The sequence below is a fragment of the Ursus americanus genome, chromosome 10, assembly GCF_024610735.1.
Source record: "Ursus americanus isolate L20-20 chromosome 10, mUrsAme1.1.p, whole genome shotgun sequence".
Classification (NCBI taxonomy): domain Eukaryota; kingdom Metazoa; phylum Chordata; class Mammalia; order Carnivora; family Ursidae; genus Ursus; species Ursus americanus.
In genome coordinates, this window is record NC_142136.1 from 31597543 (window position 1) to 31669631 (window position 72089).

Consider the following 72089-nt stretch of genomic DNA (forward strand, 5'->3'; position numbering starts at 1 on the left):
TTGTTCATGTTCTTTTGTGCCCCTATGGAGGAATCTACTCGAAAATCAGCTTCCGACAACCAAAAATACCGGAGGAACATCAACTTAAGAGCTGAGGATAAACATTAAAAACATGTTTACCTTATGCTTAGATTAATTATAATATATAACGGCTGTATACTCTGACAATGTGTATATAGGACAATTATCAAAATGAGGCAGAAGGCAAATAAAAGTGTAAAAAAAAGATTACTACACATAAAGGGATTTTACTTCAAATTACATACTGGAAGACAGGTAGCAGAGGGAAAAGATAAAATTAATAGGTATAAAAACACAGTCCTGTGTTAGTGAAGAAATCCAAGGAAATAGAAAACTTTAGAAATAAACCCAATTATATATGTAAACTTTGCGTACAATAAAGGCAGCATTTTTGGAAAATATATAATTTTTTTTAAGTGATGGAAAAAAGTACCTGGATAAACTTCAAATGAATTAGAGATTTCAGTGTAGAAATGAGGTCATGCAAGTAATAGAAAGAAACCTAGGTGAATTTCTCTGTATACCTGTTATGGAAGTGTTTTATAGTTTGGCACAAAATCCAAATATAAGGAAAAATACATGTTATTCATAAAATTTTAAAAATACATGAAAAGGGAAAATAAGCAAAATAAAAAGCAATGATATTCTTGGGAAGGTATTTGCAACTTATATCATATATAAAGGGTTAATATTGCTAGTACATAAAGAACTTCTTAAAATATACAAGAAAATCACCAACAACTATTAGAAAACTAAGCTAGAGAAATAGTTTACAGTGAAAGAAATGCAACTGGCCTTTAACCATGTAAAATTATCATCGATGTTGCTCTTAAAAAGAAAAATGCATATTGAAACTACACTAAGTTATGGTTTTTCACATATTTTATTGACAAATATACAAAACTTGAACAACGTATTTTCTTTTAAGGCTGTAAGAAAATAACACTCTCATATATTGCTAATGCAATGAAGAAAGATACGTGGAGGAAAATTTGGCAATATCCAAAATTGCATATGCATTTATCCTTTGTCCCAGAATTTTACTTCTACCTGAAAAATACACTGGAAATTTTAACAAAGAGATATACAGAAGGCACATATGCACCATATACATAATATAGTAATTGCCAGATTATTTGTAAAAGCAAAAGAATGAAAAAGAATGTGGAGGGGCGCCTGGGTAGCGCAGTCGTTAAGCGTCTGCCTTCGGCTCAGGGCATGATCCCGGCATTTCGGGATCGAGTCCCGCATTGGGCTCCTCCTCTGGGAGCCTGCTTCTTCCTCTCCCACTCCCCTGCTGTGTTCCGTCTTTCACTGGCTGTCTCTCTGTCACATAAATAAATAAAATCTTTAAAAAAAAGAATGTGTAATATATATACTTCTATGAAGTAATCACCAGGATATATTGTTTGGTGAAAAAAAAAGAAAAATATCTGAAGTATACCAACTCATAAGCCCTTATCTAACAAAGGAAGTTGTGCGCGCACACACACACACATACATATGTTTGTGTGCATGCTTATATTTTAATAAAAGCAAAGAATGAAAGGATAAACTTTAAAATTAGGAAAAAGGTTGATATCTACAGGGTGGAGTGTTGGAATAAGGTGAAGAAGATAGAAATAAAATCTAGATTTCTGGGTAGATGCTTTGTTGATAATCTCTCCTGAAATACCGATATCTAGGCTCAATAGGTAAAAATCTATCTATAGCTGTTATTTTAATGCCTTGACAGCAGAGACTTTACATCCATTTAAACTACAACATTCAGGTCGATCAGTTCTCTTTGTGTGGAACGTGAACAGTATGGCCTTTTAAGGGTATAATTGTATAAGGATCATCTGTAATGATTTCAAGATGAACGCTATAAGTTCATTCATAGAGTTTGATTATAGTCTAATATCTTTGGAAAATGGTACATTAGTGCTAAGGAAGGATTTTTCAAAATTTCCAGAAGGACTGAGAAAGTTATGTGTGAGTAGGGAGGTGTGGGGGGCTAATTGGGTGAGACTCCTGGCCTGTTGCCTAAGCTTTGACCAGAATAATTCCACTTCATTGTAGATATTGGCGTTCAGTGAAAGATTTTCTTTAAAGAACAATATCGGCAGCCCATAAAACAGTTTAAAAACTATTGACTTAGAGAAGAAATAAAGTGTTTTAATTAGAATTCTCTCTCATATATTAAATCTATATAAAATTATACATTTTTATTATTCCACAAATATGGATTACAGAAGCACAAAATATGATCATTTAAATAGAAAAGAGAAAATAGAAGAATTCCAAGATCAAGAATAAAAGAATATATGCTTGTACCAAATGTCAACATAGTTGTTGTCACTGCACATAAACTTGGCTCTAGTCTTCCTGGAGGTCAGAAAAAAACTAGATAAGCTACATAGCTCTAATACAAAGTGTTTCCTGCTACTATATTTAGAAAGAAATTTGTAGAAAATAAAAAGTGACTTTATCAGTTAGAATCCCTTCAGTTACAAGTGCTAAAAAACCCCAACTTGAATTAATGTCAACAGTAAGACCATTTCCAGAATCCTCTAGGAAACCTCTCTTCATGTCTTATTGGCCCAAATAGAGGTGTTTTCCTTATATCATTGAGTCCCTGGAAATTGAGGAGGAATCCTACCCTAATATTTTGTACTCCACGGAGTATAACTGACTTCTGTTAAAAAAAAAAAAAAAAAAAGAAGGAAGGAAGATGGATTCTCTTATAAGCAGCCCACAATGACTATTTCAAAGAGTTAATGGAAAATGTCCTTGTCATCAGCTTTACCACAGTCACCAAGATGGATTTTATGTGACCATTTCTCGTTCATCTTTGTTAGAAGTCAGGGACTCATATGAAAGGACATCTCAGCCAAGGCTAATGAGATTCAAATATGCAGCTGGTTATTCAGCTTTATCCAAGTGAGATTGAACTGGAATTCCTGAATGAATATGTTGGAAGCACTTCCCTTTGACTGGAGTTTTCTAACCCAAATTAAACTTTGCACCAGTCAACTATTGGCATTCTATAATGTAGATTCAGGAAGTTAGGAAGCAAAAATGAGAGCAGCAGAAGGAATCACTATTCTGCAAGATCCATCAATACAAGAAACAGGAAAGAGGACAAACTTCCAGGCAATGCTGTAAACAAGCCTGCCTAAATAGCACTTTTTAATTATATTACTAAACACTTACTGTAAACTCTGGGTCATTTTACTGCAGCAAACTATTTTAAGTTGCTTCGTTGACAAGGAACTGATCCTTGTAGTATTCTGAATCAGTAGATCCATAAGCATAAGTATGAAAACCAGTAAAAAGGAAGGGAGAGTGGTTCCATTGATTCTGAAGCCATCTCACCAGGGGAAAGACCACGTCACTTCTTCACAGAAACAGGCTGTAGGAGTTCCTTCAGGGATAACCAGTTTTTACCTAAGAAGGCTTCTGTGAATAAGCTCCAGGCAGATTGCTTGATGGAGTCCATAAACTTCCACACTGGGGGACAGGACAGTGTGTGTTTTCCTGAATCGTTTTCAGAGGATGAGTTACTGTAATAGTGCCATAGCTGTAGGGTAGTCTTGGTAACATCCTTGTGAGGAATTGAAGCTAAGCATCAGAACCACCAACGTGAAGGCCAGATGGCTTACTGACCCATGATATCTACCATCTAGGTTAACCAACTGTATTTTCTATATATGTAGAGTTATTTAAAAGTGATCTATTCAATGTTAGGGAATGTCTGTTACAGAATATGCTTTTAGTTTTCTTATAGTTACACTGAGCACCTCTTCCCAACAGCCCTTAGATAATAGAATCATTTGTCTCTCAGGCCATTCTTGGTTCACACTGTTAAAGGTGTCATCACTAGAGGTGCTCATATATAAAGCTTATCTAAAAAAGCAATCAGATCATTAAGGTATAATTTTAAAAAGAAGGGGGAGCAACTGACTCAACATTTGAAATTGTTTTAGAGTAACTGGGAATCTGTGTTAACCTCCTGCATCTTGGCCCATAGCCATGTTCCTGTCCACAGAATCAATGACAAGTGAAAAGTTAATAAAAGCTACCAAGAGACTTACATTGCTGAATTGTTCAGGGTTGTATTCAGCTGCATATTACAGAAATCTGACAAACAATGGCTCAGACAAGAAAGGATGTTTTTTTAATCTCATATAACATGGAATAAAGTTGAAAGCTGTATAGGACTGATGTACAAAGAACAAGTCTACTTCTATCTCTGGACACAGAAGATAGAAAGGCTATTAGACTTCTAGGCATCACATCTATGTTTAAAGAAGGAAGAAGGATCAAGATGGAGTGGCAGAAATTTACAGCAATATAGTGTGTGTGTGTGTGTGTGTGTGTGTGTGTGAGAGAGAGAGAGAGAGAGAGAGATACACGCTCATACTTAACTACCTAAGTTACCAGAAATTTTTCCATTAGTACCTCCTTATCTATCACATTAGCTAGATCTGGAAATCATGAATACAGAAAGACGTATTTGAAGCATAATATATTGCTTCCCTTCAAAATTTAGGATTCTGTTTATAAATAAAGGAAAAATGGATAATGGATAGGCAATTAAGAGAATCTGCCTCAATTATTCTTAGATTTTTCCTATAATGTTAAAAGGGGGAGAAACTGTGTAAATCCTAGAAAAGTTGGACCAAAAGCTTACTTGCTCTTCACATCATATATTGGACTAAAAGGGTGTTTATTTATTCACTCAAAGATCATTATTATATGCAAATTATGACTAGGCACTGTGTTAAATGTTAAGCAGACAAATGAGAAACAAATCTGCCCTCAAGGAGCTTACAATCTGGTAGATGAGAGAGACTGTTTTTAAAACAAAACAAAACAAACAAACAAACAAAAAAAAAAACGGTATAAAGTGTCAAGGGACATGGAATACATCATCCCAAAATATGCTTTGACACAATTATTTTGAGCTCAAGGCAATTAAACAGCAAAGACAGAAAAATCTCCCTCCTTTGTGCCTAAGGGCAGTATACAAATTCTTTTACTGGACTCTTATCAGCCTAGAGACAGCACCAGAGGATCCACAAACCTCACTCTGTTCGTTTCCTTCCCACAGTTTGCTGCCCTTGGAAGCCTAAAACTGCTTTTCTTTGTCCTGCGATTTCTCTATAAATTTATTGTTCTTTGTGAAGGCTCTACATGAGCTGGAATTCTAGCCACCAGTTTGAGTTACTTTTGGTTTAGATTTCTCCCACCTGACATGAACTACCCACTCTAATAAACTATTTGTTTTTTCTTTTAATCTGTCTTTTTGTTAAAGAGTCCTTGCCACAAACCTAAGATGGCTAAAAGTAGTTATGTCTGTACTACAGAGACTTTGTACAGTGGCCAGTAGTGACAACAGAAAAAGTGGTGAATTTACCTGGGGAGATTGGGAAGGGGAGCTTCGGGAACGACTTCATGCGGGAGTTAGTCATTGAGCAATATCTTGAAAGGAAGTATGCATCTGCTAGATAGGTTGCCTGGGGTGATATGAAGAAAATAGGACATTTCCATAAATTTAAGCAAAATCACATAGCGTCAAAGAGCCGCCTACTCATACTACAGTACTCAACCAAATAATTTTCTTTTGTTGCACAAGGCTATGAGGAAATATAAAAATTAAACTCAAGTGGAAAGGAAAACACTTTCTGTGATACAGTCAATTATCAAAGAAACCTTTTTCAAAACAAAATGATATGAATTCCCAAACTTGTTGCTTAGAAAGGAAGCCCCAATAAATCTTAGACTGAGTTCCCCTGAGAGTTTAAATTTAAAAAAAAAGTTTTGTTTTTTTCTTATCACAGCAACACAATAGTACTGTATTACTATGTGATAGGGGATTTCCACCGACCCTGCAAGCCTGAGGGGGAAAGGAGGATTTGTAATTCCATAGTTCATCTCTCCCAGCTATATTGCCAAATCCATCACTTCCTCTGGCTCAAAGGGTAGGAATGTCTCTGTGGAGTATCTCACAGCATCTTTATTAATCAACAGTTCCATTTTCTTGGGTCCATATTTTTATAGTGGCTAGACACTGCATGACAGTTCCTAGTGAAAGCGAAAGTTCCATGCCTTATGGATGCCACTGCTGATAAGTGAATCCTTGGAATATCTGGCTAAATGTTTTTCTTTTGTTCTTTCTGCACAGACACTTCTCATTTTGGCCGCTGGAATAACTTCCAAGCACCGTTGTCAAAATATTCTGCACTCATTATCTCTGTTACTAGAAAAAGTAATCTATATATCAACCTATTTTCCTTTTTTTTTTCCCCTTTTAATCAGTTAGGGCCCAGTTAGGAAATAGAACTCATCCTTGAAATTTTCTATAAAAAGACCCTAATGAAGGGACTACTTACAAAAAGGGGTGAGTAGAGTTAAAAAGAACATTAAGGTTGACAAGGCTTCAGGAGACTAGCAAGACTGGGATGCAAATGCACCAGCTAGGGTTGAAAGGACAGAGAAAGAAAAGGCATTTCCTGAAATCAGTGAGAAAGGCAACTTGGAGGAGCTGCCAGGTCAGAAGCCGTAAGTGCAGGAGGGCATAACCATTGTCTGGGACTTGTCATCAAGGAAGGGAAAGGAAGAAATGCTTTGATTTTCTTCTCTCCCTTCCTCCATCTTCTTTTCGCTTCTTCCATTGACCAACCCCAAGGAAAGACCAGGTGGGCAATCTTTAGGCTCAGGACAGGGAAGGGAAGGGAACAGATCTGTGAAAGGTAGGAAAAGGCACAATAACCAAGAAATGACTCTGCTATTTCTGGGTTTTGACAACACTGATTTTTCACATTCCAGAAAATTCCCAAGTACCAGATAGCAAATTACACCTTGGGTTCTGGTTGGGATCAGATTTCCTGGCACTTGGGCACTGAGATGATTTACTATAATGTTTTGTAAAGACTCAACTTTTTTTTTTTTTTTTTTTTTAACCTGGCTTTAATTTATGGGTCTGCTAAATGGCGTGGTCAAGTTACTTTGTCCCTATGAATAGTTTTCACATTTAACACGAGACGAATTCATAAACTTATCAGGAAAAAGATAAAATAATTTATATTAAGCAATCATTATCCTGACCAGCACAGTGTAAGCATTTTGTAAATGTTAGCTATTATTACTAGAAATTATAAATGTGGGTATTTTAGTCATGTAGCTTTGGATATAGCAAGAGTGCCTACATCATAAAATTATGAGAATTAAATAAATGATGTAAAGCACTTAGGAAAAAGGGCCAAAAACTATTATTATTAACATTATCATCATTATTATTATTTTAAATAATAGTTTAAGAATATATTCATTGGGATTTTTAAAAGATTCATAATACATTCTCATGTTTTAAAAAGTAAGAGAGAAAAGAGCATGTATAGTTTAGTCCCATTTTTATAAAAACTCAGTGTACCATGCTGCCCAGGGAAGAATTTTAAACTATTTTGGCAAAATGACTGCATTTAAAAGTTGCTAACTATTAATAGTAGTAATAGCAGAACACTGCTATAGAACAGGACTCTGTTTTGGAAGGGACACCAGAATGACCATTTAATATTACTCATTATGGAAAATGACCCTCATCATCAGCTAGCCCACAGATCTTGAGAAACTACCCTTTGGGGATTTTCTGTGATAGAGTATGGTTGCTTACTTTAGGAGAACTGATGTCTGATACAAAGGTAACTCTCCGCTTTGGCATCATAATTCTCTTAGGATAAAAAGTCTTTTTATGCTATGGGCTGCAAAAGGAGGCATTATGTCCATTTTGGAGGTGATGTAGAGTCAAGAGAGCTGGTGTAGGATTGAGAGCAATGATGAGAACCATTTGACTATCTGAACTATAAGAAGGTCTACAATGAATAAACGGAGAGCATCCTGAACATGAAGAAATTCAGTCCTTTACCTGCTTAAAATATTTATGTTCCATGCCCGAATGCATACATTAAGTTGAGAAAAATTGAGAATTCAGTGTATATCATTTACCATCAAGGTGATGTGAGAGATAAAGGTTTTAGAAAAGATAGACAGGCAGACAATAATGAAAGAACATCTAGATTAAACATCAGCATTCTGAAATGCTGAAGACATTGATTTAATTTTTCAGGACAAAATGAAGCTGAAAAAAAAGAAATCGTGAAAGATGATGCATATGAATGTTTTATGCTAGAAACTATATTCATCAATTATATTTTAAACTGCTGCCCTCTCTTTTCATCTTCATTGTAACCACCCTACTTCAGACACCATCATGGTTTGCCAAGACCGCCTAAAGCCCTTCAATGGCTTCCATTTGCACTTTGAATAAAAGTAAAACTTTATGCCCTGACACTTAAAACCCTACCCCTGTCTTGTTCCTGAATGGCTTGAAAACTCTTCTACAAATCTCCTGCTTACTAATTGTGCTCCAACATCCCTTGAATATGAAAAGTTTCTTCTCATCACAGGGACTTGGCACTTCTTCTTTCTTCAGCCCAGACCCTGTTCCTTCAAAAGATTCACATTGTTGGCTTTTTCTTTTTACTGTGGCTTCATTTCAAATGCTACCTTCTCAGAGAAGCTTTCCATGACCATCATTCCTAAAGTCCTTTCATAGTTTACTTTCTCTGAGGTTTATTTCATTACATGAAATCACATCTTTTATTTATTGTTCTGCTCTTGCATCTGTCTTGCTGGCCTAGAAGAATCACTAGAGGTGTAACATTTGGGCGGCTCAGAAGCCCCACCGGGATATAGAGTTGATTCATACTGGGACAGCCTGACCAGCTGCGTTCATACATTCAGTACCAGCTCCATATGAACCCTTCACCCAGCCATCCCTAGCACCTACAACCCAGGTTTGGTAGAACACAATCTCAGGGCACCTCTATATTGCTAGTCATTTTCAAGAGGTATTACCTGACCAAAAATTAACAAACTAGACTCAACAGTGATTCTGTGGCATTTGGATTCTGTATGCTAGAGCTCATCCCTTGCGCCCCCTCAAACATACAAGGTACAATACATTGAAGTGTGGTAAATATACTTAAAAGATAAGGGAAGGTATTAAACTGATATAGAATATATATTATAACAATGTTATAGCATGTATAGTATTTATAATATATAAAACAGAAAAGTTATTTTTAAAGGAAAACCATGTATAGTATTAAGGATAAAAAATAAAATAGGGAACTTACAAAACATTTTGGGTGGGAAAACAGTAGGATGAGCTCACAGGTAGAACAATTAGCAAGTTGGAATATATCAAAATGGGAAACTCTCCCTGATGGCAGGAGCAAAGAAAAAAGAGAAAAAAATTAAGAGAATCATGGAAGATATCATGAAATTGCCAAATCTAGAAATTAGATACCCCCTAGGAGAATAAAAGAATGGATAGAATGAAACATTTTCAGAAACTCCTGGATTAAAGAATGAAAGTCCTGAGTTTGGAAGTGCTCATAAAGTGCCCAAAAGAGAGCCTCATGCTTAGATCCAAGACAGTGATGATAAAAAAACCAAAGTGAAAATTTTTTAAGTTCCAAAAAGAATAGATTCTCAAAAAAGAATAAGAACCATACTGATATCATGCATTTAAATAAGAACTATAGATTGAAAAGGCAATGTAGTAATATTTTAGAGTAAAATAATTTTGAAACTAGAACTCAACATGCAGCCAAATTATCATTTAAATGGAAGGGTATGATAAACTCTATTCTGGCAAATTAGTCTTCGAAAGATTTGCCACAAAACAGCCGCTTTAAAAATGCCCTTGCATCGAATAATGAAATAAGAAGGGAAATAAAGTTGGAGGTTGTTGTAAGAGATACAGGAAATACAGGTGGTAAAATATCATCAAATTCCAATGCAAACATTGTTGTCAAAGAAAGCAGGGCTAAAAAAAAAAAAAAAAAGATAATAAAGATTCTGAAAAACTCAGAATCAAAATTCTAGAAAACAGCAACATGGGCAGACCAAAAACAGAGATTATGCCGAAATGTATATTTTATAAAGGGAGATATGTAAACGTATGTTTACAACATTAACATATGTGAATAAACATGAATGTGGGACTTAAATTAAGGGCAACTACAGTAAAACCAAAGTTTAATGTATAATTCTTTAACTAAAAAGAAAACTTCATTGACCCAATGAAAAGGAAGAAAGAAGAAAAAATGTGCAATAGGAAATAGAAAAAAAATGACAAAAATGAGTCTTAAGATAAGTTTTTTGATATAAATGGTTTATGATCATTAGTTAAAAGACTACAAGGTTGTTGGGTTTTTTTTTTCTTTAAGATTCTATAGTATGTTTTCTGTAATCAACACACTGAAAATGAAAAGGAAAAAAAAAGGTTGAGAAAATGAAACTTTGGAAGCAAATATATCAGGTAAATAGGAACCAAAGAGGTCTTTTGTGGCAAACTTAAGAGTTAAAAGGAAAATTATTTTAAGAGTCAGAAAGGGAAGTTATAAACTGGTAAAGGGAAAGACAGAGCAGGCAGATATAGCCCCTATAAGAATACATGTACATAATATAAATTAATTTTAAACTGTAAAGAAATGAAATTTCAGGGGGAAATTGATTAATCTCATTAATTATAAATTTAGATTTTAATATAGAGTTTGAAATCTATAGATCAAGGAGACAAAAAAGAGCAATATCAAAGATCTGAGCAAATCAATTAATACACCAGGCTATTGGATAATATAAAACTGTTCAATCAAAAGAAAAACAAAAACAAAAACAAAACAAACAAACAAAAAGAAAATATACTTAATTTATGCACACATAGAATATAAAGTAAAAAGTCCAGGGGCGCCTAGGTGGCTCAATAGGTTAAGCATCAGCCTTCAGTTCAGGTCATGATCTCAGGGTCCTGGGATCCAGCTGTGTCTGGCTCCCTGCTCACCAGGGAGTCTGCTTCTCCCTCTCCCTCTGCCCCTCCCCTTCCTTCTGCCTCTTCTCCTCCCCCTGCTCCCTGGTCATACATACTCTCTCTCACTCTCTTTCTCTCAAATAAATAAATAAAATCTTAAAAAAAAAAATAAAAGTAAAAAGTCCATGTGCTAAGCTATAGAGAAAGCTTCCATTTATTCTAAGGGATCAGTGTCATGCAAACTATGTTCTCTGATTATAATTTAATAATATTGAATATTAACAACAAAACTGTATAATTGAAAACTAAATAACATTTCATTTAATTGCCACTGGATTAAAAAGGAAATTATAAAGGAAGCTAAAAAATGCTTAGAACTGAATATCAATGAAAATGCCAACGGACACAAATTATGACACAAAAATTATGTTAGAGCTTTCATTAAAACAAAGTTTAATTCCGAATAAATTTATCAGTAAATAAGAAAAAAAAAAGGATAGAAATTGAGCAAGAGAGTAAACTCAGAGAGCCAAGGAAAAAGATAATAATAAACATGACAGATTAATAGAATATAAAACAAACAAAATGAAATAGCATATTTCAGAAATACAGAAATATATAGAAATAGCAAAATCAGTGACTGGTTCTTAAAAAGTTTAATTACATAAAGTTCTTGAAAAAGTGATATAAAAAATGAAAGAATTTACAAATAAAAGTATAGAGTAATAATAATGAAATAACTATTAACTAACAGGTAGAAAAATTAGTGAGAGAATAATGTAAACAATTATATTTTAAAAAGCAGGTCAAGTGGATTAAAAAAAGACTAAAGCAAGGAAAAAAAATAGCAAAACTGAATAAGCCAACAAGCATTAAATAAATCAAGTGATTGGCAAAGATATGCTCTCCACCAAAAACCTCAAACCCTTATTGTTTTGTAGATAATTCTGCCAACATCTTAAGGTATATTTAACTCTTATCATAAACGAGTTACTCCAGAAATTAGGGGAAAAAAAGAATTAAAAAGAATTAGAGTTGCCTCACTAATTGTGTAACTCTGCTGAAATCTTGATTCTAAAAAGAGATAAGGGAAATCAAAGAAAATAAAATTATAGCCCCATTTTACTTACAAATGCAAATGCAAAATGTTAATAAAACACTGATTTTATAAGGCAAATTTGAAATGCACATGATCAGGATTAATTAGTCCCAAGATGCAGGGATAGTTCAAGAGCAGAAATTTTATTAATTTGCCATCATAATAACTAGAGAAGAAAAATACATATTTATCACAATGAATGCAGAAAATACATATAGTAAAATTCAACACTAATTCATAATTACTAAAAAAACACAAACCCATGGAAATTATGAAATAAAGTAGAATTTCCCGAAGTTCACAAAGATTATATAACAAAAACCTATTACAAATATTTTTAATGCAGAAACATTAGACTGGGGAAAGATAAGATATCTCTTTCAGTACTACTGTTTGACATAGTATTGAAGATTCTAGCCAGCAAGAACAGAAAAAGAAAATAAATGAGCTGTAAGGAACGACATAAACTGGTGAAACTGTCATTATTTTTTAAATGAAAAAAAGCCCATAATGAACAAAGTTTTTGAAATAATAAGGGCTCAGCAAAGTAACTAAAGATAAAGTAACGAAAACCAATTACATTTCTTCATACCAGAAATAATCTAGAAAATAGATTTAAAAAGTACATTATCCACTATAGCAACAAAACTATAAAACATCAAATAATTAACTCAATAAAAATACACAGAACCTTTGATAAATTACTGATGAATTACGTGTATGCATACCTCATGATCCGGTGATCTCAGGACTAAGGAATTTCTCTTATATATCCTCATGCACAACAAGCTCTTGTAGTAATTGTATTGCAGCATATCTTTTGTTGACAGGGAATTGGAGTCAATTAAAGTATCGTTCAGTGGGGATTAGTTGGCACCAGTAGAATACAAAGCAATTTTAGAAGTAGTGGGTGAATATATACACAACATGGAAAGATCTTAAAAGCATAATTCTAAGTAAAAAACTAACAGAAGATCTTTACTGCAGTGTCATCTATGTGCACCCAAAATAATACATGTTTTACAAGAACATATAAAACAGAAAACTATGTGACCAACATGTTAGAATGGTGTCTGATGTGCCTAGAGGAAGGGAAGGAGTGAGTATGAGAAATGGGGCCAAAAGGAAGTCCATAAATTAAAATGTAACTAGATAATAACAAGGAAGGAGATTGGCATGGACAAATAAAAGCAGAGTGCCATAAACTGAGAACTAGAACTAATCCAGTCTTTTGCACTTGACACCCCGAAGAATAAGAAAAATAAGATAACCTCATTCTAAACTTTTACGTCTCTGTATTCAGAGTCCCTGTAACAAGGGCAGTCAAGGGGAGGTGACATGGTTAAGACTGGGCTGCTCTGGTTACAGAGCCATGAGATAAATGAGGGGAGGAAGCAGCACCATTGGTCCTGATCTGTGCCCATCTTTCTTGCAGCAAAGCAAACAAGACAGCAACACATTGATTTACAGTAAAAGGGCCTATCTTTGCAACCAGAAGGCTTGGAAACTTTTTTTTCCCCATGAGGGCAATTCATTCTTTTAAGAAAGTCACTGAACATCTAAAGAGAGGCTTTGAAAAATAAGTTGATAAAATAGGTGGGTGCTTTATGTGTCTCCTCAAAGAGCATCATAATTTTCAGCTTTATAGTAGCCATTTTTCCTACCTTACCTGGTTCAGCTGCATCCCAGGTAATTATAGACTTTATTGGGGACAATCCTGAAGTGGTGAGAGCTAATGACAGCCTATGTTACTAGTCTGACTTTCCTTAAGGCATAATGCATAATACATAGCATCATTATTATGCCCTAGAAAAAGAAAGGGGGTGGGGCCTGCTCATGGAGAGATAAAAGTAGTGACTTAGACTGAATCCCAGAGGTGACTGGCATTTAGGAAAATGAAGGATATTATTTCCTGCAAGCGATTCTTGTTTGTTGCCAAATGCCAATTTAGGATTCACATAATACAGTAACTGCTCTGCCACTTGAACTCTAAAATGAAATAACCTCTCTGTCTGGGACGTCTTCAGTGTTTTCAGCTAGTTTGTTTTGGCTGGCTAACTGAATTTTGTTTTATTCCTAAAATCTAGCTGAAGGGGGAAATTATTTGCTTTTAGCTTTTTTAGCAAGGGACCAATTTTTAAACTCAATGAGAAAAAAGAAATCATGATAGATTTTGGCAAGGTTTTCAAAGTTCCTTCTTTGGAATCTGAAAAGACATTATTAATCTCACTGATAGAGGCATTATATTTATTCCATTAAGGGAAAAAATAAATATTTTTCTATTTATCTAAGAAACTCCTAGGAATGGAAAGCATTAATTTTAAGGAACACAAAATGTGCCAGCAATGTGGTCTCCAGGGTATAGATTCAATGTAATAGGGATAATAAAATGCAACTATTTGACTTTTATTATCTCCAACATTTTTATTGTTCAATTCAGCTTACAGTCATTGAGGACCTGATATTTCTAGGTATTCTATGTGATACAAAATATAAATACGCCCTGACTTCTACTTTGAAAGAAGTTAAATATCAAAACTTAAAGACGAAGATACAAATACTACTAATTGCAATGCAGTGTAGAATGTGAAAAATAACACAAAAGAAGTCTACAGAAAGTAACACGGGCAGGGTAGAAGAGGGAGGAATTAGTTTCTGAATGGGAATCTGGAAATAATGCAGAAAGTGACATTTGAGCAGAGCATTTAAGGATGATGGAATTTCATGGGGCGATATGGGATTGCAGACTCGTTCCGGGCAGCAGTATCACTATGCACAGGGTAAGGAGTACAGATCGCACATTTGTGAAGTGGTGAACATTCTCCATTATTGAAAGTCTGGGACAAGTGCGTTCCTCAGGCTTGAGAGTGGAAGGTATGGTTGTGGAAGGCATGGCTTCAATGCACGGGAGCCTGGGTTTACTGTGTGGAAAACACTCAGGCTCTGGAACCTACTTGGGTAGTGACAGAATGTGGCTATTAGCTGTGTAAGAGTGTGAAGGCTGATGAATTTTGAGGGGAGAGAATGGAGCCACAGCAGAGAATTTGAGGAATTTCACTGAAGTCCAAGAGAAGAGGAGCAGGAATGGAAAAGGGGATCGCCTTCCAGAGGCTTCATAGGCACACCATCCCAAGAGGGTCATGTTATGAGATGTGTTAACATGCTTTCTTCTCTTAAACTTCCTTTTGCATGACTTCCCCCTTATTCAGCTAGAGACAGACATTTGACTTAGGAATTATTAGAATTAATAGTAGGAATAGAAGAGAAATAAAAAGGCAATATTGAGCCCTTAACCATTAAAAGAAAACTTTAGACGGTATTCTTAGAGACTAGCTCCATCACATCAAGACTACTTCTTACACAAGAGAAGGAATGAAACTTGGAAAGGCTGCTCGCTTTTGCAAAAGAGACTGTTATGAACTTTGAAGGACCTGCTTTAAACAAGAAATGATTGTATACCTTAAATTCACAATTTTAAGTATTCTCTGTACCTCCCTCTCACCTACTACCAACACCAGAATAAGTTAAGTTGTAAGCTCAAAAGTGATATTACAAGGATATAGAATGCAAAGTTGCACATTCATGGCACATTATCAGTCCTCTACATAATCAGTAATATTTGCTAACTTATTAGATGGGGTAATAAGAATAGAGGATAATGAGTCAGAAGAGTAAAATTTGCAGCAGCATCCAGACTTTTGAACCTGGGTGAGAGGAAGCCCAGGAATCAAGTTAGGGGACCCAGGTAAAGAAGTGGGATTAATAGGACCTGCTTAGGGCTATTGACTCTAAAGTACCAGTGTGGCCCAGCAGGCAGCTGGAACTAGGATTTTGGGTGGTGTTCTCTATTGGGGAGTCATCGCATCACATTAACTACTGAAGCTGGAAATCAATGCTATTTACTTACTGTCTTGGTCAGCTCACACTGCTATAACAAAATGCCACATACCAGGTGGCTTAAACAACATATTTCTCAGTTTTAGAGTGTGGAAATTCAGGGTGATCAAGGTGGCTACAAATTCTCTTCCTGCGGATGGACTGTGTTTCAGTTTACAGATGGCTACCATCTTGCTATATGCTTACTTGACCTCTTCTTCTTGCATGCATGAAGAGAAATCTCTATGTCTTTCTTTTCTTAGAAGAAATCCCTTGATAAGGGGGCCCCACCAACCTCATGATCTCATCTAAACCTAATTACCTAGGTGTCCCACCTCCAAAACCATCACAGTGGGGGTTATGAATTTGGGGGGGGGGATGCACAAACATTCAGCCCATGACACTTCCCCTAGAATGAAATATAGGGAATAAGAAAATACCCACAAAAACAAATCTTTAGGATGTGTATGGGATGGGGCTGGGGGTGGCAGAGACGAGAAGCTGAGGACTAAGGAGAATTAAACAGAGAAGAAGAAACTGAACCAGAGAAACAAGTGCAAGAGTGAGGTGTGAAAAGAATCTTAGGAAAAGGAGCACTGGGACAGAAGAGGCAGTCAGCTGGGCCTAATGCTTCAGAAAAGGTGAATGTGAAAAGGACAGAAAAGACCTCAGGGTGTGGCTGCTACCAGGCCAGGGGTGATATTATTTGGCATTCTTTAAAACTCAACACTGCTAGATGCTTTTTCCATTGTTCTTCTTTTAATTATAATATTACACGGGTACCTAAAAACACTTTACCTGAATCAGCTTCTCCTTCTGGTTCTCTATCTGAGGGATGAAATATAATGCAGGTCTAACCATTCAGCTTCATTCTGAACATGTTAGGAAATTAGATTAACGCTTTCAAGTCAGTGCTGCCCAGTGACCAAAAATGATGGTCTTGAGTCCCGTCCAAGTTAACAAAGCTTTTCAGGCACTTAATTAATAGACACTCTGAATAGTGCTTGCAATAGGGACATTTCCTTGTGCTCTAAGTTCCTCCCTGGCAATAAGTTTTCTACAAAGGTATCAATTAGTGACCTGCAACCACTAAATGGATTTCTCATTCCAGCTTCCACCAAATGACCCCTAAATTTACAATCGCCATAATCAGTCACTATGTTGTGTACATAATACTTAGAACTGTCTCCATATAATATTGAGAAATTACTTGCTTGCTATCATTATGAATTTAAATTCAGAACCTCCAATTAAAATTTCAAAAAGCACTCCTTTACCCTTTTTAAAAAGCAAAACAGGTCAATGGTGGAAGATAACCCAACAAAAGATAGTGAGTGCAAAATAACGCTGTGCTGAAAGCATCAAATAAAAAAGGATTCATTTTTGTGTTCTTAATGTGAACATAAAAAAAATTAAACATAAACATGATTATGATATCAGTTAAAGTAACAAGGAGGCTATATAGTTGATTAGTATCTTGTCTTCAATTATCATTGGATTATAATGACTATACACATGTTAATTTATGAGAGATTTAAAACGAGATTCCTAAAAATTTTGCAGGATGTCTATCTAAACAACTGATGGAAGTCTTGGTTTCTTTTGACCAAAAAAAAAAAAAAGCTTAAGAAATGGCTACTGAATGTATGTAATTGTTTCATTCTTTGACAAGAAGATAATTCTGAGGGAGAGGAAGGCTGACAATGATAAATCCAGCAGAGCATCCAGTACTTGGATTATTAGGCAGCAAATGATCAAGCTTATCATGTGCCTAATTGTAGCTTTTATTAGGGAATAATGAAAAATAATAGTAATAGTAAAAAAAAGAAGAAGAGGCAAGATTTATTTAACTCTTACTTTGTGCTAGTATCCAAATGTTGATCACGTAATGTTTATTGAATCGTTACCATAACCCTCTGCAGTAGACACTATAATTATCTGTTCTAATAGATACGATAATTATCACTATTTTACAAGTTTGGAAAATGAAGCCCAAGAGGTTAAACGAGTTTCCAAAAGTTGTAACACTTTGTTTGGGTATTTTAATTATAGTGCCTACATTTCTCATCTCTTTGATGTAGCCTATCTCTTAATATTTTGAAAAATATCTCTGCATCCCAAATGCATATGAAACCATGGAGGGTGGGGAGCACATTCCTCCTTCCTCTTCTACCCCAAGCAGCAGCCATACCTTCATTATTTTTCACTTATTTTGCATTTTTCTACACTTCACTTGTAGATCTCAGTTAGGTCCCAGACCAAAGCATGTTGAGTATCATATTTAAAACAAACATAAGGAAAAGGCTTGCTGTTATGAATATAAGATGGCAGGCAAGAATTTGGGGTGAATTCTAGCTCAGCTGTCTAGTGGCTTCAGGTAATTGTGCTTAGCTCTTGATTTTTCTTATAACTAAATGAAGTGAAGGCAAAGGAGAAATATGCTCTGAAATATTTTTAAAAATAGAAAACATCAGTACTATTTCTTTCAAGAATTGTAAATCGGATTTGATAGTTCTTACATACAATGCAAATAAGCCAAGATATGGTAAATATTCAGGATACTGCATTACTGTTTTTATTGTTTTTATTTTTTATTTTTTTAAAGATTTTATTTATTTAGTTGACAGAGATAGAGACAGCCAGCGAGAGAGGGAACACAAGCAGGGGGAGTGGGAGAGGAAGAAGCAGGCTCATAGCAGAGGAGCCTGATGTGGGGCTCGATCCCATAACACCGGGATCACGCCCTGAGCCGAAGGCAGACGCTTAACCGCTGTGCCACCCAGGCGCCCCTGCATTACTGTTTTTAAACATTCTCCTTTGCCTTTTCCTCCATACATGATAATTTTTATAATTATGAGGGATACCAGTTCTACATATTATCTAGTTGCCGTGAGATAGTAGTTCAGAAGGCATTTTGTAAACCATAGCACATCATAAAAGCTAAGTTGTTTTTATTATTAGAACTTGATTGAAACAATCAATTATGGCATTAATTCCCAGTTACAGGGATAGAGGTGAGGTGCTGTGAAACTATTGCTCTTGGGAGAAATAGAGGTAGAAATTACAAGCTGCTCCACAGCCCACTGAACCATGATCTTGGAGTTCACGCATCACTCTTAGAAGCTGATTCTCCCCCTCCTTTCTCTCCCACGCCTCTTTTTCTTCCTCTGCTTCCTTCTCTGTCTATAACTGATTGATTGTTAAGGCTCCAGTGGCTTTAATTAGGCTCTCCCTCTGGCATATTCTCCAGCTCTAAAAACCAAAAGAGTAGTTAAGCTATTTATTTATTTATACTCAGATTTTTTTTTTTTTTACCATAAAGTGTTAGGAGCCCTAAGAGGTTAAATTATTTGTAAGGGTATATTTCATTATTCAAATTATATGCATGATACAAAGCTCAGAAAGGCACCACTGCACAGAGACTAACTCCCACCAGTTCAGTTACTCTACCCCTGGGCATACGGTCCCTACCATTTTAATAAAAGAATGTGCTACCACTTCCTGAGGCTTTGTTACATGTCAAACGCATACTAAGTTCTTTACTTAATCGTCTCAGTTGCAGCTCGCAACAACTAACACCACAAAGGAGATTTTATTCTCCCCATTTTGGAGGTGAGGAACCCAGGCTAAGTAAAACTAAAGTGATTCATCCCAAATCAGGCGCCAGGTAATGAACAGGAGGTAGGTTCAAACTTAATTCTGACTGACACCAAAACTATTACATCACATTAGGGGAGATTGTTTACTTGTTTATTTGTTTGTTATGAACTCATTCACTAAATTTAAACCCCAATGTGCTTATGAGCTTAAAGCAACATAATAATCTTCTTAATGCTATACAGAGGATCATTTGGTCTAATTCTCCATATAATCTAATGTGTATAATAATTTCCAATTTTCTCTTCTTCCCTTCCTCAGGCTTCATTTTAGTTACATCGCTCCCCCTAACACAACCTCCTGATTTCCTCACAGTTCATCTTGTGCATTCCACCGCCATTGCTCCTGGCCCTCTCTCGAACTGTCCCAAAGGTACCAAGGAGCCTCTACAAAGCTTTTGTTCAAGGCACTATGGCCCTAAAGGACTCTTCCTACTAAGAATAATGCTCTCTCCATTTCTCTCCAGAATATATATATATATTTTTTCCTGTTAATTAGGCTCACCCTGGTATATACAGACTTTGAAAATTCTCCTTCCTTGTTAACTCTTCTCTATTTCTTGAGTTTTTTCTCTCCTTCTTTGCACTCAGTGACACAATCTCTTCAGCATTTTCTCTGACTCTATTCTAGGACAATCATTAGTCGATAGTTCAACAATTTATGTTAATATTTTTATATTCTTTTACCTCTCTCAAGTCTCCTTTTAACTGTGAACTTTTCAAATAGCAGAAGCTACCATTTCTCCAACTTCCCACAAGTGCCAACACATTTATTTGCCCTAAGCAAGTACCTCAGTATTGATGACACTAAAGCAACTCACAGCATAAAATCCCAAGTTTCCTTTCTAATCCAAGTAACACGGAAATTAATAGACTTACAGGTACGTCAGGATTTTTCCAAGTCTCATAAAAACAGTGGGAAAACTAGATGCAGTCATGGGGTCTATTTCTCTTTATCAATTTAACATGTGTTCTATTTGATTACAACATCTGACTTGAATACCTGAGGAACATAAGGGTATTTATCATTTTACAAATTACAAAAGAAGATAAACTTTTCAATGTCTCCAATCTCCATTTTATTGTCACCATTTTGATGTCATAAAAGATACTCAGTAAAATTTGACATGATTTTCCAGATGTTATAATAAAAACTATGGGGTTAGGGTTTTTTTTTTTTTTTCTTTTTCTCCTTTGCCTAGTTAAAGTGAACTGAGTCTATTTTTCCATTTTGTAATTTTGTTACTTAGTGGCAAGGTGGGGCAAATTGTAGAAAGTCTGAGACATAATCAGACACTCGTAAAAGCAACCCTTGTGAAAATATGAGTATATAAACTGCTAACAGTGTGAAATACTTCCTCTATGCTTAAACTGGTGATTTGGTCATTTACCAAGAATAATACTGGCTACCAGAAAGGCACTTCTAACCCTGGGCTTTGAAGTAGAGTATGTTGAGTCATGTTTACAGCCTGGACATACCTTTCCAGGATGCTCATTCTTTCCCTTCAGGTCAGTTTTTTATAAGTAACTGATTCATCCACTGAACATTAACCAAACATTGAATATTTAACCAAAATTACATATTTGGGGTTTCTTACGTACTTTCCACCCCCTCTCCACTTCTTCCTCAGGCAGTGTAATTCACAGCTGTTAGTCCTGGCTTTACAATGTCTATATACGTTCACACAACGCAGAAGTGAGCTCAGGTACAGACCCTTCCAGTCCAGGCTTTTCTTCACTGATGATTCTCCCGAGACACACATTGTGCCTCCCTGGGCACAATGACCTCTGCTGGTGAGAGGTAGTTGGAATGGACAATAGTTGAAGAAACCCCACTGAAAAGCTAAGCACACAAACTAGGATAGAGTAAACAATAAAAAAGTATCCATTTTATAAAAGACTGTCTATCTTTTCACCAAATCCATTCCTCTTTTCTCCTGGTAACACATATAGACTACATCTCCCATCTTTCCTTACAGTTAAATTTTACCATGAGACTGAGTCTTAAGCACTGGAATGTGATCAGAAATAGTATACACCCCTTCCAGGTGTCTCCCATGCAATTCTCCATGGCTTTGCCTCACCAGCTGGCTAGAATGGAGATGACCTTCTAGAGCACATGTTCAATATGATAGATCTACATGAAAGCACCAGCCTGGGTCCATGATTTATCACTTCAAGGGAAGCTACCCAACAGGATGACCCACACTGTACTGTTACATGAGAAAAAAATAAAAATTTAAAATTGTATTAAGCTACCAAATTGACAGAGCTTATCTAACAGCCTGGTATTATCTTAATTAAAACATAAATTTATATGGGGCACCTGGGTGGCTCAGTCGTTAAGCGTCTGTCTTCGGCTCAGGGCATGATCCTGGCATTCTGGGATCGAGCCCCACATCAGGCTCCTCCACTATGAGCCTGCTTCTTCCTCTCCCGCTCCCCCTGCTTGTGTTCCCTCTCTTGCTGGCTACCTCTCTCTGTGTCAAATAAATAAATAAAATCTTAAAAAATACCCTATAACTTTATGCCCTAAAGTGAGATGCTTCTGTGGGAAAAATCTAAAGTATGGAGCCTTAGCTTAGTGCTCTGATGTTGTCAGGAAACTGATATCAGAGGTTTGGAAAAGAGAGATTTGCCTTATGAAGGGGCAGGGCATTTGGTAAAGATGCTTGTGCCTTCAGAATGGCTAAACCACATTGACTCTTTCCTCAGATAACAATGAAAAGCTGAAACACAATTACCTGAATGCACTAGAGAGTGAACAAAAGCAAGCAGATTCTGAAAAGGAGGCAAGACTTGAAAGAAGATAATGGTCTCAAGAAGAATTTCCCATTTTAATGGCTCTTAGCTAAAAAGTGTTTCCAATGGGTGATGGGGTGAGTGACTGCAGCTTTGATAGGAAATCCACAGACTCTCCAGGATAAAGAACCTGTGGATAGATTTCGGGCACCCACAACCACTGCAAGGTAAGGAGGAGTCCTGTAAAGAAAAGATCCTGAGAGGTGGAACTTCAAATTCTGTATATAACCTCCGCCCAAATCTCTGGCTGACCTCTGAACCATACATACGGGGATGACATCAAGCAGCATAACTAATGATTAAGAACTGAAATGTTATTTTTACTCCTACCCAAGAAATGGAGTTTTCAGTTTGAGTCCAACCAAACTATTACTACAAAAAACAAACAAAAAATCAAGATTTGTCAAAGCAATATGATAGCATCCAGAGTCTCTACTTTATTTTTTTTAAGATTTTATTTATTTATTTGACAGAGAGAGAGAGAGCACAGGGGGAGTGGGAGAAGGAGAAGCAGACTCCCTACTGAGCAAGGAGCCCCGATGCGGGACTCAATCCCAGGACCCTGGGATCATGACCTGAGCTGAAGGCAGATGCTTAGCCGACTGAGCCTACCCAGGTGCCCCCACAGTCTCCACTTTAACCACTCAAAATATCTCGGATACAACCTGAAAACACTAAAAATTCAAAGAAAGAAGGAAATATAATTTATTGTTAAGAGGAAAGACAATAGGGACTGACTCTGTGATGATCCACATGTTGGATTCAGCAAACAAGAATTTCAAAACAACTATTATCGCTAAGCTCACATATGTGAAGAAAATATGCTTGAAATGAGTAAAAACATAGAAAATCTCAGCAGAGAAATGATGCCATAAGAAAATCTATAGAAATTCTGGAACTGGAAAGAGTATCTGAAATTAAAAATGCACTGGGTGGGTTTAGCAGAAGGAGATGACAGCGTAGTCCATGAACTTGAAGATAGATCAATACAAATTATTCAATCTGAAAAACAGAAAAAAGAAAGAAAATGAAAATAGTTTCAGACACCTATAGAACAATATAAAAACATAGAACATATGTGTAATGAGAGTCCCAGAAGGGGATGAAAAGTAGGACAGAATAAAATATTTGAAGAAATAATGGCCAAAATGTACCTAAATTTGTGAAAGACAAAGTCTACAGATTTAAGAATTTTGACAAAGCTCAAGAAAGATAAATGCATATATCACCACACTTAGGCTTATCATAGTCAAACTGCTGACCAAAGACAGACTGTCTTGAAAACAGCCAGTGAAAAATGACACATCACACACAAGGAAGCAACAATTCCAGTGACCTCAGACTTTTCATCAGAAACAATGGAGACTGGAAGACAGTGTAACAACATCTTTAAAATGCTGAAAAAAGTGTGTAGGGGGAGGAAGTGTGGTAAACCTGTCAACCCAGTACCCAGTGAATCCTGGAAGAATGAAGGCAAAATAGGCATTTTCAGATAAAAGCAAACTAAGAAAAGAACACCCAGTGAAATTGTCACTGTGATGAAATGGAAGGCCTAACACATGCCTCCTATACCTAAGAGCCAGAGACGGGATAGGAGTCAGAGTAATAGTGTCTACCGGCTCTTGTTTTATTCTTTCAGCCAAGTATCACAGAGAAGATACAAACTCAGGGAGAGCTGGCTGGTTTGCGAGAAAAATTGAAAGGAATAGAAGGAACCCAAAATTTAAGACCTTTAAAAGTTAGAGCAACTAGCTGTAATCTGAGTGAGAAATAAAATTCTATTTTGTTAAGCGACTGAGATTTAGAGATTTTTTTTTAATAGTGGTTAGATTTAGCCTAATTAGCATAGCAAAGATAACTTTCTTCTATTTGATGTGTGTACATCTGTGTGCATGGATAGATCATGGTAAAGCGTTTATAAATTTTCAGGTGCTTATGCCATCTAATGCTTTGACACTGCTTTATATTCATTTAGTATTTGTGGGAATTGGGACAACTGTATATCTTTTACTATTTTCTTTTCAGATTTGTGTTCCTGTACCCCTTTTTAAATCACTACTGTACAGAGAAAGACAGTTTAATATATGCTGTTGATACAAATATAATAAATGTAAAGAAAACACATTAGACCTATAAAAAGAGTAAATAGGCATCTTAAAGATGGGCTTTTTGCCCATCTTACCCATTTTATCTTTAAGATGGGTAAAGAGCGTTTTCTTACAGACTTGCCTAATGAAATTTAGATTAAAAATGGAGGCCCAACTTTCTAAAATAGTCATAAAGTGTTGTGTTCAAAGCAAAGGAATGGACTGGTTTGTGGCTGGAATTTCTTTCTTCAAATAAATGTATTATTTGAAAATTAATTTTATTTATTTAAATAATTTTATTTAAGTGAATTCTTAAATTAAACTTAAATAAAATTATTGTATTAACTTTAATAAAGTTATTTATTTATTTTTAAAGTAAATAATATAATTAAATAAATAAAAGTGAATAATCATTTGTATTCCTGCATATTCTCTCCTCTCCTAAATAATCCAAAGCCCTGGACCTTTGTAAAAAATAAATAAATAAATAACTCTCACTTTTAGAGTCTGTGAAGAGTTTTCTCCCAATAAAAGTTTTGTGAATCCTCAATATCCTGTGAAGCACATAACCCGGAAAATATTGCCAATTTTATTATAGCAGAGAAAGATGCTAATTGATTAATCTAATTAATTAAATATCATTAGTTCAGTGAAAAGTCTGAATTCATGATGAAGTTTTATTTTTCTATAATAGCTACTCCCCTTCCTCCCCCACAGAGCTACCATATTTCTCCAATCAGATCTAGTATTAAGAACGAATCCCATGCAAACCCTCAGTTTCATGTCCTGTGATCTCCTTGACTCAAACTTTGCTCACACTAGAGGGAACTTTCTGGGAAAGAAGGCTATAGTCACTCCTCTTATGGTCCTAACTCCTCTATGTTAGCAGTGAGAAAAACTATGGGGAGAAAGCAAGAAGTTTTTTCTTTAAATGGGAGTGCAATCTGTTGGGTTGCTCGTATCTCAAATGTCCATTTATAGGCAGTCAGTGACAAATACGGAAGGCTCATAAATTTTTTGTAGAAACCTTGTGGGTTTCCCAACATGGGAGATGTGACTATTCCATGAAGCCCTCCCTTCATCACTTTGGACTACTTGCTGCCAAACAGTCCTGGACATTTGTAAGCTCCCCAGTATAAGGATAGGGTAGCAAAATACCTTGTGTGGGGAGTGCAGATACAAGGGGGAATCCCTTGTCCCTGACCAAATTCCAAGTGGATTGAACATAAAGGGATCTTCCTAGTGGACCCCAACTACTGCTGAGTGGTGAAACAAAACTTATATTTGGGCTAAAATTCCCAATTTGCAATGTTAAGATATTTTAATTCATTGTAAGCTACTTTTAGAATTTTTTTAAAACATTATGCCAAAGTGTTAACAAAAAAAGTGCATTATTTTAAAATATTTCCTATAATGACCAATAAATTCAGAAATGGGAATTCATAAAACATATAAATATTTATGTCATCAAACATTGGAAGAAGTTGTATCTGATACACAAACTTAGAAGAAATTTATTTTGTTATATATGACAATTATGCCCTGATTGCAAAAAAAAAAAGTTATATACAATACGAAATGTGCTAATATCTCAATACTGAATTGCATATTTCACATTAACAACATCTTTCCATTTTCAGTCAATAATTTAAAATACCTACTATTTATAGAATACCTTTATGGGCCAGATATGTGATTTGTTTGTTTTTAACATTAGTCCTTTAACTCATATGACAATTTTGTGAGGAAAGTATTATCACCTCCATTATCTACTGAGGTAATTAAGGTTGTAAGGAACTTATACAAGTCACATATTCTAATGAGCTGCCCAAATTAGGATTCAAATTCACATTTTCTGGCACAAAAGCCTGTTTGAGTACCACTATTCTATCTTATTTTCAGATGAGTTGAATGGCCCAGCTTGTTCTGAAATGCGTTTCACTTCTCTTTACAACAATTCAAGAAATGTTTATTGAAAATATTTTGCTCAGCGAGGCTGTAGTCAAATGAAGAAATTACTGAGTAGATTACAGATGAGTGTTAGACACTTTACCACTTGGAGTAAATGTGGACAGCCCATCTAAGTCTATGCCTAACCCCCCCTCTTCGAGACAAGCCCTCATCAGCATCCTGGCAAAATGGAAAGGGCATGAAACTCATAATCTGGCAGACCTGGGGATGAATCTTGACGCTGTTATTTATTATTCATATGACTAAATTCATACCTCACAACACAAATTATATCATTTTCAAATGGTGTTATGAACACCTACCTTATTTGAAGGTTAGAAATAATGGATATAAATCACCTATTAGAGATGGTATCCCCTCAATTGTTAGTAGACATTACTGTTGTTATGATTATTATATTTAGTATGTAATAATGAGCTTTTGCTGCATAACAAAGCATACCCAAACTTAGTTGTTTAAAATAACTTTTTCTTGTTTTTTTTTTCTTTTTTTATAATTTTATTGTTTTACTTGGCAGTTCTTTGGAGTCTGCTCAGTTGGGACTGGTTGTCCAAGACAGTCTCACTCACATGTCTGGCAGTTGGCACTTTATTGGTCTGGGAGAACCTCAGCTTAGACAACTCATTTCATGTTCTAGTGAGCTAGTCTGTGCTTCTCATGGCAGTTTCAGGGTTCCAGGTAGGAACATGAAAGCAAGCCCAGATATGCAAATGATTTCCAAGTCCTGCTCACATCATGGCTGCTCACTGGCCAAAGCAAATTACAAGAGATAACAAGGTTCTAGAGTCAATGTGAGACACCACTACCGAAGACATGCAAGGGGGTGTGAAATAACGAGTGGACATTTTTACAGTCTATCAAGATCCCTAATTATAAACTTACTTTGGAATGCATGGCACAAAACCAATTTGTACAGCTGCCTCATGATTTAACAGTTGTTTTGTTTCATCCATTTCAATCAACATGGGTATGTCTTACTTTCTCAATCTTATTTTCCACCAAATAACATTACACTAAGGTTGTATAACTTGTGTATGTCCTTCTATACACCTAAAACTAATTTATTTTGAAAATGAAGATAATGCACTAATAATTTTTCTACCTGGACACAGGAATAGCTAAATAAATAATATCTGATTATAAAGCCATATAACATTTGTAAGACTTAAAGCATTGTCCTAATATCTGTTGCTTGTGACTATGCCATGGGCCTTGTTGCTATTTGAAGAATGGTGCTCTTGTGCTGTAGACAGCAATTTTGCTCAAACGAAGTCACCCTGTCCTTGACTGCCTCATACTAGCACATTCTCTCAGCTACAGCTGTTCCTCAGCTCTCTACTGTGATGGTACATTGCTTCAGGCTGTGGTCCAGTGAATCCTTCGAATGCATCCTCAGGCACTCATGCTCGTCCAACATCCTATAGCTTAATCTAAGCTACTTTTCAGTGTACTTTATTCTTCCATCACTCATAATTTTAATGTGCCTGAGCCCAGCAAGGGTGAATTTCCAATATTTGAGAAACTGGCTGCTAAAAGCTTTGCCAACCAAATGTTACAAAGAACAATTTGTGGGAGGTAAGAACTTAAGTAAGAACTTACTCGAATAATTAAATGGGGCATTTATAAATGTCCCAGTCACATAAATAGGAATGGACATTTCCACATTACATAGCTGAGAAACTACAAAGCATCAAGTTCCAGACCAAAATCTCCTTGGGGATACAGTGACATATGAATTGCGGATGGTTTTTAAATTTAAAAAATAAGATTACCAGCTTTCTGAGCATGATGTAGTTTCCCACAGCTCAACTAGCAAACATGGTCTTAAATAAAAAACTGGCTTCTTTCTGGAAAATTGCTGCATTATTTATAGTCTCAAACAATGATGATTTTTCTCTTCCATGTTGGTTTATTTTAAATTTTGAAGCATTTCACTCTGAGCACCACCCAAGCTTCCTCTGTTACATGAGTTGATTTAACTCCTGGTTTGTGCTGTTGTAACCATTGCCTCATCTGGGAATCTCTAGGCTGTTTTGAATCACAAAAGTCGAAGGAACGGGGCACAGTGATAAAAAGGGAATAGTCTTGAATTTGTACAAACCAACGAGGGAACTCTTGAGACATTCTTTCTGTGGTTACCAAGGCTGAGCTCCCTCCACCTCACCTGCTGTGGTCTTTAGTCCTGCACCTGGCCTGTCAATCAAGGAAGATGTTTGAGTTCACCTTCACTGTGGAATGCTCACACACCTTCATCTGTGCTGTTTCTACCAGAAAGGCAGACACGGAGCACACTCAGAGCATCTCAATTCCTTTGAGGGACCCTCAAACCACTTAATTTTGCCCTCAGTTTTTTATAAACGGCCCATTCCAGTCTTAATGCCCTCTCCACCAAGCCTTTTCAAAATCATCATTATCATTTGTTTTAAGAAATCCACTACATCTAGAGAACCCTGCTACATCCTTAAGGGCCAAGCTCATGCCTTACTCACTTTCTCAGCCATTAATGTCTAAGACAGTCTTATAGATTAAAATGTCTTTTGTTCCTTCAGTAATTATATTCTGTTGGATGAGATTAAAATTGTATTCCTTACTTTGTAGCAAAATAAAGCACACTTGGGGTTCTAGGTATATGTTGCGCTGGTCTCCATCACTACATTCTGCTCTGACCCCACTCCTGTGTCCATCATTCTCTTTCCCCCATACATTCCTATCTTCTTACAACTTGTCCCCGTTGTCTAGTGTCTTTCTTTTCTCTCCACATATCCATTTTATTTCCTATTTCTTATTTGCCTCTACTAATTGTGGTTTCTTCTCCTTCCGATGCTCTTGTCAATGACACAATACTGTTCTGGAGTGATTTCTATGCATTATAGCTGAGCTTTCTATAGGAGGTCTGTAGGTGTGTGCATGTATGTAGGCATATGCCTTAGTCCTTTCAGGCTGCTATAACAACAACAAAAACAGAGATGAGTGGCTTAAACTAAAACATTTGTTTTTTAGGCTAGGAAGTTTAAGATCAAGGCACTGGCAGATTTAGTGTCTCGTGAGTCTCTGCTTCCTGCTTCATACACAGCTGTCCTCTCACTGTGTTCTGACATGGCAGAAGGGTGGAGGGAGTTCTCTGTGATCTCTTTTAATAAGGGCTCCACCTTCATGACCTAATCACCTCCCAATACCCCCATCTCCTAATACCACTAAATTGAGGGTTAGGATTTTAACATATGAATTGGGGAGGGCCGGCAACATTGGGCCTATAGCAATGCAGGGCTGCGTGTGTACTGGGAACAGGCATGAGGTGGGGTAGATACAGTGATAGTGGCAGTCACTGAAGCAGAAATCTACCTCATGGTTTTTATTAGTAAGATAATTTGAGTATTCTTACCTAAAGTAATCCGATGGGTCTATGTTAGCAGATAATCACAATGAGGGGTTCCTTTAAGCTTTAATTCAGAATCTTTAAACACTTAGTGAAATATGTATTTGTCTTCCCGGGGCTCTTAAATACAGAATATTTTAGATTATATGAAATGTATAATTTATTCAAGTAATGATTACTTGATTTCTGTAAGGCAAATGTTGTATTATCTTGCTCTCATTTTCTATTTTCTCTTTATTTGGGCAACAGCATTATCTACCTAACCTGTCACGTACATTCTCAATGAGGCTCATTGAGGTTGTTACAGTGATGAATAGAGGAGTATGTACATTTGTACTACGCAGTCCTCACTGATTTAATGAGAGCCACGTCAGTGGGACTAAATCAGGCCGATCATTTCTGAAAGACTTTGATTTTCAGACATTCATACCAATTACCATGTTGTTGTTGACAAGACAATGAAATATCCAGAATAACATTGGTCAAAATCATTTTTTACTGAAGGGAGAAGACTAATGTAGACCCAGGTGTCGTATTAGTTTTTCCAAAGGGTAAAATTTTTATGGAGAAAAAAAAATGAAGGGAAAAACCCTTTAAGCTTCCATTGGAAATGAAGCATATCTACACTTTGATTTTTTACTTCATTCAAGCTAGGCTTGGTGGAACTCAGCAGGGTAGTGCTGAGGACATTCTCCAATTTCCTGGTCCTGTTCCTCAGAAGCATATTAAGCTTTCTGAAACATCAATCAGGAGACAGAGAATTGATTTTTTGAGGTAAAAACAGAAGGTATTGCCTTTTCTCCTTCCTGTGTTTTTTCCTCTCCTACCTACTACCTGCTGTTCTGTTTCTTCTCTCCTTCCCCTGTCAGACTGCACAATCCCCACATATAACTCTGCTTACTGCTGCTCTCTGCTCTCATTCCAGGACTCAATACTGAAGTTCCTATATGGTTGTATGGTCATTCATACATTTATTCAGTCAGTCAGTGGTTCATCAAACATTGCAGTTGTGTGGCAGGTGGGGTGTGTTTATTCAATTAGTATTTATTTTATTTGGATAACTTCATGAAATAAAAACACCATCTATTTTATGATGTGGTAGGCATATAGCAGACATCACTTCAAAACTATTTCCTACCACGGGGAGCTAAGCAAAGATGGCAACTAAACTGGCCTGAAACTGGCCTACCAGTTTGCTTCAAGGAAGTTCAAGGGGGTCCACAGCTTCCAGTTTCATTTCAGCTCCCAGTGGGCTCCTTTCATCACAAGTTCAGCTGAGCTGGAAGAGAAAGAGGAACTAAGCTGTCAGGTGTCTGAGTAGCCAGTTAAAGCAACAAGTCAAGAATGACCGAGCAAGCCTTTAACCACTTGCTGTGATGGTGTAAGAGGTGTCCAACACCAGAAGAAGCGCTGATTGTGCCTGTTTCATTTTCCCCCATGGAACAGCACATCTGGCCAGGGTCAGGTGGACCAGAACATGTATAAAGGTCATCTCACTATTGAGGGAGCAGTGAACAAGGTTCTGGAAGTTTTGTGGTGTGGACCCTGTGGTCACAGGGAGGGTGACAGGAAAGCACCAGGAGTAGGAAAGGAGTGGGTACTGAGAATGGAGAAAAGTGTCTTTGAGGCATCTCCCTCCTCCCTTCCATAAGGAGGCCCTAGCAGAAGCACCTGAAGAAGATTCTGCTCAAGGCCTCAGATAAAAAAGGATAAGGAGACTAGGAAGAAAGCACCTGGGCTAGGAATGCAAATATGTGAAAGAGCGTGACTGGCCAGAGGGACCTGAGTCCTTGACTGCAACTCCTGCAGAGACTGGAATGTACTGGTCATGCACCAAGTCTTGTGTGGGGGAGAGTAGCTTTCCCACAGAGGCCTGCCAGGCAAAGCCTTTATCTTTGCCTGGGGTCAGGCCTGAAAAATCACACATAGGTTTTGTTTTTGTTTTTGTTTTTACCAGGAGCTGGGCTTCTCACCTTTATTTTCCATTTGTGGCTTAGAAAATAGAGAAAGAACAACAGAAGAAAGATTAGTGGGTAAAAGGAAGCGTAATGGCCACAGGTTTAAGGGGTTGTGGTATAGACTCCAATACCACAACCTCCACAGAGATATGCAAATGAAAAACATTTGAAAGTAGGTTATTTCTTTCAAATGTTCATAGATATTTGAACATAGAACAGACACAAAGATGTAAAGGATTTCAGTCTCTTATTAGAAGTCCTATTTCCTTCCCACCCCATTCCACTCTAGCAGATCCTAAGTTCTTGAACTATCTCCAGCCCTAAGTTTTCTGTTTGATTTTGTCTTCTTCTTTAAAGATTTATTTATTTCTTCCCCGATGAGCAGAGGGAGAGGAAGAGAGATGCTCAAGCAGACTGTTCTGATCACAGAGCCTGACATGGGGCTCAGTCCCATGACCCATGAGATCATGACCTGAGCTGAACCAAGAGTCGGCCACACAATCCAGGCACCACTCAGGCACCCCTTGATTCTGTCTTCTGAGGGGTGGATGGCATAGATAGATGGAAGCAGGTGGCATTATGAGAGAACATAGATTTTGGAATTAATGCTGAACTCTGAGACAAGCTGCTAAATCTCTTTGAGTCTCTGTTTCCTCATTTATACGCTGAGCATAGTAATACTGAATTAATACCTACATTGTAGTGGGGAGTGAAAGAGATGGTGACTGTACCTTTCACATCACAATCAATTACTTAATGGTAGGTTTTGTTCCCCTTCCTTAGTTCCCAGAGTACCAAGTAAATTACTAAGTGAGAAGTTTCTAGTCATATATCATGAACACAGCTGACAAGAAAAAGAGAGAAGGAAAGGGGTTAAAGGTATTTGTGATCCAAGTTTTGATCCCAGCTTGAAGAATTATTTTCCAGAATTCAGGTTGTGAGGAATCTCTGGTGACCTTGGGACTGTGATTAGAGACTGGATCAGAGAGTGGATAAATTATTGTTATGTTATGCCACTGAGTCACCCTGCCTGATTTATAAATTAGTAATATAAGCTGAGTGGTTCTGTAACAAAAACTTAAAACATGTCACATTGTCTTGGCAGTCATGTGTCAGCACCAAAGAAAATAACATCAGAGGCTGTAATGACAACACATTAAATAAAAAAACGGTGACTATTATATATAACGCAGAGGGCAGACAATATATCTAATGTGCTTGTGGCTCTGGAATCGTGCTTTTCAAAGAGTGATTTTTGCCCCAGAGAGAACATTGGCAATGTCTGTCTTTTGACTGTCACAATTGAGAGGGTACTAATGGGTAGAGGATAGGGATGCTGCTAAATGTCCTACAGTGCAGAGGCTGCCCCTGCCCCCCGCCAACAAAGAATTTTCCAGCACAAATATCGATGGTACTGTGGTTGAGAGACTCTGGTCTTGAGGAGAACATTGGATAACATACTGGTTAGCTATTGTCTGTATTTATTGAGATATTGCAAAATAAAGGGGAAATGCTTGACCGGTTTGTAAGCAAATATGACCAAGAAGAAAGATTACAGGAATCACGATTTTGCAATATTAGAAAGCCTTGATTTGAAATCTCAAACAGAAAGAGATAAAATTGATAAAGGCTCATTAAACTGAGACTTTAAGGAAAGATTAGACTAGAATTTGGCTTTCACAGAGCTAATGTTGAAACCTTTATGCATAAAGCCACAGGTGAAAAATTAAACTGTGGGTACGGCACCCAGTGAAACATGACAGTAGATAAAGAGGCTCAAGAGAAAGATAAGGTTAAGGGCATAGTTTTTCCTCAGGAAGTCACTATCTAATATTAAAATATCTAATATTAAGAAAGAAAGGGCAAAAATATATAACAAATTTATAAAATATATCTCAAAAAGGATTATGCTTGTAGTTTCTGGAAGTTGGAAATGACTGAACTCAAAATAGATTGTTTAATACATTTTGTGAGGTTTGTACTGCAAAGCAGTTAAGGCATGGGCTAAATAAATAAATAAATCCTATGACGTCTTGAACATTTGAAACAACTCCCTAGGTTCTCAAACTTCCTTGAGCAGGAAGTGGACTGAAAAAATTGCACAACCCCCAAGGTGTGATATTACCCAATGGCAGCCTCTGAGGTGGCCAAGAAGAATAAGGGCAAATAGAAAAACTGCCAAGAAGGCAGAATCAAGGACTATAGAGTTTAATAGATAAAAGAGCCCTTCCCAGAGAATAGAATTGATGCCAAATCAGGGAACATTTCTGTTCCTGGATGTATCCTAGAGCCAGAATAAGTGTTTTGCTCAGAGCAACTAATTTTGAGTTTTTGTATTTTTTTTTAAATACGTCATTGTCACAGCAAAAGCTGACATTACCTCACCCCCATGGTGTCTGCTCAATGGGATTTCAGAATTATATAGACCAGTAATTTCTATGTGTTTCCTACTACTTCTGAGGGAGGAGTGTTAATTGTGGTTGCTCTTTCCCTGTTTTGTCATTATATTGTGTGTGCATTGCAGGGCAACGGGTGTGGGTGTGAGCAGATAACTTTTTTTTTTTTTTTAGATTTTATTTATTTATTTGGGAGAGAAAGAGAGAGAGAGCAAGTGAGAGAGAAAGAGAGAGAGAGATTGAAAGCACCAGCCAGGAGTGGGGCAGAAAAGCAGACTCCCCCCTGAGCAGGTAGCCTGATGACAGACTACCTAGGATTCAATCCCAGGACTCTGGGATCATGACCTAAGCCAAAGGCAGACACTTAACCAACTGAGCCATCCAGGTGCCCAGGAGCGGGTAACTTCAATTATTATTTCAAAGGCTCTGGACTAAGACAAACTACATTCACACCTGATGTAATGACTGTTGTGAATCACCCAGGTATCTGAGGGTTTGAATTCAGTGCTATGACTGAATGGGCTTGAATTGTCAAAAAGAAGGAGACAGAGGTCTCCCGGAGAAGTCTTGAGGAAGAGATGAGTGTGTTCCCTATGTGAGATGAGGAGTCAACCATATTTAATGACTAGAAGACAGATCTGGTAAATGTGTGACAAGAACAGGTGTGAAATACCCATGCATTTTTTTTTTATATACATGCATTCCTTTCTCCTGCTTTGATCACTAAAGGTGCTATGTGTTCCAGGTGGTATAACCACAAGATGCTGGATCCTCTGATAGTCTGGATCCCTGAGTGACTATATGGAGCAGAGACCTCCCCCGACACTGACCCCTACCAACCCATTATATACATATAGCAGGGTAAATGTCCTAACTAATATATACGTCTACCTTCATGTTGGTGTAATAATCTCTGGTAAACTGACAATCATCTTGGCCATTCACATCAAAATGATGTCATGAAAGAGAAGGAGCCGATGAAACTAGCCCGGTTCAGTCACAGCACTGTCACACACAAACATCCATTCAAAGTGATGTCATAGTGCCCTCATGCCATAATATTAATTGTTTTATACACCCATATGTGTAAAAATGTATGACCGTGCATACACAGCTCATTTCTGAACCATTTCCGCTATAAGCGAACGATGTGTGATTATAAAGCCAAAACTTACAGAATAATTTTTTACCCACAAAGTAACATGAAAAGAATAATTCATAGCTGCATGCCACTATTCACCAGTCCAGTGTGTGTCCACATTTTAAACTTTACATTCAATCCAATATTTTTACCAGCAAAGCTCAGCTAATGGAAGAATTTAGTGTATCTGCTCTTTCACCTGTGTTAATTCTTCTTTAAGCCAGTGGACTTAGGTGTGAGAGGAGACTGATAATCAGCACTCTTTCTGGTAAATATTAGTCTTTATTGGGTTGGTATGGGGGAAAAAGTTGTTTTTTTTTTTTTCATTTTTCTACTGCTGTATCTGGGACTGCTTATTAGTTTCATTTTGATAGATTGAGAGAAGATGAACAAATCACAAGATTTATTTTTCAGGGCATATTTGACAGAATCAGAGACCTTTTACCTTTCTATATACTGCCTGGAAAAGTCAAATTGGACCAACATAATATGATTTGGTGTCCTCAGACTTTGTTAAAGAAGCTAAGTTTGATAGATAAAACTATATCAGGCTGCTTTTCTTTCTCTCTTTGATGAAACACAAGTCTAAGACAAATTCATAGATCAAAGGCTACATGAAATACAACATATCTGGTTTTTCTTCATAAAAGATTTTCTGTTATGGTGTAGATAATATATACAGTCTGCATGAAATACATAAAATCTTGACAAGTTAACTTCACAAAGCAGCATCCTTGAAAGATTTATCCAATTTTCAAAATTTATTCACTGGGAATAACTATCCCACTGTTAAGAATTGAAAATAACAGGTAGCAAAGACATGTTTGGAAAGCATATCACAAAACAGCCTCTTTGCTGTACCAAAGTTCCAAATCAGAACAGTGGAGTTGAAGACCTGTAAGTCTCTACCGATGGACTAATGACAGTTTCTCCTTTGAAAATCTAATGAAATTGGTGGCTACCAGAGTGGGAAACTAGGTGGTTAGGGAAGAGAATGGACAGATTTTTCTCTGTCTGTTTACACCTTTAAAATATGGAATTAAATTAATATATTATCTAAACAAAAATTAACACAAAAATAAAAATCTTAATGAAATAAATCTACTTGATGTTATTCAAAAGAGCATTGAACATTGACTGGCATTACATACAGTCCCCTGGACTCTTTAGTTCATCCCACACTTAACTGTATTCCTCCTGCCTAAGCCCTTCCTTAGATGAACAATTCTAGAAATGATGCTAGATAGGAGCATGAGACCCACGGTCTGCAGAATAGTGGTCTTTCTTCACTCTACCATGCTAACTCTCCTTTCTCTTTCCTTAGTTTTTCTCTATCCTCTCTTTTCACTCCCATGTGTTCTGGAACACTGATAGTTCACAATTATTGACTGCTTACTACGTGCCAGACACTTTTCCAAATGTTTTATACTAATTTAAATCTCAATAGTAGCAAGGACGCCAAGCACAGGGATGTTAAGTAACTTGCCCCAGGTCAATGACTAGTAAATGGCAAAATGAGAATTTGAAACCAGGCCCTCTGCTCAGACTGTTGACACTTAACCATTATGCTCTGTTCCCTCTTGCAAGTTAATCTTAATCAACTAGGTTTTTTATTCATACACACAAAAAATCTTCCATAGCTGAACTCCTCCAGGAAAAAAGTACGTAGTCATCTTTTCTTAAGTTAATGTTTGTTTCACTAGCCTAAGCAAAGTTCTTCCAGAATAACTTTTATTCCTTTTTTTTTTTAAATATTTTAAGTAATCTCTACACCCCAACATGGGACTCGAACTCATGACCCTGAGATAAAGAGCCACATGCTCCCTGACAGAGTCAATCAAGCACCCCTATTCCTTTTTTCATACTTCAGAAAGAGAGGAGGGCAAAGGATGGAACTGAGGGTGGGCAGTGGAGTTTGGAGAATGAGTCCCGTTCTGTTACTTCGCTATGCTGACCCACTGGGAAGAAGCTTAGAAAGATAGACTTCAAATCAATAAGAAAAACTAACCACTTAATGGCCTTGAAATTGGTCTGTCTTAAGGGAACACTGTGTTCCCTTTCATGAGCAACGTGAGTAGAGGCTGGATAAGTTGGCAGGATGTTGTAAAGGGAACTTATGGCATTAATGTTGAAAATAATGCCCCTGGAACTGTTTCCACTTTGAGATTTAAAAATTATTCTGTAATTCTTATGATATACTTCATCTCTTTTAGAATCCCCTTAGTCCATTTTCTCATTGTAACTGGTGGTCCTGATTTAGTCTAAGATTAATACTTCCCTGCTAAACTGAGTGATTAATTAGGTACAGAAATCTCCAATGTTAGCCCCATCATTCGTAATTCTCAAAATATGTGATACTATTCAGAGGTTGTGCATGCTTTACACATTTATTGACATATTATGACTGGATTCAATTATCTTTGTGCTTCGAAGAGATATTACTGCACTACTCTAAAATAGCAGTTATGGGTTTAAAAGAATTAATAGCTCCTCATTATATAGCCACCAAATACTTGTGCAAAATCAGATTTTAATCACAATTATTATACATAATCCAATGACACTGGAAAAGAAACATTAGCTGATAGCTTCTAAAGCTTTAAGCTGTATCAAGTTCTAAAAATGTATAAACAGTAATTTAAAAATACCCTAAAAATGCTTAATTATTTTTCAAAGGAATGAAGACTTTGAAAAATTACCTAGTAGCTGCAACTACCAAATTATTTTTGCTGTAGTTGAATGAAGAAACCAAAAAAGAGAATAATTTTTTCAATTTTTGTGAAAAAGAAAATTCATATTTATAGCAGATTACATGTTAAGCATTTTGATTATAGACTTTTTCTTATTTTTGTTTTGTTATTTTTGTTTGTCAGCACCTAATATTTATTCGTTGAACATATAATCAAAATTATCCCAACCACATCTAAGAAATGCTATCATATAAATTAATATAAATTAGTCTAAAGTATAGTGTGCAATAGATGGACTAGGGTATTTTTATTCGGTTTACAGAAGAATTCTTTTAAAGCAAGATTTCCTTAAAGATCAAAGTCCCCTGTTTCCCTTAAAGTAGAATTCCAGCTACTTTCCATTTACATTTAATTTTTCCAGGTCACAAAATGAAGAATGTTGGTGCTCAGGATTTTGTAATTACCTGATAGAATTTCTTTCCTATCTTCACCTCCACATTGAATCTTTCCGTTTTGTCAAAAATGATCAAATAGTACAGTATCCTAATTTCAAACTTGCTGCCAAAGCTGAAAACAATTGGATGGCCTACATTATCAGAATTAATTCCTATGGAAGGATAAAACTGTTTTTCATCACCTCTTTAGTCCCCAATTATAACTTGATTCATGTTCTTTTGGAGTGGGAACACTAGGAATGATGTCACCGTCATGTAACCCAGGTCATCAAAGATGGCCTGGACTGCTTTTCAACTTCTTTTGGAAGAGACGGAAGACTGTAGGAGTAATATAAATTTGACTTGAGCACTGAAAAGAGGGTTTTGGCAGGGAAGTCACCAACAAAGAATTATTTTAATGAAAAATAATCACAAGTATTCTTAAGAAAACCAGGTTTTTGGCTACTTTACATTCAGCTATTGGAATAATTTGTACTTAAAAGTCTCTATATACATGCTTTGCATGTCTCAGTCTATTTTTTTCTTTAGGTAAAAAAAATGAGGCAGGTTAACTTTCAAAACAAATTTGCAAACTGTTGGAAAGCATATGTTTCAATTAAACATGACTCAAAGTAGGTTTTTACAGCCATGAACTGAGTACCAGGGCCATTAAATATTTTATGTTTCCTTTGCACATTACCCTATAATTCATCATCCTAGTTGTATGTGCAAATTACTAAAGGCTGATTAAAATATTTACTTCTTTATCCACTGTTAATTTAATCCACCTTCACTGTTCTCTGTGTGTGATGTACATATAATATACATAAAATATTTTAAATTTTATTTTTATAAATATATAAAAATATAGAGACATATTATATGTTATGTTTTAATATATAATATATATTAAATGTAAAAATATGTTAATAAAATATTAAAATATATATTTAAATATATATAATATATACTTCTGAGAAAGATTACTTGCTTTTTATTCTGGCATTACCCTTAAAAGGAAAATATTTCCTTTACAAAATAAATATGTTTCCTATTTTTCTAAATTGCCTGTGGAAAAAATTTACATATAGGGTATGCCAAAATAGAGAAGGAGCTTTTAGAAAGCAATCTATCCTAAATTAGGTTTTCAGTATCTTTATTCTCTGAGCATGAAAGCTATTAACATCTACTTTAGTAAGTTTTGCTTTTATTTTGTATTTGTTACAACAGTAGAGTTGGGTTGTGAGGACACCACAGGACTTACAACGCCATTTTAATGCTCAGAGATCTAGAAACTACACAACATGAAGCAGAGTCAGAAGAACCCTTGTGGTTTACAGATGTCCAATTGGTCAGCTAATATAATATTGAAGGAAAGAGTTCCAAAAATCATTGAGTATCCACCCTCCCATTATAGCTGAATCACAAATTGTGTATTTGACTTGACGTATATTGAACAGAGTTGTGACTCGAGAATCTACCCCAATGCCCAGTTCCTCCTCTGGCAACAATTAGGTATGGCCTTGACCCATGCCTGCTTTTCACCTTTTTTTTTTTTTTTTAAGATTTTATTTATTTATTTGACAGAGAGAGACAGCCAGCGAGAGAGGGAACACAAGCAGAGGGAGTGGGAGAGGAAGAAGCAGGCTCATAGCGGAGGAGCCTGATGTGGGGCTCGATCCCATAACGCTGGGATCATGCCCTGAGCCGAAGGCAGCCGCCTAACGACTGCACTACCCAGGCGCCCCTGCTTTTCACTTTAGAGCTCCTATTCCCTTCATAGATACTCCTTTTTTAATTTATGGTTTCTCCATCATCTACTAGTTTTGTAGCTAATTTTTTAATCTATTAAAATTTCTTGAACATCTGCTTTGTGCTTAGCATGGGGAAGGATGTGATAATGAGAATGAATGGCTGAAAGTCTAGTGGTCAAAAAGCTTAAAATGCTGAATTTATGGAGCATAGTCTAGATTATAAGTGGACAACTTGAAGTATGGATCGGACTAGTCCACAAGATGGATGTAGAATTTAAAAGTAAGTCTTAGAAACTTTTATAGCAATTTAACATGGCTCCAATGAGATCAATGGACTCGTCTTGTTAAACAGGGTGTAGACCAGTTTGGCATGGTTGAATTCATGTGGTTAATCACCTGTGACATGAGCTAGTTACACATGGAAAGACCGTGTGTAAGTACTGAATGGATCTTCAGTAGATAGTTCAAGAAGCACTGGCCTATAAGAAATATATAAGAACCCTCAAACTGCAAAATCTCTTTTATTCTCAATTAATCTATGTTTCCTAACGACTTTAACAATTGATCTGATGTTAAAAGATATGGAAAACGTGAGTATACTTTGTAGATGACAAGATACTAACAATTTTTGCCATTTTATCAAAAATTAATTTCAGGCAAGTTGACATAGCCTCCTAGATCCACTATAATCACAACTTTCTAGCAAAATTGACTAAATAATAATAAGTAAGAATAAAGATCTACTTCATATCCAGTGTGTGTTAGTAACACTTTAGGCCTATGCGAGTGCTTATTTTAATGTGTTTTTCAGTTAGACAAACCCTAATAAGAGCATACTTTCCCTTATATTTCACCTGAAGTCAAAGGTTTTTGTCTAAAAATTGTGATCAGGACATTCTTGATTTAAACTGTGACAGGAATTGACTATAAGGAGTATTTGTCAACTTTTTTTTTTTTTTTTTTTTTTTTTTAGGAACAGAGTTCCAATATCTTAGGTCTTATAAAGGTAAAAATTCTCCATCATCACCTAGTCCTTATGTTCTTTAATGATCTTAGGTACAAGAACATGCACATATGAAAATTAAATGTGTAATATGCTTTCCATGTAAAATTTCTGAGATTGAGTGGAAGGTTTTTCTTTTACTCAAACAACAAAACTGTTGAGGTTCTGCTATGTGCCAGACAACCTTGGGGGAAATAATACAGAAGATTCTGTTCCTATTCCACAAAAGCTCAGTGATCTCATGTGAAAGACAGACACATATAAGTAATGACAACCCAACATGACAGATGTTATGATGGAGGTAGATACAAAATGCTTTGCACAGTCATATGGAACCTTAAAAATGTACAAGCTAAAATTATGCAAAGCAATATTAATAATCAATAAGAAAGTTATGATTGTTCTGTGACCTTTAATTTTTTCCCAAACATTAAAGCTTACTGTTGGTATTAAACGCACAGGTAAATGAAGATTAGTGAAATCAATATTCAGTACACTATAATTTTAAATGTTAGAAATTTTGAGAATTAAAGTGTTTCATCTCATTGTAAAAACAAAAATTGTCAAAGTCCTTTTAATAGTGCTTTTCTTCTTATCAATATGGAGCAAGCATCTCTTTTATGCCTTGGTCAGTTGCCATATTCCCTTCTAAGTGTGATATCAGCTTCTAACACTTTATCCCTTGTGCTTTCAATGTCATGAAATTTCTTCAAGAATTTCTTTCATGTGAAGATTTGTTGGGTTTTGGTTTTGCATTTTTGTTGCCATTGTCACTTCTGGGACATCTTCATCCTTTCATCACAGCCGCTTCCCTCATTCATGTCAATAAGCTCACCTCTACTCAGTTCCTCTGGCAGCACATCTAGAACGTCTCAGCCAGTGGCAGTAGTCAGTGCTCCCTTAGTAAGCTATTTCTCCTATAATTCTATTCATGTTCAATTCCAATTTCACGTTCAGCATTATCACATTTCATTTCTTTGCTACGCTTTTGGCACGGATGGACAATTCCCTCTGTCAATGATCCATATTGTAAAATACCATATGGGTTTATCCCTGGGAGACAAGGAGGCAATGCAACTGTATGCTTTGCAGTCTGGCATTAAACTGAATAACCAAGGTGCAATGACCAATCACCAACAAATTTTATTTGTTTTTTTATTTTACGTATACGGATTTATTTATTTATTTATTTATTTTTAATTTAAACTTTAGGTAAACTTTAAACCAATACAGTACAATATTGGTTTCTGGAGTAGAATTCAATGATTCATACCAACAAATTCTAAAAGAAGAAGCATGATTGGTCACTGATCATGATGCACTGAAGAGCTAGCGGCAAAGTTTGTGCTTCATACAATTACTCATAGTTTATGTAACCTGGTAAGTGAAAGTTGAATTGTGTTGTTGAGGAACTGGAGTTATTTAATTGAACTGTGGCAACTGAACTCATGCACAGTGGAATGATGAAAATCAAGGGCTGCCTGTGTAGAATGATATGGAGACCTCAAAATATAAATTAATGAAAGCATCGTGCATCCAGGGATGGCCAGTCAGTCTACTTGGAACCAAGGTTGTAGGAGGAAGATGGAAGTCATATAGAGTCTGTAGAGTTGGGGCTTGGGACAAAACTGTAGTTAAATTTGGCGTAAAATTCCCATGTAACTGTCACCATCCTGTTAAGAAACTGCTCTTAACTTCATTCCTACCTTACCTAGTTCTTTCCCCATTCTCACCAAAGGTTACCCAATGCATCAAAACGGCAGCCCTTAAGTCACCCTTTCTATCGGTCATTTGAACCTGGTCTTTGTGTGGGGTCTGAGAATTGTTAACTGCCATTTACTCCTCTGTGCCAGCATGTCACTTCCTCCTTATAGCCAGCTCGAAATGATAGCAGAAGCCAACTCGGGGCTGCCTCAACATTTTTGTTAAGGAGACAAAATCTTTACTTTTCCCCCATGAAATGAGAATCACAGACACTGACAGTAAGCGTGGTCATCTATACCGACTGTGGCCATGTAGCAGAATAGTGAAAAGCCCAGCAAACTCACTCAAGCTGTATGTTTCAGTTCCTATTTCACCCATTACTTTCCTTGAGCAACACATTTCACTTCTCTAATTCTAAGTATCCATGATGATAGAAAGACCTCAGGCCTCTCAGATATACTTCTCTAAAGGCTGTGACTACCTTGTGGGTTTGTTGTATGTTTTCTCAAAAATCATACTTCAGCTATAGGCATGCAGCAAGAGGTAAAAGGCAAGATTGGAATGCCAAATAGAATTCCGCTCTCAAGAACTGATGAAGGTTCACTTGACATTCACTTTCAGAAGCGATGGATCTTTCTCCAGAATAATCTTGAAGAGTTTTTCCCCTTCCCAGCAACTCCCAAGCAGCTGGGTCTAATGATGTATACAATAGTGAAGTTCTTCCTGAGTTCTTGATTGCTGAGTTCCTTTAGCAACTCCCTAGCAACAAAATGCAATAGCAGTTGCCACTACAAACTCGACCTCGGTTCTTTTCATAGAAGAGAACATAGGATATGGACAAAAATATCATTTTTCTCACTTAGCATTAAATAGTTTAATTATGAAATACATACATATATATGTATTAAAATATATACAAACAGACTCAACTAAGGAACAGAGAAAAAACAATAATGATTTAAAATAAAAAAATACTGAAGTTTTTTAGAAGATAACGACAGAAGAAAGTCAAACAAGCGTGGTAAAAATAAGGAACAGGAATAAAGTTAACTTGGAGAATTTGTAGAAGCGTGAAATAAGAAGTGGAAGTGGTGGTGTGTGAATAAGGGCTAGAGATGGTCATTCAGCTAACCCTGTCAGGGAGCCTGGGCAGCTCAGTTGGTTGAGCATCTGACTCTTGATTTTGGCTCAGGTCATGATCTCAGGGCCTCCTCCCCCAGCTCTGTGCTCAGCAGGGGGTCTGCTTGGGATTCTCTCTCTCCCTCTGCCCCCCCCCCCACATGCTCTCTTTCTCTCTCTCTAAAATAAATAAATAAATCTTAAAAAAAAAAAAAAAGCTAACCCTTCTTCACACTCTCCAAGACATGAAAATGCAATTACATTAGGTACCAAGGTTAGAAGCCAAGAAAGAGTGAAAACATAAGGTATTATCTTTGTGTCTACATACATGTATAATGCACCCTGGAAATACAAAGGAACAAGGCTATTTGAAACAAGCAACTTGAATTGCATGGGTTTAGGAATCCCACATCATGACCTAATAATGGCCGTAGAACTGAAGAGATTTTTCTCTTCAAGACTGATTCTCCATTTGAAGAATTCCTCAAAAATACAGAAAGAAAGAATATTAAGTTTGCTCATTGCCTTTCACTGTATTCTTTTCAAACTTAAACAGTACAAATGCTGCTTTTTTGCTCTTCACTGAGAATGTACAGCACTTGAAAATAAGATTGAGTGTCCAAGACAGCAGGAAGGGAAAGAACCACACCCCAAACTAACGTTCTTCCACTGCATTTTTTAAAAAGTTTCTGTTTACACTAATGCCATATTTTTTTCTGTTTCAGTCTTAATGTTTTTCAAAGTATGACTTAAGTAATAGTGGCACCTAAATTTCAGTAGGTCTTGCCAGTTAAAGCTTGGCTGTACCAAATAGAGGGAATAAACTAAAGGTCATTGCTGTATTCTTACTTATCAACAAACTAGAAAAATCAAATAAACCAAAAAAAAAAAAAAAAGGAATAAAAAAGGCAATTGGAAAGTTTGGCCAATTCACAAATTGGCAGGGATGTTTATTTTAGTTTGTTTTTATTCAGGATTTTCTAAAATTGTTCCCTTCTCAATAGCCTCTGGCCATTAGCATAGAAAAAGAATGGGCAGTTCTCTGGAAATCTATTTGAATTATAAAAATGCACTCATTGCAAAGCCAATGGGCACATGTACAAAATAAACATGTAATCTTACTCCTGAGAAACTATTTTATGGATCTTCTCAACTCATTCGAATTTTCTCAAGTGGCCTGAGTGAGACATGTTAAGAGGATCGTTATTACCTCAGACCCCACAAAGGTGATTTTTACAGGGCTAGGATAAGAAGAGAATTTCAAAGGTTCAGATCCTCTCAGGAGAGACTGGATTTCTGTTTTGAGAAATAGATCTCCCATAAAAGAAACCATGAATTGCAAATAACTGCCTTGAAGTTAGAGTATATCGTACAAGTTATGGTTGGTGTCTACATTTTGTATCCTTAATTGTACTATGCAGTTAAAATGTCAGGTCACTCAGAAGTGCTTTAATTTGTTGTTGCAAAAGATGATGTTATTTGCATTTTGAGATCATTTTTCTGTAGGTTTCTGCTAAAGTCATCGCAATTATAATAATTGAATAGTATTTGGGGTTGCAAATTTTTTTTTTCAGTGAATTCCCCATATATGGGTCTACTTGCATGGGCCAAGGGGAAAAAAAGGATGGGAAAAATAGTAGACTGGAAACTCATTAAGGAAGGACAAATTTTACCCACACCTAGAAGATCAATAGCTGTAGAAGAGCTATGGAGTCATGGACTTATTTTTCTTCTTTATGAACCCTTCATTTAGTTGGCAAATATTCTTCTTGTTAAACTTTGTTATTGTCTGCTGTTTGAAATTGTTTCAGAATTTCCTACAGCCTTTTATCTCCTTAGAGTCTTCTAAGTTTTAATTTGTAAAAATCACATTCTTTTTAAAACTGAAAGATATACGCATTTTTAAAAATATAATACAGCATGTCTTTTCCAAACCTTGTACCCAAAACAAGACAAAATTAATGAAAACACTTATCCTTGGAATCCTTTTACTTAATTTATCCTCCTCATTTAAGTTGTGGCATATTATTTTTCTTGTAATTATTGCTTCTGTGTCCATCAAATCACATCATGGCATGAATTTCATTTACTTCACTTGGATTTGTGAAGTTCTTTAAGAGCTGAAATTGTGCCTTCTAATTATTTTGTATAATATGTAACCGTAAAATAATAGAATCAATGTTTTTAATCGAATCAAAGTATAACTTATATATAGAAATGTACACAAATCATAAATGCATAGTGCTCTGAATTCTAACATATTAAATACATCTATGTAACCATCTATCAAATCAAGACACAGAATATTACCAGCTTCCCTGGAAGCTCTGTTCATACTCCCTTCCATCACTTTACCCAACCAACGGTAACGACTCTCTTGAGTTCCTAACATACATCATAGATTAATTTTGTCTGATTTTGGACGCTAAATAAATAAAACCATACATTATGTACTCTCTGTGTCTAGCTCTCTGTTGTTGTTTCTCACCACATTTGTGAGAGTCATCCCTGTACCCTGTAGTTTCTGTTCGTTAATTCTCATCTCTGTGTAAGATTCTTCTGCTAAGGGAATATGCCACAATGTACGTAACTTTTCCACTCTTGACTGGCATTTGACAAATTCCAGTTTTTGACTTTTATTAGTATTGCTGCCATCAACATCCTTGTACATGTCTCTTGGTGAAAATATGTTCTTATTTCAGTGGCATATATATCTAGGAGTGAAATTTCTGAGTCGTAGGGTATGTATATTTTCAACTTAATAAATACTGCCGAAGGGTTTCCAAAGTGGTTGTACAATTTACACCCCCAAGCAGTATCCACAAGTTCAGGTTGTGCCACATTTTTGTCAGCACTTGGATTTGTCTGTCTTTTCCTTCTTCTTAATTCATGTCATGTGAGCATTGTATTTTTAATTTGTTTCCCTCAAGGTTCATCACTTTTTCATACATTTATTGCTATTTCATGTGTTGTTATTATTTCATATGTTTATTGGCCATTTTGATATGCTCTTTGTGATATGCTTTCAAGACTTTTGCCCATTTTTCTTTTGAGATGTTTAGTTCTTATTTTTTTAGAGGTGGGAGGGGCAGAGGAAGAGAAGAGAGAGAATCTCAAGCAGGGTCCATGCCTAGCCCTGAGCCTAGCTCAGGGCTTGATCTCACAACCCTGAGATCATGACCTGAGCCAAACTCAAGGTCAGATGCTTAACCGACTAAGCCATCCAGGTGCCCCTGCAATGTTTAGTTCTTTTTAATTAGTAGGTATCCTTTATATAATTCCAAATACTATCTGTTTCAGGTATATGAATGGAAAGGCCATATGCCATGGTGAGGCTTTCTTTCTCACTCCCTTAAGGTGTCTTTTAATAAAATAAAGTTCATAATGTTAACAATTTATTATTTTTTCTTTTAGAATTAGTGCATTTATGTTTTATAAGAAATTTTTGCCTACTTCAAGATCACAAAAATATTCTCTCATGATTTTTCTAAATTTTTATTATTTTTGCCTTTTAAATTTAAATCTGTAATACATCTGGAATTGCTTTTTGTGTATGGTGTGAAGTCAAATTTTTTTCCAAGTGGTTATCAATTGACCCAGCACCACCTACTGAAAAGACCTTCCACTGTACTACAGTGTCACATAAATCTGGCATCTGTGTATGTGTGGATTGTTTTTTGGGAGAAGATAGGTCTCTCCGGCTATAATGTTCTACTTTACTGTACTTGAGTCAATACCAACTGTCTTAATTAGCCTTCAATAGGTCTTGATATCTGGTAGGGTAAATCCTCCTGCTTTGTTTTTTGAATCCAAATTGACTTAACTATCCTTTGCCTTTCCATTTCCATATAAATGTTATTATATACTGTCATTTTCCACAAACGACTTACTGAGATTTTAATTGAGATTGTTATGAATCTACAGAACAGTTGAACAGTTTGAGAAGGATTGATATCTAAATAATTTTGTCATCCAATCCATGAACATGATATATCTTTTTATTTCAGTTCTCCTTAATAACTTTATTCAGTATAGAAGTCTTGAATATCTTTCTTCAGTTTATTATGAGATAATTGATGCTTTTTTGATGCTATTCATAAATATGGTATATTTTTAAATTTTATTTTCTATTTGTTACTGGTATATAAAAATAAAATTGATTTTTTTTATATTGGCCTTTTTTGGGGACATTGCTAAATTCTAGCAGTTTGCATATAAATTCTTCTGCATTTTCTTAATACACAATTGTGTTGTCCATCAGGAAAAAAGAAGACAAGCTTATAGTCCTATTTCTTAGTTATTTTTTCTGTTACTTTTGTGTGTGGGTGGGGGATATTTTGTGTGTTTGTTTGCCTAATTGCACTGGCTGAAAATTCCAACACAATGTAATAGTGATTATCTTGGCTATTCTCAGACTGAGGGAAGAGTTTTGGATGTTTCACCATTAAGTGTTGTTTGTGGTAGTTTTTCATGAACTGATTTTGGAACAAATGTTAGATTATTTATGCATCCAAATGAATGTCTATTTTCAAAGTGGTTTAGGAAACAACATGTTAAATTTATTACTCAGAATATTTTGGTCTTCTCCTTGTAGCTTGCCACTAAAACTTTATAAGGTATACGTAGTAACATTAAAATACGTAGTAACAGTAGCTTGAATAACATGGGTTTGATCTGGGTGAGTTTACCCATATGTAGACTTTGTGGAAAAGTACGGTAGGGCACTATAAATGTGTTTTCTCTTCCTTATGATTTTCTTCAAAACATTTTCTTTTCTTTAGCTTACTTTTTTGTAAGACTACATATGTATTATGTATCATTTATTGCATATTATATATTACAAATTAACAATTATAAATATATATTTTTATAAGACTATATGTGTTATATAACATACAAAATATATGTTAATCAACTGTTTATCAGTAAGGCTTTTGGTCAACAATAGGTTATTAGTAATTAAGTTTTTGAAGAGTCAAAAGTTATACACAGATTTTCAACTGCATAGAAGCAAGGGTGTTATCACTCTCAACCCCCATGTTGTCCAAGGGTCAGTTATATACCATTATAAGATATATATATATATATATATGTTTATATAATACATAATACATATAATATATGTATCAACATTATACATGTAATGCTTTGTTTTAAATCTCAAAGTGAAGGTGACTTTCCTAGTTTTTTTTTTTTACCCCTTATGTTTCCTGTGATTTCTCTCTAAAATTTTTCAGTTGCTTGTTTTTCAATAAATATGCATTAATTGAGTACAGGTAAACATTTCTTTACAGATTTGCAACACTTCTTTAATGTAGTTCATTGTAGTTCTTACTTTAAAAAAAATTTTTTTTAACACTGAGGGGTACCTGGGTGGCTCAGTCAGTTAAGCATCTGCCTTCAGCTCAGGTCATGAACTTGGGGTCCTGGGATTGAGCTCTGTGTCAGGCTCCCCGCTTCTCCTACTTACTCTCTCTCCCTGCTCTCCCTCTCTCCCTCTCTCTATCTCTCAAATAAATAAATAAAAATTTTAAAAATAATTTTTTTTTAATGCTGAAATTCCAACACAAGGATCCCTCCTTTACTATATAAAATTTAGTTTTTAGCTGTGGTCACCATGTACTTTGAAAATAAAAATATATATATATTGGTTAGGCCCTCTGCCAAACACCACATTAACCTCCCATCATTCACTTTCAATGGCTTTGCTATCTTTTGGAAGTCTTGGGGTCTCTGAGAATTCCTGGGGGCTTAACTTGGTTCTCTAAGTACAATTTCTTATTCTCAGTGAACTCCCAGTCTCACTTATGTTACTATTACCCTTGGTAGAGACTGCTAATTATCCCCCAGTATCCATTTTCTTTCTTATTATTTGAAGTAGAATCCTCCCCCCTCCCCAATACCATTTTTCAGCAAGGCACACCATTGGTTAGGTAAAAACTACATTTCCCAGACTCTTCTGCACCCAGATGTGACCATTTGACTAAATTCTGGCCAGAGATATTTAAGAGGAAGCAAGTTTGCAACTTCTGAATCCTGTCCTTCAAAAAGGAAGCTGTTGGCCTTTATATTATCTTTCTCACTTTCTGAAGGCTGGGAAATGGTCACAATGGAATAATCAGCTTGGACCCAGAAGTGCTCACTAGCTTGGGTCCCTTGATAGACTTGTGCAGAACTGCCTGCCTGACATGGTCTGGTGACCTACCCATGGACCATAAGATGAGAGAGAATTGAACTTCTGCTTAATTTAAGCCACTGTGTTTGGGTTTTCTTTATTACAGAAACTTAGCTTATATTCTGTATTGTTTAGTGCTCAAATCTGTTCTCTTCTCTCTGCCCCACACTGGTTAAGGCATGGAACAAAGATCCTTCACCTTGATTTTGTGAAAATGCTACTCAGTCAGGAAGCGGTAGAAGTTTATTGAAAATTTGGGGATAACAGCACGAGAAGCATTAGACACAGAACAGCTCTTCTGAGAGCCTAATACAGAATATTAGATACCACTTTCCATGCAAAGGTATCCAAGTCATATCTGCTGTTATGGGTTGAATTGTGTCCCTGAAAAAGATATATTAAAGTCTTAACCCCTGATACCTGTGAATGTGACCTTATTTGGAAATAGAGTCTTCACAGATGTAATTGAGTTAAGGTGAAGTTATTAGTGTGGACCCTAATCCAATTTGACTAGTGTTCTAGTAAGAAGAGAAAAACACCACATGAAGATTCTGACACACAGGGAGAATGCCGTGTGGCAACAGAGGTGGGGATTGGAGTGATGTAGCTGCAAGCCAAGGAACACCAAGAATTTTTAAAGATTCCAGACGCTGGAAAGAGTCAAGCAAAGATTCTTCTCTGTAGGTTTCAGAAGGAGCATGAACCTACCAATACCTTTGGACTTTTAGCCTCCAGTACTGCGAGGCAACACATTTATTTTGCTTTAAGTCACCCCACTTGGGATACCTTACTAGGGCAGCCCTAGCAAACTAACATGCAGCCACAGGAAGTTTCTCACTAACCAACTACTGTTTTCCTAATGATCCCAAGCCTCTCATCAACATGACATTCCTATCTCTCCCCATATTATTCTCTCTTCCCAGCTCCCCAGTGTTCTTAGATAGCAACAGATAGAGATTCCAGAATGCTATTTCAGTTTGTATAATTCTGAGAAAAAATTGGAGGATTTTATTTCTTAAAGTTGCTAACAGCAATAAGAAGCATCAATATTTGATAACTGATAACTGCGATTACGAAAGCATTTAATTTCTCCAAAATATCCCCAAGCATGCATTTGGCACATGCTTTTTACTTGTGACATTTCTGCTGTAAAAGCTCTTGCCAAAATTTCTAAGTTCAAAATATGTTTTCATACTCTAATGATGTAGTCATATATATATATATATATATGTGTATATATATATATATATAATTTCTATATATTTATATATGTCATACTCTATGTTTTCATACTCTAATGATGTAGTCATATATATATATATATTATTTCTATATATTTATATATGTCATACTCTATGTTTTCATACTCTAATGATGTAGTCATATATATATATATATTATTTCTATATATTTATATATGTCATCATATATATGCATAATTATGTAGTCAGATATATTTGTACTCTGAAAAAAATCAATTCTTTTCAAAACCGAAGCCTTAGTATGGCTTAGATTTCCTAAATGTGTGTGTGTGTGTGTGTGTGTGTGTGTGTGTGTGTGTATTTAGTTGAATTGAATAGAGCTGAACTGGATTGAATTGAATCAAATTGAATGAAATTGAATTATGGACCTATGCTATGTTTATTTAGTGAAGGTTAGCTATAGAATAGAATAAAAAATATATTTTTAAAAAATATTGCTTTTAGGGATGCATGGGTGGCTCAGTTGGTTAAGCATCTGCCTTCAGCTCAGGTCATGATCCCAGGATCCTGGGTTCAAGTCCCACGTTGGGCTCCTTGCTCAGCAGGGAGCCTGCTTCTCTGTCTGCCTGCTGCTCCCCCCTGCTTGTACGCTCACACTCTATCCCTCTGACAAATAAATAAATAAAATCTTTAAAATTTTTTTTAAAAATAAGTATCATGGGCACACTTATTACTAAATAATCAGTTCATTGTTGTCCTGTTACTTCATCATTATTCTTTATTACTGTCTTAACTAGCCCCCCCCCCAAAAAAAAGTATGATTTTATTCCCTGCTGATTCCTTATGTTAGGTAGTGAAATTGAAGTGATACATATTAGCCTGCTCATTAGAATGAAGAAGGTCCATGTCTTTCTTGGATATTTTCTGATCTCCCTTTTTGTTCAATTCAGCTGTTACATAGCATCCCTGGGTCTTAAAGTGCTAATTATATCAGTATTCTATAATCTTCAAACAAGTAAGACCAGAACATAGTAGATAGTTGTACTAGAAATGATATGCTCAGTTATGCAAAGAAAAAAAAAAAGAATGAAATTTTTTTATCTCAGTACAAATTCTGATATAGCTGGGAGACCAACTTATCTTTTCAGTATTTCAACTCCATTTTGATAGGCTTTTAACAGTAAATCTTTATAAAGTGTAAGTAAATATATGTAAATATGTGTATATGTAAATTTAAGTGTTAGTTACAGTTCTCATCTCCCCCTTTCTATCTCTGATCATTCATAATAATGTTTTCTTATTTATGGGAATATGATTTCCTTAGAGAAAAAAAGGCCTCCGGATTCATTTATAGACATAATTGTTCAGTAGAAAAAGTTGATATTTTACCCTCTCAATTTCTACTTTCCATATGTCCCCGCTCTTACTCATTTGTTCATTCCCTGGGCTACTCATCACTCAACCTGGGACTATAACTCTGCACATCCATGTCTTTCTTGACCCTTTCCTTCACTACTCCAGATTTTCCATGCAGAGTTTGTATTCTCTGCTTCATTTCCTTAGGTTCTTATTGGTTTTATTCTTCACAATATTCTCAAAAAAGTTGTCTATATACACTTATTTATTTCTGTGTCTCCCACTAACTCTCTAACACCTACTCAGTCTAACTTCTTTCTGATCACTTCATCAGAATAGCTCTTACGGAGGTCATTGATGATCTCTATTGCCAAATATAAAAGACATTTTTCAGTTCTTATGATGGCTGACATCTCAGCCACATCCAACATCATCGACTGTTCCTTCTTATTTAAACAGTCTCTTCCCTTGGTTTCTGTGGCCCAATACTGCCCTGACTGAAGTACCTCAGGACTCTTTTCTACTGATTCTCTTCTCTCTATGTGATCCTCTCACACTCATGCCTTCTGTTATATCTAGAATTATATATTTATGTGATAAGATGTCCCATGATGGAGGGAATATGGAATAGTTTGGCTGGTTGTGCAGAAGGAGTTAAAATTATAAAATCAAAAGCAGTAATGATACTCTAGCATAGTGATACATAAGAATGAAAAGTCTATAAAACGATGACAAATAGGAAGAACATCCAACATGGATAAAGGGTAAGGAGATAAAGGCAAAGATGGAGGAAGGATTGTCAGAGAGGGCAGGAACAAGAGCAGTGGAGAGGGATTTTTGTTGCCTTTTCCCTCCCTCGTGCTGTTTTATACATTTTTCCACCAATGAGCTTTAAAATGAGATACTTAATGAGGGACCAAAATAGGTAGGCTAGGTAAGTATAGAACAGTGATCAGTACCTAAAGGAAGATGATGTAATTTAGGATCTGCCAAAAAAGGAGAAAAAGAAGCCAGAGTAACTTATGGTAGCAGCATCTATGGTAGAAAAAGGGCACCTCTGTTGATGTAACAATTATGTATGAGAAATACATCGTTAATTAGGGTAATGCCAAATGAATCTGAACAATGTGTAATGGCTTATGTATAAGAGAAATTATTTCTCACTTACATATAGACCAAAACAAGTGTGTCTGACTAGCAAATGGGTCCCTCCAAACAGGGACCCGGGCCTCTTCTTATTTTGGTTTCTCCATCTTCAAAACATGGTTTCCAGGGTCACTGAGCTCATCTGCATCAGGCCAGCAAAAAACTTCAAAGCCTGGAGGATCATGCATGGGAAGATTTCATGGACCAGGGGTGGACACGGAACACGTCAGATCCACCCACATTTCAGTGAGCAAAAATCAGTTCAGTAGCGGTGATTGCAAGAGAACCTGGGAAACATAGTCTAGCCATGTACCCAGGAGGGAGAGGAAACAGGCTTATTGACTAGCTAGTAAGTCTCTGACACACATTGTAAAATGAGAATGCATATGCTTCTAAAAAGCGTACTCCTGGAGTACAATGTATTCATCGGTGGCCAGTGATTTATCTGCAACACAAGCACACCTTAAATTGAAGGGTAGCGGCATGTCGGGATGCTGCACTGAAGATGAGTCCGTGTGAAACTGAGGCACCCCACACAGTTGTCTTAAGACTTTGTGCAACACAGTATATCAAGCTTGATATTTTCCCTATTATCCACCACACAGTATCATTGCGTATACAGGAATATTTTGGTGTGCCTTTCTCTGGGTGTTTTCCAATTTTAAGCCCCCCAGAAAAGTTCTTTAACTTCTTAAACAACAACAACAACAACAAAAAGGTATTTCTCAATCCCCAAGGTTTCAGACTTCTTTGCACCCCAGAGCCACATCTGTCAATGGATTAACTGAGAAACAAAGCAACACCCGGCATTCATTAGCTCTAGAAGGAAATTACCCTGCCATTTCTGCAATTGCAAATGCCATCATTCTCCTATGGTGATGGAAGATCATTTAAAACCGGTTTCTCACTAACTGAGATGACAATGAAAACAAGTTAGCCCTGCTGGCTGATTCTTTTTTTTTTTTATGTGAATGTTTGACCCTGAGGCATTAACCTGTTCCAGTAAACATGACTTTTACATCATTTTGGAAATACACACGGTGAAAGCGTACAGCTGCATGTGTGTGTGTGTGGCAACTGGCGTACATATATTTTTAGATGAGCGGTTGACTAGCATGGTCTGCACAGAGAGTGTTGAAGAGATGTTAGTTGAGTTCATCAAGAGTCAGAGCCGCATGCTACATCTTTCACTGGCTAGGAAATAGGTTTTGGGCATTTACTTTTATGTATCCGTAAATGTAGTATAATTCATATGAAAGACCTTTGGTATTTTTTGTATATATAAACTACATTTACTAAAATAAAGTTGATCTTTCTTAATATTAAAACAGAAATAATGAAAGGAAGGAAATTCTCGAAATGAGTTCAATGACAAAGGGAAACAATGCTCACACATTCTTAAAAAGGCATCTTTATCTTTTAATTACTCATTCCTTTAGTCCATAAATCTTTTCAGATCTTATAGAACCTTGTTCATCAAAGTGTAGTCCGCAGAGCAGCATCAGGGGCATCACTTGTCGCTTGTTAAAAAAGTACCATGTTAGCATCCAACTCAGATTTCTGGAATTAGAACAGATGACTTGCATGCACATCACAACTTGAGAAATACTGCATACGCAGCACTCTACGTACAGTGTGCATAGAGTTTTTCACATCAACAGTCACTGGTCAGGTAGCACTAAGCAGTTAGACATAGGACCTGTGGAGAACCACTGGTCCGCAGTGGTTCTTAACCTGGGGGCTGATTTTGTCAGTGTCTGGAGATGTTTTGGATGGGCGCGACTGAGGAATGCTGCTAGCATCTGGTGAGTAGAGGCCAAGGATACAATTAAATATCCTACAATGCACATAACAGTCCCCACAAAAAAGAATTGACCTGCCTCAGATGTCTGTCAAATGCTGGCGTGAAGCCAAAGGCAGTGGTTCACACACTTCAGCATGCATTGGAATGACCTAGAAGGCTTGTTAAAACACAAATGGATGGAACCATCCTCAGAGTTTCTGATTGTGGGTCTAAGGTGGGACCTAAGAATTTGTTTCTACTAACTTCCTAGATAATTCCAGTGCTGTCAGTCCTGAAGCCATACTTTGAGAAACACTGGTGTAGAGTGACAGGAGATGCTACTTGGCCCATTGTGGCCTTTTGCTTTAGTCTCTTGATGGCTCCAGAAATTGCTGGCTAGTTAAACTAGAGCCCAAGATGCCTTGATAGTTAAGGCTTGATGAGAAGCTGGCCAGTGAAATCTCGTTGAGGGTTGCTTGGGGTGGGGGTGGGGAATGCAGTCAGGGCTGAGTCAACAGAGGAGATATAGTGCCATTGTCATTTACAGATGATACCAGATGGCAGCTAAATTCAGAGTCCAGACTGCCTGAAGGGCTTGCTAATTACAAGAGACTTCAGCTGCAGGAAACACCCTAATCACCCCAGTGGCAGCTGGGCAGCCCCGGGGAAGGCCCTATTGCCAGTAGAAATTTTTGTTTAGTATAAAGTAGTACTTGAAGGGTAAAAATGACAAGTTCAATTTGGACCATGTTTAACAGAAAAGAGTGAGAAGGGGGGAGGGAAGGGAGAGGGAGAAAGAAATATATTTATAATGGGGATGATAGGGAGTGAATAAGGGGGAAAGGTAGGTTCAATTAGGATTCGGAGCAGGGAAGGTGCTGAGCAGCTGGAGCCCAACCTGGACCCTGAGGGACCCTCCCCCCCACCCCTCCCCCACCCCCCGTTGTCCCAGGCATCCTGTACACCACACCCTGTGGGATGGCCATAGACAGTATTGCAGCAAAGACTTCAAAGTGGAATTTGTGGTTCCTACTGATCACCTGCTGTATGCCCTCTACTTTTTGTGATCCCTTTCAAGAAAGCTGTAGATTTCATACCTTTAGGGAAGAAGGAAGATATCTTCTGCTTTGTTTAATCAGCTACTGCCTTTCTTTGGTTGGCAACCAGCACTGAGACAATTTTGTTCTATGGGCGGCATTTAGCAAAACCCCAGGACTGTGAATGAGGAAAAAGCAGCAGGGAGGGGAAAACTACCCGAGCAGCTGTTTCTGGGCTACACCCCAAGTCATGGGGTTTGAGCCAAGTTCATGATATTCTCCTCTGCTGGAAACTTTAACAAAATTTCCTGCAAAGTAGGAGTAAATTGGAGAAATGCATCCATAGTACAATTGTTTACAGTTTAATATAGCAGGATATAAGGTTTTTAAATAGATTTTCTTCTTTTGAAATTTGATTTTATAACAAAAAATAGTAGTGATGGAATCCCAAGGATGTTCACATTTGAAAACCACTTCAGGGGCACTTCATTTTGTGCCCCTCTATTGTATCCTGAAATTTTGCGATAGGTACAGAGAGAAGTACAATCCATTCCCAGAGAGAAAATATTAATTAATAGTCCTTCTCAGACTCACCTGTCTTTATTTTTCCTCTCCAAGCCCCTTTTAGCTCATGCCCAATACAACACAGTCCCAGTGGTAGGTCTGGGAACCCGTTTCCTGTTTCTGTCCCACTTTGCATTTCTACCTCTTTGCAATGCCAGCAAGACTAGTCACACTTAAGGAGGGCACGGGGTACCCAGGAGCCTGGGGCAGATTCCTGTACAGACCACCTTGCTCGAAGACACCCATCTTTCAGATTCTTCACAGATGTGACTCTACCAATCAAACTAAACTTTCTCATGTTAATGGAGCATTGAACTCACAGTTCATAGTTCTGCAAAAAGTCCCTTTTCCTATTGGAATGGACAGGAATGGTTTCCTGTCCACAACATAAGAAGCTTGGAAGTCACCACTCCACTCTAATGAGTAAAAGGCTCAACAAACTGAAAAAGCAACAACTCCTTTTAGGTCTGTAAAAGAATAAGTTCACAGGACAATCCACCGGCCCCAAAATTGGAGCAACCAATGAGCGAATACAGAGAATCATAACTTACTGAAATAGAAACCCATGAGCTGAAACCTCCCCCAGAAACCAGAGCAAGAATATTAGCATGAAGAGATGCAATAGAGGAAAAGGGCACCAACTCCAGCCTACCAGGCTTTAACGAGCAAGGCATCCCTATTCTACTTCCTGCTCCCCCCCCACCCCACCCCCCGTTGCGCTAGTGTTTTACCATGGCTACTAAAACTTTGAATTTATAATCTTTGGACTGTTATAGAGGGCATTCTTTATACACACAAGATAAGTATTTTAACTAGTTTTTGCTGGTGTTAGTCATTCCTAAATATGTGCTCACTTGTTTTGTGGAAGCAGATTTTCTTCACCTAGAAGCTAGGATTTGGTCATTGACTAACGAACAAAATAGCATCAAATTCTCCCACCAAGCCCTTACCATAAAACTCCAGGAAGATCTCTATTCGGTGTGCTACCAAACCCCACGTCCTTGAATTGTTGACCCTAAAAAAACCATAGCATGGGTACAAAAACAACTTCCACCTCCTTTGTGGGTATGTGTGCATTGTGGGTGTGTCAAAGCCCCTGGGAAAAGAGCAAAGGCTGAATTGCAGCTGCTACCAAACCGAGGTTGCCTTGGGCTCTTGACATTTTGTTAATAAAACACAGAGTTCAAGTTAGCCATAGGATTTCATCATGAACATGTGGCACGCATATCAACATAACAAACTTGAACTAAATTTTTAGTGAACACAATGTACATTTTATAATAAGAAAAGGTAACTTCTATATGCTGCCACATAACCAGCTAAACAGAAGTATTCTTCTGTAGCTAAACAGAAGTATTGGGCTAGAATGCAACCAATAATGTTTCAAATTTGAGGCTATATTTATTTCTTCAATTAAGAGACCTAAAAGAAAGATCTTAACCTGGTCTCCAAGGTATGGATACATTATAAATTCTCCATTCCCTTTGCTAAAGATGTCCATTACTTGCAGCAGGTTTAATGATCCGTGCCTTTAGAACTTACATATTTAAATGTTGTACCATGAACCAATCCATCTCTGTATATTTCCATCATCTCCCCACTAACCACTCCATACAATCTCCCTCTAGTTAGGGGAAAGAACACGTTAAGTTTTGCTTAGTTTGAGAAAGACCAGGAAGGCAGGTAATGACTCTGAAGAATCAAAAGGAAGTTATTAATTGTGTCCAGCCAAGTTTAGAATGCTGAGAATTTATAGTGGTTAAATAATGTTCAAGCACATGGAAATATTTTTTTTAGATTAAAACGTAGAAGTTATTTTGTAGTGGCTCAAAAAGTTTTGTTCTAGTCATTCCCTAGGAATAGAAAAACTTTCCCAGACAAATAGGCATAAAGTATTTCTGTGAAAGAGAAACTTGTTTTAGAAACTAAGAAGGATCTATTGAAGCACTGATGTCTCAATATTAACCAGTTAACCATTTGAAATTATTTAAGCATTCTAAACAGCAGCTTGGTGCTTAACAGAGATGAAAAATATTTTCATAAGGCAAAGTGGGATAAAACAGTGGCTCAGTAGGCTAATTTTCCCCAGAGGCTTAATTTTCTTACTCTTGTGAATCCAAATCTTTGTTGTAGTCCATATCCCTGGATGTATTTGGTGTTTGAATCTTTATGGCTAAGGATAATTGACACTTAAAAATAGAGTCATTTTGACCTCACACAACCATAGGCACACTCACAATTTTGTAGCAAAAAATGAGAAGTATTACCAAAAGTCTTTATGTTGCCCATTAAAACATTAAGGGGATAAGAGAAGAGGAGAAAAATATGTTTTAAATTCAAATCATCCAAGCATCCATTTCTTCCTAAGATTTCCCTGCAGTCCTTCAAAAGCCTTTTCCAGTCTTGCTTTTTTTTCACCAACGTACATGGGCCTGATTCTTCTTCTTTTGGCTTCTATTTAACTAACTGACTTCTTTTTTGACTCCGCCTCAAGCCCTGGGTAATGTGTAATTGTCATTGGCATAGGAGGGGCACCAAGACGGGAGCAGACCAAAAAGCGAGGACTGAATGAGTTCCTGAAGTCGGATTCCTATGAGAAGAATGCCAGCCTCGCAGGGTCAAGCCAATGCCGTCTGAACTCCAAACCCATTCCACCCCCTCCAGTGGCTTCTAATCTGCTGATTTTCACAGATATATTAGTTGTGAGGGTGTTGGTTTCCAAGATTACTGCAGAGCTGGGGATAGAGGGATGGGCATAGAGCACATTAAAATACCAAAATGTTCGCTGTTCTTACTGATACTCAGTCATTTTTCTTGAATAAATGCTCCTTACATTGTTGCAAATCTTTGGTTAATTTCCAGAGTTCTGAAAAAGTTTTCAAAAAACTTGTTCTGAAAAATTTTGATACTTTTTGGCAGAGTCCTCACTGCTTTTATGGAGAAGTGATTTTTCAGAGGTTCTTGCTCATTCGGAAAGTGCTTTTGCTACCATTAATTCCTATGTCAAATAACAGTAGCTCTGTTGCCCCACTAGCAGGAGATCCTAGCATATGTCCCCGGGGAATATGGAAGGAAAACCCCAGAAGCTTAGAAAAGGAATGGAGTAAGATCTAGGCACACAGTGATCCAATGTTGCTTAAACCATAAAAAAGAAGACTTCCAGGAGCTACTCTCTGTAAATTTGCTCATTTCTGTTTTGTTCATCTACCCTTAGTTTCTAATGTGAGTTTATTGTTAAGAATTGTGATCTTATCTCTGCCGAATTAAGCAGAAAAAATCGTTCCAGGTGGGTGGTCATTGACTTACACCTGACTGTGTGCTGTAGTGATAGCCTGTGGAAAATTCCAGAAGCAGAGAAGGACAGATGTGCTATGGGCATCCAGGGCCTAGGCGGGGCAAGCCGGGAGAGTTAGTTCCTATCTGTGTTGGTCTGTCCTTCATGTTGTTATGAGAGAAATAATCTGTAACATTCCTAGAAATAAGATTGAAATTTCTTCTCACAGTGGATATCAACTTCAATTCTACGGCAGTCTTTTTTTCATTTTTTTACAGAATCTGAAATAATCACACTGGGAGGAATTTGGTTTCCATCTCTTTGAAAGTTGCCTATTTTACCTAAAATTTAAAACTTCACATTTTCACAGTGGACACAGACTTTCTGAAGAATTTGTACACAAGGGAATAAAAACAGCAATATGAGACAGTACAGGAAAGTAAGAATAATATAAGGTCAGAGGTTAGAAAGTTATTTTTAAATATTGTTTATTGTTATGTTTATTTATGTTTATTAATCATCTTATATTAGGCCCATCCTTGCTAGGTGCTTAGGATAGAAAGTTAAAGATGCCACAGTTTGGGTTTAAGAAATTCTCACAGCTTAGCAGGAAAGAAAAATGCATCAACAAACAATTCCAATATATTATAAACAGTGCTAATAGCAGTGAAGTAAGCCTGTAGGGCAGCACAGGAGACGAGGAGGTAGGAGCTGCTCAGCTTGTAGGTTTAGAGAAGAGAACACTTCACAGAGACAGGCTTCCTTTCTCAGTTTACAGGTCAGCTGCCTGCACGTGGATCTGCCCCTGGCACACAGGGTAGGATTTCTGCCAAGTCAGGTAGGGTGTCTCTTTGAACCTATTACTTTAAAAAGCCTCCTGAGGGGTGGAGGCACTTCCTAGTCAAGGAGGAAATTGGCATTATAAATTCATGTCCAAGTAAGATATCCATATTATCACCACCTTCTTTGCTCTCCTTCTGAGCATTCCTGGACACGTCCATTCCAGAAATGTCTGCGTGACTAGTCATACACTTTGTTTGGAGAGGGAGAGAGAGCATCTCACTTCTGAAAGAAGATGTACAAAGGAGCATGCCCCCCTCTGTGTTCCTTCCTCTAGGCCCAGCTATCAGTTTTCCAAAAATAAAACATTAGGACATTTAGCAACACAAATATTACAGTAATTTTTTTTTATTTATTATTATTATTTTTTTTTTACTTTGACCCCATCCTGACATGGTTTTCTCCCTTGGCCTTTGGCAAATATTTTGAAAATGATGTGAGCATAACATGGTTTTGCAATACTGAGTCATAAGATCATTTCATTCATTTTAGCATCTTTTTTTTTGAGAACATTAGTTTGTGCATACTGCAGGAGTCTACATAACTCCAACCACATAAGCCTGTGTAGAGTTTGTGTTTTATTCTTGACCCCATGATCTCGTCAACATATTAAAATGTTATACCCACTGTGTCCTTATCCCATGGTGATGCTGAATCTGTCTTGTTCACTGTGAAAGAGTACCCTATTATAAAGAATTATAAATTTGCCTGAAGATTCTACTGAGAGTGAGGGGCATGGTATACAAAGGGAGAACAGAAGCCAGGTTTATAACGTAAGGTCTCTTTCTCAGGGGTATGGAGACAGCCATTGTAAAGTGATCACAATTTTCTCCTGTCATACAGAATTTGTTAAAAATATCCTTTATTTCTTGCGGATGTAATAAAGTTGGAAGAGAATAGCAGACTTTCTCTTCCATTTCACTATTAATGGAGAGGTTAGGGATACACCCGGAGAAATAGGGGTACCTTGAAAGTGGTGTGGAGTTCCTGGGTGAGGAATGGGAGAGAGAACAGTAGCTGAAACTTGCCTTGGCCCAGAACATGGAAGTCTAGGAGGGGCAAGGCAAGGCATGTTTAGCAGACACACAAAGAGATTGGAAACGGTGTGAAGGAAACTAGAAAAATAGATCCAGGAGACAGTCATGTAGAACTTGGGATAGCTGAGCCATTGAAGTCTTCACTGGTTGTTCTTCCAAGCCTGCAATATGTAATGGTGTAAATGTCCCAAAGCACCAGGCAATCAGCTATGTCTGTGAGGAAAGCTTAGCCTCCTTACCTTGCTGCCAATCCAGTTCCCATCAACGGAGGACCTTGTATTTCCTTCTTGAAGCCTTTAATATTCTTTCTTGTACTTTTCTTGGAAGAGTGGATTAGTGGGGTTTTTTTTTCCCCTCAAGCTAGCAAAACTGACTCTGGCTAAGGTACACAAAATGTATTTATTGGAAGAGTTTAGGAAAACTCACAAAGTTAAAAAGGAGGTTGGAAAACTAGGCCCTAAAAATACCAGAAACCGGGAAAGCCTCAGATGTCTCATGAGCACGAATTAAGTGGCAGTATTTCAGGGCTCCACCACCATGGCAGTGAATGTGCTCCAAATGCCTTTGTTCTGTTTAGTTTCTGTGTCTGTGCCTCACCCCACTCAGAATTAGGAGTCCTGGAAAAGAACTCGTGGGCAGCCTTGGTCGAATGGTGAGACTCACCCCTGCCTGAGGAAGGCAGGTGGCTTTGTCAAATAACCCTACCACACCCACACACAACGGACTCCCCTAATGGAAGTCACTACTAAAATAAGAAGGAACAGAAGCTGGCAGACAAAATATGTGCTATTAAGAGTAATAGCAACACTCTCTCCTGTTGGCTGACTTAAACCGAATTACTCATTTAACAGTAGGAGGAATTTTCTGGCAAAGTCAGCCTCACATAAGGGCAGTGGGAAGTCAAGAATGTAGGACTGAAAACCAGGGCCAGCAGAGTTAATGAAAGGTAAGAAGTAAATGTCAGGGTAAGTGAATTAGCCTGAAAACCCAAGGCAATGGGTCAAGCCAATCAGTGAAGATGTAACATAAAACGAAGTAAGCTGAAAGAATGAAGTAGCATGTGAGAGACTAGTACACTCTTATGTTCGTGACCGACTCTGGGGCACCCAGAGAAGAATATGTGATGTTGCCTAAGGAAGGTGATAATTTGGATGGAGGGAGAATTTGAGTTGGAAACAAAAGCACATTCCTATAAATACCATTGGCAAATCATTGTTGCAGATTCCTCTTCGGATGCTAAAATTAGATAGCAAAAGTACAATGATGAACAAGAAATTTGTAGAGTCTTATATTATCTCCCCAGAAGGTACTGATCGATTACAAAAGGAAAATTGTAACTTTAGAGTGCAGAACCCTGGGAGGTACCACCTCAACCAGGTGACTGATTTAACATCAACAGTAATAAGAAATATCAAATCCGTGTACCTTCCAGTGTGATGCATTAGGAAGGGCACATCTTCCCTTATGTGATATTCTTGCCAAGAATGCATAACTCCAATTCTACCAAATAGCTAGCCAGTAGTCCTCAGGTTTATCTGGTTCATGAAACAGAAAGAAAGAGTCACTGAAGTCACCAGATTAGAGCCTAAGATGGCATGCCAACTAAATGCAACTCAGAATCCTGAGTTGAATCCTGAACCACGAAAAAGACACTAGTGAGACAATTGGCAAAATTCAAATAAGGTTTGTAGATTGGTTGATGATGTATTGTATCAATATTAAATTACTGGATCAGATAACTATACTCCATCTGAGATGTTAACATTTGAGGGGAAATATATGAGAACTATGGTAATATTTTTGTAATTTTTTTGTAAATCTAAAATATTTCAAAATAAAAAGTTAAAAATGTTTTCAGACTAGAAAGAATAAGAGAGGAGAGAACACTATTGCTGCTCTGATATTGCCAACACCAAGGCTATCTGTATCTGGGGATCTTAAGAGACCACGCAGAGCTCCATCCACAGCTACACCTGCTGTTATGGACCGAATGTTTGTTTACCCAAAACTCATTTTGGGGAAACACTCAACCTGATGGTATTTGGAGGTGTGGCCTTTGGGAGGTGATTAGACCGTGAGGGTGGAGCTCTCATGAATGGGGTGTTAAAGTCTTTTAAAAGAGAACTCAGAATGTTCTCCTACCGCTTCCACTATGTGAGGACACAGCAAGAAGACCACCATCTATGAACCAGGAAGTGGATTCTCACCAGACACCAAATCAGCTGGTACCTTGATCTTGGGCTTTCCAGCCTCCAAAACTATGAGAAATAACTGTTCATTGTTTAAGCCACCTAGTCTATGGTATTTTTGTTATAGCAGCCCAAACAAAGACACTTGCTAAGACAAATAACCATTCATTCTATGCTTCAGTTTTTAATTGAAACAGCAATTAGTCAAAGAACTTATTTGTTAATTTTTCATCTTGTAAAAAGAAACTCATTTAATTTTAAGTTAGAACATTGTTTCATTTTGCTTTATCTTGTGATTATTAGTGAAGGTTTTTACTCCATTATTCTTTTATGTGTCCCTACTCTCATTTCTTGAATTAATGCTCAATTCTAATCTTTCTACGTATGCAGAATCAAAGTACATAAACGTGGTATGCAAAATGATTTCTGCTAGGAAACCAGGTTGGTTTTCTTTGATTTCCGGAAAACCAAGTTTGTTTTCTTTGATTTCCATTATACATAATGTACATGTGTTCCTGTAGAACAGAATTTTCAAATGTTATGAACATTTGGAGAGTTTCGATGAGCCTTATGACCATGGACTGACACAATAACCTGCTTTGGTTTCTAGTACCTTTCCACTGGAGAACTGCAGAGTCATAAGTGAAGTAGGTAGTAGTCTTTATCTCAAGCACTTCTATATGTGGATTGTCCCTGTGCACTTTAAATGTGTGCTATATTTCTTTATGAAATATCACCAAATACCACTATCAAAATATTATTGGTTACATGAGATTCAAAGCCAAGAGGAATGATTTCTTTTTTTATTAAGTTTTTATTTTAATTCCAATATAGTTAACATGCAGTGTTATATTAGTTTCAGTAGTGCAATGTACTGATTCAACGATTCTATACATTACTCAGTGCTCATAATAAGTACACTCTTAATCCCCTTCACCTATTTCACCCATCTCCCCCCCCCCATCTCCCCTCTGGTAACCACCAGTTTGTTCTCTATAGTTAAGAGTCTGTTTTTTGGTTTGTCTCTTTTTTTCTTTGTTAATTTGTTTTGTTTTTAAATTCCACACATGAGTGAAATCATACAGCATTTGTCTTTCACTGAGTTATTTAACTTAGCATTAACTTAGCATTATAGCTTCATCCATATTGTTGCAAATGGCAAGATTTCATTATTTTGTATGGCTGAATAATATTCCATTTATATACCACATCTTCTTTATCCATTCTATTAATGGACTAGGGCTGCTTCCATAACTTGGCTATTGTAAATAATGATGCAATAAACATAGGAGTGCAGGTTAGTGTTTTCGTATTCTTTGGGTAAATACCTAGTAGTGCAATTCCTGGAACACAGGGAAGTTCAATTTTTACTTTTTTTTCAAGATTTTATTTATTTATTTGACAAAGAGAGAGCAAGCACAAGTAGGGGTAGCAGCAGGCAGAGGCAGAGGGAGAAGCAGGCTCCCCAATGAGCAGGGAGCCTGACTCGGGGCTTGATCCCAGGACTCTGGGATCATGACCTGAGTGGAAGGCAGATGCTTAATGACTGAGCCACCCAGGGTGCCCCCTACTTTTAACTTTTTGAGGAGCTTCCATGCTCTTTTCTGCAGTAGTTATACCAGTTTGCATTTCCACCAAGAGTGCACAACAGTTCCTTTTCTCCATGTCTTCACCAACACTTGTTGTTTCTTGTGTTTTTTATTTTAGCCATTCTGATAGGTGTGAGATGATATCTCATTATAGTTTTTATTTTCATTTCCCTGATAATAAGTGATGTGAAGCATCTTTTCATGTGCCTTTTGGCCATCTGGATGTCTTTTTGGAATGATTTCTTAGTTCCTAAGAGTACAATGAAAGGCTTTCACTTAATATGTACAACAAATTTGAATGGAATTTTTTTTTGGTGATCTTTTGAATTTTTTTAGGGTTTTGACGAGTCTGCTGTTTCTCAAGGAACAGGGCTATTGCATAGCACCTCGAATGAGGGTAAAAGCTAATGACATTTGTGGACTGGTAGAAATTTGATGAGAATCAGGGATTTAAAAACTAATTCCCAAAGCAGTAAAATATTTTTGCTAATGCAAATAATGTTTGTGTGTTGGAACCTTTCAGGTTGCAAATACAAAGCCACCCTCACATTACCTCAAGTGGTAGTTTTCTTATAAAGGACGCACAAGGAAGCAAGAGAGATTAGAAACAGCTGCATAGCCAGGCTTCCAAGAAACTAGAATAATTTTCAGAATCCTTCCACAATAACACGGTTGGGCCCTGTGGAGAAAGGAGATGCTGTTCAGTATACAACATGGGTGTGAAGACCATGCTATCATTCTGTGCCCCCAGCCACAGAAAGGCTTCCTTTATGCACTGCTCAGCATGGTCATTCAGCTACTCTGGGTCGCTCCTTCCCGTGCTCTGGCTACTCCTAATGAACTGTTCTCTGCTCTGCAGTCCGCCACACGATTCTTCCCTGTTCACAGCATCTGCTACCTCATAACTTCTACTGGATTATCACTTCTTGCTGCCTTCTCTCTCTATCAAGTTCCATTTCTGCGTCACTCATGTGTTTGTTACCCTCTGTATGTATATTATATTTAAACCCCCCTAAAAGACAGGATCTTAACAGATTTGCTACTTGAGTTTGGGGTCCAGCTCTCACGGTAGACCCCCCTCATTAAGGCCACTGACTAATCTGTAAGTGTTTGGGTTTTAGCTGACATTCATTCCCGGTCAAGAATGCCAGTGTTTCCAGATCTGCTGGATCAAAGTACAGTTTCTATATGTCCTACATGTAGAAATCCCTAAGAAGGAAATAACGGGCATGCAAGTTCTCTATGAAGTCTCAGAAAACGGCTATAAGCACACTCATTGCTTATCCATGCGACTCTTTGTGCCTCCTTGAATCCAATAAGTTAAAAAAAATAGCTTTAAGTTTTCATGCATAAAGTTGGTTCTATTATTGGGATCATCAGTGGGATATGAGACTGCCATATAGGATCTAAATCACCATCAATCATCACTAAACAAAGCAGAGTTAACTGGCTTATGGAGCCAGAGAACATTTTCTGCTGCTGCTATTAGCACTGTGTGCTAACCAGCTCAGCTAACCAGCCCACTGGTTCTAACACATAAACACACCTCACACCCAAGCACAGCCATCACTAGCAAAGTGCATCTGTGATGAATGAGATTCAATCAGCTTTCTGGCCTTCCAGGCTCAAGATAACATTTCTGCTATTGATAGTATCAATTTATAATTTAATTTCAGGTCCTAGCTCTTAAGAGATAAGACTGTTTGCAGAGCTAAAATCTAATCCAGTAGAGGGTATTGGACAGAGTTCCATAAATTCTGATGACCACAAGATAGCCTGATTTCCTTAAAACTCTGCTAGAATATATTTTATAAACCTGAATTTCGAAAACAAGTAATAATGAAAATGGTGACACCAAATTTAATATCTGTTTATCCATTTATCCAGATGCATGAACTCACTGATCAGCCAGAATGTACTCTTTTAAAGAAAAGAAAAAGAAAAAAGAAAATCACTTGTGATCTGTAGAAAAGCACAGGCAGAACATGGCTTCCTCTGAGGGCAGTCAGTGAAATTGATCCCCATATCTTTATTAGTTTACTGTTTGCTTCTTACGTAAGAAAACAACACATGCTTGTAGTGAACGTTGCAGACAATACAAAATGATAAGCAGAGGTCATTAGTAATAGCTCCAGATCTGGCTCCTTTTTTGAGGGTCTGCTTTCTGTATCTTTGTTTAAGAAGATCCGCTGCGTAAGCCCTGCCACCTTCAGCTCTCCTTGACTGCCGCTGCTCCTTGCAGCTCCCGGATTGATGGAGGCGTAGACCAAGTTATCAGGCAGCTCCTGACCCATCCAAGGAGGATAATTTTATTGCATGTCTGTTTAGCCTCTGTCTTGTGCTCTCTTGAAGGCATCAGTTCTCTCAGGTGAAGAACACAAATAAAATTTAGAAATGCTCCCTAGGTAAGAGGTTAGGAATCATGCCAAGATTTCTCTGAATGAAGTCACTCTGCATAATCTCCCCCTGCTCCGGCCATCTCCCACTACCGCGTGCTGCCCTTTGATTAGAGGAGAATTAAAGGCAATGTAGAGTCATTCAGGGGTTTGATTGCCAGTCATTTTCTTCTCTTCTCCCGTTTCTGTTTGAGAGGATAATCCCGAGATGATCACTTGTTCTTCCCTTTCTTTTGCCATTTTTCACATGCACGAGTGTGTGCACACTAGTATGTGTAGGAAATCTGTGAAATAACAAGCCACCATAAACAGTAAGCATTCCCTCTTTTTTTTTTTTTTCCTTTCTTACTGCACCACACCCTCCTCCTCTCCTAACAAAGAACTTTTGAGAAACTGCCTTTCTCTTCCCGGTGCAGAGCAAAATCATTAAATAAAAATTATAGGGTGGGTTAGCCAATTTCTCCACTGTAGTGCAAATTCCTCAGCACTGTTGTCCTAGGATGCTGCCTGCACTCTGTCCTCAGTCTTAGCTTGTTCCAGCAGAGTACAAACAGTAGTGATTTAGGTCATCACAATGATCACAGCTGTCGAATTTAGCCCTTGAGAGTAGCCTTCGTTCTCCCTGCTCAGGCCCAGCTTCATCTGTATTAATCCGAAAGCATCACATTTGAAAGTAATACACATGTAATTTCCTTGTGCTATGAATTTCTTCTCTGAAAAGCTGGTTAAGGATTAAAAAAAAAAATATTCACATTTTAGATGTAAATATTTCACATGTAAATTATATTAAGTGTAAAACAGAGGCAGTAGTAACCACAAACAAAAAACACCCACCTGAGTGATGGGAAATGAAGAGAACAAAAAGTTTGATAAGCCAGAATCTTGACCAACCTTTTAAAATGCAGATTCCTTTTTGCCAGGTCGCCAAACACTTCTTGGACTATCGTTGTACTGGTATCCACAAAAATTGGCCTATAATCCTGGTTTTAGCTTTCCTCATTGTGAGCTGTTGGGCAATTTATTCTCCCTCTTTTCCTATTCCATTAAATGAGAAGATCGGTTAAAGAGATTTCTAAAGTGCTTCCCTGCTTTCATTTTTCATGGACATCAGAGTAGAACACTCCACTCCCTCCTTTTACGTACTCCTATGGAAGAACTACCAAAAAAAATCATTCCAGGCCTTGCCCTCGCATCTTTCTAGCTAATGTGATTAGAAGCTCATCCCCCTTGGGCATTAGCCTGACCCCAGGAAGCATACTTTCTCTATTCCTCTATGCCTTAAATTTTCGGGTGCAGACCTTTTCTGGAAAAGTCAATGATTTTCTAACACAGAATATGACTGGGTGAGTAAATTTAATTCTAAGGTAAAGTGTGAGCATATCTCAAGACACATTCTACAGAGATCTTGGTAAGTAATGCAGTAGATAACTTTATGCTCATTTGCCTGACTCTTGTAGTTATCTTTCCATTGCCTCTAAACTTGCGTGGGTAGAAAAGAACCCCTGAAAAATCTCAGAGGAACAAGGGCTTGATGGGAAAACCTGGAATTAAGGAAAGAAGGAAGGGAACGAGAGAGAGAGAGAGAGAAGGGGGGAGCAGGGGGTAAGAAAAAAGGAAAGTCGAAAAATATTTGTTGAATAGGCAAACAAACTGATGGACACATAAATGAATTCTTGTTATTTGTTAGCAGAACGATTTTTATATAGGTACTGATTTAAATGCAGCCATCTACCATTTACTAGATTGCTTCCTATGAGTGTACACATGTGTTTTGTGTTTTGTGTTTTGTGTCTGTGTATAAACGTGTTTTATTCTGAGTAATTCCATATACAAAGTACATTTTCAAATTACAATGTAGAACAGGACCTCAAGGTGTACTCGCAGTTGCTTGTTAGCACAGTAAAACCTAGATTGCAAACTCCTAGAGAGGCGCAGACCTATGCCTCTTGGTTTTCTTGTGCTTTACATCTAGCTTAGCATTTGACTTCTACTTGCTAAAATAAATATGAAGTTGGTTTGGGGCAGAATCCCTATCCCCATCCTAAATGAGTGCTTGCTGGATGCAGAAAGTGGATTGCTCTGAATACTAATTCCCAGGGAATCGTGACAGAACACTTAGGAAAGGAAAGAAACTCATTGCTCAACTGTGTTTATTTATGAACATAAATCATTGGATGATTGAAATCACAAGTACTACTTTAATATTTTAATATTAACTTTATTTTTCAAATTAAAATCTCTTAAAAATGAAAATTATGTTATACATTGTTGGTGGGAATGTAAATTGATACAATTTTTTCTTATAATAATTTAGCAAGATTTATCAAAAGCTTCAAAGCTAGCCATTAACTTTCACCTAGAAACATCACTTTCAGAATTTATCCTAAGGAAATTATCACGTCTGTGCACAAAAATTTATGTACAAAAAATATTTGATATTGCTTCTAATGGTAAAATTTTAGAACCTTTCTAAATGTCCAACAATAGGAGTTTTATTTTTTAAAATAGTAAATCTATATTTTGGAACACTATATCCTATAAAATCATAGAGTGAAGAACATATTTTATTCCTTTTTTAAGCCTGAGATATCTTAAGTTTATAACAGTATTACTGAACGGTTTAACTTTTATTTATTTTATTTTATTTTGTTGTATTGTATTGTATTGTATTCGAGATTGATTTATTTCTCTGAGAGAGAGAGAGTGGCAGGGAGGGGCAGAGGGAGAGGGAGAGAGAGTCCCAAGCAGACTCTGCGCTGAGTGGGGAGCGACCCAGGGTTTAATCTCATGACCCTCAGATCGCTACCGGAGCCTAAACCAAGAGTCGGACACTTAACCAACTGCGCCCCTCAGGTGCCCCCCCTTTTTCTTTTTCTAAGATTTATTTTTAAGGGTTTAACTTTCTAAAATAAACATGTTTATCAATGCGTATACTCTAAGATGCCAATGTTCTTCTCTGGGGAGTTGGTTTATATATGTTGGGAGACAGCTTTCCATGGGTCCCTCACATTTCTGCTTATTTTATAAGTAGAGGCCCTGACTGCTCCTTCTTCCAGACTGTCTTTCCAGGAAGGTATTGTAAATACTTGGAAGGCAGAGATAGTGTCTCTCTGGAGCAAAAAGTGCATTGGTTTACTACCCAGTTTAACAAAGATGATCTCTCCTTCTGAGAGCAAGTTCAGGCAGGCTACTGCCCATAAGAAAAGATTTGCTCAGTGTTCCTCTCCTGTAATGGAACCCACTGTGTCTAGAGGTGCCATTAGGCCCTCTTTGTGTCACTCTGTGAGAATCAGGGCTCAGGAAGTGGTTCAGAGTGTGCTGACCCTCTGTTGCCAGAATGCACTGTCCTTTACCTCCGACCGGGAGGCTCATGTTGGAACCTTGTGGTTCCTGATAATGTATATTTTTTTAATTTGTGATTTCTCTTTTATATTTCATACTATGGTAACGATGAATAACTTTTATAATCACATGTTTAATGATGGGTTGTAAAAGAATCTGCAAGCCAGCTGCAGTGTCACAATAATACACAAACAATGGTATCGGAAGATGC